The sequence below is a fragment of the Papaver somniferum genome, chromosome 3 (assembly GCF_003573695.1).
Source record: "Papaver somniferum cultivar HN1 chromosome 3, ASM357369v1, whole genome shotgun sequence".
NCBI lineage: Eukaryota > Viridiplantae > Streptophyta > Magnoliopsida > Ranunculales > Papaveraceae > Papaver > Papaver somniferum.
Window position 1 is genome coordinate 3,076,030 of NC_039360.1, and position 72,089 is coordinate 3,148,118.

At 36.8% G+C, this 72,089-nt stretch overlaps 4 protein-coding genes and 1 long non-coding RNA gene across 6 annotated transcripts; 3 read left to right on the forward strand and 2 right to left on the reverse strand.

Annotated features, from left to right (window-relative positions):
• Positions 1–28,413: 28,413 nt before the first annotated feature.
• On the forward strand, positions 28,414–29,762 carry LOC113358918 (putative disease resistance protein RGA4). Its single transcript, XM_026602631.1, has 2 exons — positions 28,414–29,595; positions 29,702–29,762. The coding sequence occupies exons 1-2, from the start codon at positions 28,472–28,474 to the stop codon at positions 29,760–29,762; spliced, it is 1,185 nt and encodes a 394-aa protein (XP_026458416.1). The 5' UTR covers positions 28,414–28,471.
• LOC113360859 (putative disease resistance protein RGA4) lies at positions 29,534–32,231 on the forward strand. Its single transcript, XM_026604298.1, has 2 exons — positions 29,534–31,735; positions 31,821–32,231. The coding sequence occupies exons 1-2, from the start codon at positions 29,774–29,776 to the stop codon at positions 31,842–31,844; spliced, it is 1,986 nt and encodes a 661-aa protein (XP_026460083.1). The 5' UTR covers positions 29,534–29,773; the 3' UTR covers positions 31,845–32,231.
• Positions 32,232–32,670: 439 nt separating this feature from the next.
• Positions 32,671–39,939, reverse strand: LOC113358919 (polyadenylate-binding protein RBP45A-like). Its single transcript, XM_026602632.1, has 10 exons — positions 39,745–39,939; positions 37,027–39,630; positions 35,273–35,651; positions 34,929–34,993; positions 34,490–34,577; positions 33,826–33,884; positions 33,646–33,776; positions 33,491–33,545; positions 33,178–33,407; positions 32,671–33,053 (listed from the first exon to the last, which is right to left on the reverse strand). Exons 3-8 carry the CDS (start codon positions 35,631–35,633, stop codon positions 33,530–33,532), a joined length of 720 nt encoding a protein of 239 aa, XP_026458417.1. The 5' UTR covers positions 35,634–35,651; positions 37,027–39,630; positions 39,745–39,939; the 3' UTR covers positions 32,671–33,053; positions 33,178–33,407; positions 33,491–33,529.
• An 11,615-nt stretch (positions 39,940–51,554) lies between these two features.
• On the forward strand, positions 51,555–52,101 carry LOC113355161. Its single transcript, XR_003362174.1, has 2 exons — positions 51,555–51,682; positions 51,969–52,101. It is a non-coding gene; the product is annotated as an uncharacterized LOC113355161 (long non-coding RNA).
• A 1,750-nt stretch (positions 52,102–53,851) lies between these two features.
• LOC113355157 (caffeoylshikimate esterase-like) lies at positions 53,852–57,737 on the reverse strand. Of its 2 annotated transcripts, none has more exons than XM_026597938.1 (8): positions 57,447–57,737; positions 57,285–57,334; positions 57,052–57,175; positions 56,000–56,146; positions 55,642–55,772; positions 54,826–54,963; positions 54,627–54,725; positions 53,852–54,430 (listed from the first exon to the last, which is right to left on the reverse strand). In XM_026597938.1, exons 2-8 carry the CDS (start codon positions 57,303–57,305, stop codon positions 54,005–54,007), a joined length of 1,086 nt encoding a protein of 361 aa, XP_026453723.1. In that variant the 5' UTR covers positions 57,306–57,334; positions 57,447–57,737; the 3' UTR covers positions 53,852–54,004. The 2 variants fall into 2 exon arrangements, with proteins under 2 accessions (XP_026453723.1, XP_026453724.1); XM_026597939.1 differs by having other exon boundaries at positions 57,285–57,337.
• Between the last annotated feature and the right edge of the window lie 14,352 nt (positions 57,738–72,089).

Below are 72,089 nucleotides of genomic sequence, written 5' to 3' on the forward strand. Positions count from 1 at the left end.
TTTCCTTCATCGACTTAATGCTAGAGAGATTAGCTGGCCATAGTCACTATTGCTTCTTAAATAGCCACTCTAGCTATAATCAGATCGTTATTTCCCCAGAAGACCAAGAGAAAACTACTTTTACCTGTCCCTTGGGTACCTTTGCGTATAGATGCATTTCTTTTGGGCTTTGTAATGCCCCTGCGACTTTTGAACGTTGTATGATGAGAATATTTTCTGACATGGTAGAACGGTTCTTAGAGGTCTTTATGGATGATTTCTCAGAGTTTGGTTTGTCTTTCGATGAGTGCTTGCATCATTTGTCATTAGTTTTGACTAGATGTAAGGAGAAGAATTTAGTGCATAATTGGGAGAAATATCATTTCATGGTTCGTTCAGGAATTGTTTTAGGGCATATCGTATCTTCTAAGGGTATAGAGGTAGATAAATCCAAAGTTGACCTTATTAAGACTTTACAGGTCCCAAAAACCGTAAAAGATATTAGGTCATTCTTAGGGCACGCAGGTTTTTATCGTCAATTCATTAAGGATTTTATCTTAATTTCTAGACCTCTTTGCAATTTGCTTGCAAAAGATGTTAAGTTTTTCTTTGATGATGCTTGTTTAGAAGCTTTTGAAAAGTTTAAGACTTTACTCACTACTACCCCCATAGTCCAGGCACCCAACTGGAACCTACCCTTTGAGATCATGTGTGATGCTTCAAATTATGCTATTGGTGCTATGCTAGGTCAGCGAGGAAACAAATTACTTCATGTGATTTACTATGCTAGCAAAACTATGAACGATTCCCAGTTGAACTATACTATTACAGAGAAGGAACTTTTAGATTGTGTTTGCCTTAGACAAGTTTAGACCATATTTCTTAGGTTCTAAGGTCATTATCTTCACTGATCATGCTTCTTTAAAGTATCTTCTTTCTAAGAAGGATACTAAACCTAGGTTGATTAGATGGATCCTACTATTGCAGGAATTTTCCTTAGACATTAAAGAGAAAAAAGGTGCAGAAAATATAGTAGCAGACCACTTGTCTAGGCTTGTTGTGGACACCCCTAATGATTCTCCTCATGTTAGGGATAGTTTTTCTGATGAACAACTATTCTTTGTTACCCAATCACCTTGGTATACGAATATAGTGAACTATCTTGTTGCTGGTCGAATGCCCCAACATTGGGGTAAACAAGATCGTTTTAGGTTTTTATCCGAGGTTAAACACTTTTTTTAGGATGATCCTTATTTGTTTAAGTATTGTCCAGGCCAGATTATTAGGAGATTTATACATGAGAGTGACTAGTCCAGTATTATATCCTTTTGTCATGATCATGCTTGTGGGGGTCACTTTGGTGCTAAGAAGACTGCTGCTAAGATATTGTAGTGTGGGTTCTATTGGCCTTCATTGTTTAAAGACTCCCACAGTTACTGTGTTACTTGTGAACGTTGCCAGAAATTAAGAACCATTTCCCGTAGGAACATGATACCCTTGAACCCTATTTTAATTGTTGAGGTCTTTGATGTGTGGGGTATTGGCTTTATGGGTCCGTTTCCTAATTCTTTTGGTAATCTATATATCATTGTCGTTGTAGACTATGTCTCTAAGTGGATTTAGGCGGTTGCGTGTAAAACCAATGACCATAGGGTTGTGATAGACATCTTGAAAGAAAATATACTTACACATTTTGGTACACCGCGAGCTATAATTAGTGATGGAGGGTCGAACTTTTGTAATGGAACTTTTAGGCTTTTGATGAAGAAATATGGTATTACACATAAGGTAGCTACCCCGTATCATCCAAAGACTAGTGGTCAGGTTGAGGTTTCCAATAGGGAGATAAAATGTATATTAGAGAAAACAGTTAATCCTAATCGGAAAGACTGGTCGTCTAGGCTTACTGATCCCTTATGGGCTTACCGTACTGCTTTTAAAACCCCCCATTGGAATGTCACCTTATAGACTTGTATATGGCAAGGCATGCCACTTACCTGTTGAGTTAGAACATAAAGCTTATTGAGATGTTAAGCAACTAAATTTTCCACTTGACAAGGTAGGATCCCATAGGAAACTCCAGCTCAATGAGTTGGAAGAGATTTGTAGAGATGCTTACGATAGTGCGAAGGAGTATAAGAACAAAATGAAACTTGTCCATGATAAAAATATTTTAAGAAAGTCATTTTATCCAGGTCAAAAAGTTCTTCTGTATGATACCCGCTTACATCTTTTCCCTGGGAAGTTGCGTTCTCGGTGGACGGGTCCTTTTATTGTTTGCACTGTCTTTCCTCATGGAGCTGTTGAAATTGAGTCACCGTATGGTAGTAGTTCTTCGAAGGTTAACGGTCAGATATTGAAACCCTTTTTAGAGCCCTTGCCTAAAGGTGAAGTTGAGGAGGTCCCTCTGTAGAACCCTGTTTACCCTTGGTTGACCATCGAGGCGGTTTGTATGTTGTATATTACTTTCTTCCTGAATCTCCGTAGAAGGATTGCTACACTTTTCCCAGGTATTATTTTCCGACTTCACTGTTTACCTTTTCCTCGTGTTACTATTCTTTTGGTATTGCTTTTTCATTAGAAATATTGAGGATAATGTTAGATTTAAGTTTGGGGGTGGGGAAGAAACTTTTTGTTAGCTTTAAGTTGTAATAAATAAACTCCAGAGCCTAGAAATTGATGCCTATTAAGGATGACACTAACCAATCTAAGTGGATGGAAGAATTTTGGTTTTAGGAGTTGAGGAACCAATTTGACTAGATGGAAGCATATAAAGAGTCTATTCATAAAAGCACAGAGCTCAGGTGTTAGAAATAACATGGTAGTTTCGCCATATTTCATTGAGCCCTTTTCACTTTTTTTTTTCTTTTATTTTAAGTGATTTGGTAGGGAATACGATTCAATTTGTTACCATTGCTAGGGTGAAATAGAGTGATTGAGATACCAAAAAAAAAAAAGACCAGACCAATAGACCAATCAGAATAAATATTAACACTTGGATATCAATATGTGTGTGTTCTCCCTGTCTCCGTCGCCTAAACAAGTGTGGAATGTAGGATCCACGGGAATTATCATGTAATCTACTGACAAGAAGCACGTGCTTGGATCCACAAGATTTAATCATGTTGTTAGTTCTTAAAAATAAAATAAATAAATAAATGTGTGTTCTATATATCGATCGCTGGTTCCCCTGTATATGAGAGACGAGTTGATCTAGAATTAGGATTATCGACCACTTGTCCCCTTGTATATGCCAGTCGTGTTGATATTAGTCAGACTAGTATCTCAGTCATTTAGGATAGGTTCATCTTGGCATAGGCCTTCAGACAGATATGGGAAACACCATTCACCTTTAAACTATCTACGTTTTTCTCTATATCCATCTTCTTGATCTTTTCATGTGATTAGTTTGACTCCGAATATGATGTCCATAGTGCGACTATCTAAGTAGAGCTCTGTCACTTATATGAATTTTAGTATGCTTGAGTGCAAACTCGTATACATCAACTGGAGTTTCGCAGCAGGGTACTTCTTCCCGTAATCAATAAGTATGCCAACCAAGGAGGTTCTTTGGTGCCTTTCAAGGTTCTGTGTAGATAGATAGGGTCTGGAGTAAAGGTTTTGTGGGTACATCTCTTGTAAACCCTCCCGAGATTAACTCGGTCACTAGGGACACCTAGTGAGTTAAGATTTTATTTTCTAGAATAGATTTGCTCGGGACTAGCAAATAATAAGTTTGGGGGTATTTGATAGACGCATTTTTGTGTCTAAGTTGTCCATAATTTTATACATTATTAGTGCTTGATTTTATACTTATTGGTTATTTTATATCTTTGTAGTATTTTTAGAGAAATAAGCTCTTGCGGCAAAAGTTGGCTCGAAAAGTGGTGTTTTACATCCCAGGATGAATTACTAAAGGCACCCCATAAATACACTGGAGGTGTCCCAGAAATGTGTTGGAAACACCCCATAAAAAGTGTTAAAGGACCCCAGAAAAGGCGTTGAAGGCACCCTTAAATTGGATAAGGGAACCCCAGAGCAGCCCATCTGTTAAAGGCACCAGCATTTTGGTTAATGGCACCTCACCTTATTCATTTTGAAAAATGAAGAAAAAGGCGGGAAATGGTGGCAGTTCTCTACGTAACTGCATGGATCAAATTTGAAGATGTTCAAAGGAAATTCAATGGCTAAAAATTGCTGGGATGACGTGATTGGACCTAACAGGCTTGGTATGGGTGATTGGATGGACTGTTTTGGGATGGATATCGAGTTTAACGATGAACAGGGTGGAGATATTCTCCGCACATTATTTCCCGTGGTTGTGTGTTACTGGTGTGTGGATAGACCAAGTTATACTCCAAATAAATATTATATAGCGTGTATGGAAGGTATAGAAGTAACCAGAAGCATGTAAACAAATCAGAAAAGAAAATATTCCCTCGTGTTGAAGGGTTGGAGAGTATATATATGGTTCTGGGATGATATAGAGGGGGTGTTGAGAGTTGGTAAGAGAATAGGGAGTTGCAGAGGAAGAAAAATCAAGTTACTGCCATTGTTTCTGCTGCTACTGAAGAACATGAAGAAGAAACGGAGCAAAATAGCAGTCGTTTATGAACAGTGACATCGACAATAGGGTGAGGGTCTTAGAAATATAGTCTTAGTAACAGTAATCTTTTATCGTTCTTGTAACAGGGTTTTGCAACAATAATAAACGTTTCAAACACCCGATTTTTATCATTTTTCCTCCTTTTCATCAATTGTAAAACACTTGTGAGCATCAATGAAGTATTTTGATAGGTTTTTCAACATGATGAGCGGCTAAAATACCTGGTGACTGAGGCAATAGAGGAGCTATTCACTCATGTTTGATTGGTAACTTATTTTTACAATTTCTTTAATTATTTATTTTATTTAATTCACTTGGATCATTAAAAAAAAGATAAAAATGGTTTTCTTAATTAGTTGTGAATTAATTTGATGTTTTATGCTTAGAATTAATTCTTTGATAATTCATGCTTAAGGATTACAATTCAATATTTGGACACCTCATATATTAATAAGTGATTTAATGGAAAAAAGAGATTAATAATAATTTTTGAAATATTATTGTAACCAATCAACTTGAAGTAGTAGTGAATCCGGAGCCTTAGTCCATTTAAAATCTTGATAGAAATTTTATTTGAGTTTATTATATTTTTAGTTTTATTTAAGTCTAAAAAATCTGCTTTCACAAGTCTTAGAGTTCGAATCATATTTACCACTAATACTACAACCATAATTAAAAAACCATCACCTGTCAAACAAAAATACGTCACTTGTTAAGCAACCATGTTGCTCATCTGATAAAAGGCCTCGACGCCCTAAATTTATTGATACAAGGGATGAGAATTGTTTTAACTCAACTCTGTTACTGTTTATACAACGTCTTAAAAAAAACTCTTAGAAAAAATAAAAGAAAGTCTCAGAAAAAAGCCCAGTCAATCAAAAAAAGGGATAAAAAGGTTGAAGAAAACTATGATCATGAAGCTTGTTTCAAGTGCTATAGAAGTATCCATAATACTTCCAAAACTTTTGATGAGAAGTTAAGTGTGTTAAATAAAGCATGGATGACTACTCTTGACTACTGTCCTGAGGACGATATATGTGTAAGTTCTCTTAACCTCTTTGCTGATAATCACACTTGCCCTCCTAACAGTCCTGACTATTCCATGAGGCACAATCTTACTTCTCCAGAAGAGTTTCAATTGGAAAGGGAAATCTTTCTTAAAGAGATTGAAGATCTGGAATGTCAACTGTTCAATTTAAAATAGGAGGTTGCTATAACTCATATGTGTGATACTAATAAGGAACATCGAACGTCTTCGATTAATTCTGTTAAGCATTTGACTCCATGTCATTCTCAAATCACTCTGAAAAGGATGATATAGAGCACCACAAGGAAATACCAAACGGTTTGGTTTCCTTCTGTGAAAATCAAGATCATTATGACATTGTGGTAACTGAAGATCAAAAATATTTTCTCTCTGTTAAACCCTGTTTTCAGAAGATGAAAAGGAAATCTCTGACAAGGTTTTCCAAATCCATTCATAATTTGGGAAACATAACAAACAAGGTATTTGATACCATGCTAAAAAGGGGGAAATAATGTTGTGAGTAACTCTTCTTCCCTGAAGGCAAAACAGAAACATGGAAAAAAAAATTCCATCCTCTTTCAAGAAGTCATCCAGTCCTATTTTGGATTGGAAGTATTACAATTTGTAATTGTGATTCAACATGATTCCTGCATTTCTCTCTTGGGAAAGAATCATAAACTTCAAGAGGGTTGTGATGAGATATTTATGTTCAAATCCAAGTCTGGTCATATTTCCTTTTGTTTTGTCAAGAGCCGGTTCTATACTTAAATGCGTTTCCCTATAAAACTTTTTCATGGAATAACCAAATTCTGTTAGGGTTTTGGTCAAAGGTCTTTTTGGAAAATTTATCCCCCGTATTAACTCTTTTTAAGATGAAGACTTTTCCTTGATACGGGCATTTCATTTTCCCTTATTCTATCATGTCCTCATCAAGTCTTTCAAGCAAAGAAAGTGATATTTGGACAGTTCTATTTCCCTCTAAGAAGGTTCATTTTGATTCCTCTGACAGTGAGATGTGCTCCAACAAGCATGACTCCTCTTCTGATGGGAATCACTCTGCCTCTCATTATGATAAGCTCTATTTAACCATGAATCTCGTCTTGGAACAAATTCATGCTCTGAAAAGTGATCTTGAATCCTCTTCCAAAAGACTTGAAGAAAAGATGGATAATCTTGAATCCAGGACTGATCTGATTGAAGACGAGCTTGATGAATATAGGGAATATGAGAAGAGTATCCAAAGTAAGTGAAATTTTTCATAGGAGTTGTTTTTGATTGACTAGTAAATCTTCTCTCGTTTATGTTTTTAGAAGAATAACTAGGGTTTGGAATAACCATTATTGTTAGTACACATAGCTATGTCCACCGATTTTCATCTTCATTGTTTTTAGATTTTTTTATTTAAATTCTAAAGTTTCTTGGAAGATGATTTATGCAATTTTAATCTTTATGATTTTATATATTGCAAATTTTTATGGGATATGTTGTTTACGTCCGTGAACCCGTGACTGTCCCATACTTGTTCAAAAGTTATCTCTATTATGTCGGTATGAATGTATTGATGGAAGATAGAATGAACTTTTGATATTACAAAAGTTAAATCCTTTTATGTCATATTTTGATGGAAGAAAGGATAAAGATTTTGTTTACAAGGATTAAGTCTATTATATTGCATTGTGCAAATAGTGATGGAAAATAGGATGAGTCCTTGTCTATTCCGCAGTACTTGGTCGATCTCTGATCCATATTTTTGTGCATATACTGTGTTGCTCCATAAGTTTTTCTTGTGTTTGAGCATGACCAATTGAATTGATCATACTCGTGTGGTCAATTTAGTTGTTGCTCCGTAAGTTCTCTTATGTCGAGCATGGCCAATTGAATTGATCACTTTCTTGTGGTTAGTTTAGTGTTGTGTATTCCGATTAAATTAATTATGGGTTCTCTTATGATTAATTTAGTTGTACTATTTTTGATTGAAATAATCATGGGTTGTCTTGTGGTTAATTCAACTGAATATTTTGGACACAAATTCATGTTTTCATGTGATTTGGTTGTCCAAAGAAATCCTTCTTTTCTTGTGAAAGTAAGGTCGCATTTGTTGTTCTTTCAGGAAAGATATTTTAGGGGGGAGAGTTCTTTTGAACTTGTGATTAATTGAAAAATATTTGTGGGGAGTGCGGCTGTGGAATATTAGGGGTTATCTTGTATCCTTATTAATTCCTTGATGAATGCATTTAGCTTCGGCTTTATGATGGAATCTAAATAAGTTGGTATGATATTCTCTTTTAGTCATGAAGTACCTCCGTGAAAATTTCATGAGGATCCCACTAGTTTTCATACCTTTGCCAATTTATATTGACAAAAAGGGGGAGATAATGTGTAGTGTGATACTACAAATACATATGGTTTACGGATCATTATGTAAGAGGGGAGTGATTTTCATGTTGATATAAGTATTGACTAAAGGGGAGTGATGAATATCACCATATATAGTATTGTTTTCAAAGTTGTGATACAATTGAACTTTGATGTTGTGTAACAATATTATGACACTGTATAACAACGATTGAGATCATTTTGTTTTCACATTGTTATAGCTACGGATCTTTAACAACTATGATGCTGAACTTACAACCTTTAGGATCATGGAGTACTTGGAAGTGACGAAGATTTCGAGTCGCGTTAAAGATGCCAAGGAGATCAAGCATGTGGATGAGATGCTACAATTTTTATTTATTTTTTAACCCATATGTATTGATAGTTTTGTCGCTAAAATTGACAAAGAGGGAGATTGTTAGAGCATTGCTCGATCGAACTCGCATGCGTTTCTATCTCAAGCATATTTGTCAATGTTAGTGATCAAAACTATAAGTCTTGATTTCTAGCCTATTTTGTTGTCAAAGTTGTGATACAGATGAACTTTGATGCTGTGTAATAATACTATGAAACTGTATAACAATGATTTAGAGCATTTTGTTTTCTCATTGCTATATCTACGGATCTTCAACAACTATGATGCTGAACTTACAACCTTTAGGATCATGGAGTACTTGGAAATGATGAAGATTTCGAGTAGCGTTGAAGATGCCAAGGAGATCAAGCATTTGGATGAGAAGCTACAACTTTATTTATTTTGTAATCCATATGTATTGATAGTTTTGTCACTAAAATTGACAAAGGGGGAGATTGTTAGAGCATTGCTCGGTCGAACTCGCATGCGTTGTTATCTCAAGCATATTTGTCAATGTTAGTGATCAAAACTATAGTATCGATTTCTAGCCTAGTTTTAGACTATTTTATTGTCAAAGTTGTGATACAATTGAACTTTGATGCTGTGAAATAATACTATGACACTGTATGACAATGATTGGGAGCATTTTGTTTTCTCATTATTATAGCTACAGATCTTTAACAACTATGATGCTGAACTTACAACCTTTAGGATCATGGAGTACTTAGAAGTGACGAAGATTTTGAGTCGCGTTGAAGATACCAAGGAGATCAAGCATGTGGATGAGAAGCTAGAATTTTTATTTATTTTGTAATCCATATGTATTGATAGTTTTGTCATTAAAATTAACAATGGGGAAGATTGTTAGAGCATTGCTCGGTCGAACTCGCATGCGTTGCTATCTCAAGCATGTTTGTCAATGTTAGTGATCAAAAATGTAAGTCTTGATTTCTAGCCTATTTATAGATGTCTCGGACTAGGACATAGATAGTGTAGTTGAGCTTAGATATCTTGGCGTTCATCTCTTGAAGACGAAGAACTACTAAGGAGAGCTTGTGGAACTTCTTCGACAAAAGGTATGTGGAGACCTGAACTCATCTAACACTTGGAAAATCTATTTCTACTATCTCCTATATTGAGACATAAGTCATGTTACGATATAGTTTTCACTATACACATTTGAGATTTCGAGCTGAGTATATCTCGCTTACATATTTCTCAAAATATGTGTTGATAAGCTTTCGCTTCGAACAAGTTCATCTTATATCATGAGAAAATTTCCGAGTAACATCTTACATGGTTTGTGTGATACAATCATTTGATATAGGCTTGGAATATTTCGATAATGATTATTTCAATATCTTGGAAATTGTATGATGCTAATAGTGTATGAAAATGGCTATTGTCATTATAGAAGAATGTTTCAATGATTGAAATGAAGAGTTGATAATGTAATCATATTTTGATATAAGCATATATAGTATGTTCGCACATTAGTGTATAAATCCATAAACCAGGATCCAAGAGTATGCATATGTGTGCATACGAAATCGGTGAAGGAGACAGGTTTAGTATGCGTACCCGTACGCATACTGGCGGAAGTTTTCGAACCGAATATATCTGTTGGGTTTAGGAATTACAAACTCCTAACTAGTCACCCTAAGTATGCGTACACGTACGCATACTGGCGGAAGTTTTCGAACCGAGAATTTCTGCTGAGTTTGGAAACTTAACAAACTCAAAATCCGGTTGCTTCAGTATGCATACCCCTACGCATACTTGAGCTGGTTATTTTTATCAAATCGGTCTATTCATGAAATTAAACATTTAATTCATAAGGAATGCAATCTTTGCAAACTGTGGCTATAATGTTCATGATTGATTCAAGTGAATCAAACCGATTTTGTTTTGATTTTTTTTCTACAATTGAACAACTCATTAACTAGTTTCATCTGAGTCATTTGAACTAGTTATGGTTAAGATGCATAAGGTTTATATGAGAGTAATCATATGGCGAACCTCGGTTAACTATTTGTGAACCAGCATGGTGTACATGTTTAGGTACGGCTACATAAACCTAAATGAGGGTACATTTAATTTGTGTGTAACAAGCTAAGTTCGATCTAATGGTTGAAAGATATTAGCTTGGGTAAATCAGGTTTTTTATCTAATGTTGATTATTGAATTCTTTGTTACCAAGGTAACTTAGATTGCAAAGCCTGATTTGAAAACTATATAAAGGAGAACTCTAGCAACTGGGAAGACTAATCCCCACACCTCTTGTGTGTTACTAGTTGCATAACTAGAGTCGATCCTTTAACTTTAGGTTTCTTCCCGAGACCATGTAGGTTAATGACTTAAAGACTTCATTGGGATTGTGAAGCCAAACCCAACTATTATGTTCATAGTTGTGTAATCTGATCTTGCTATTTCTATCATTTTGAGTGCAATTGGAATAATTGGATCGAGATTTTATATCTCCGATAGGAAACATAGAAAAGTAATCACAAACAAACTTCGTCTCATCGTTTGTGATTCCACAATAACTTTTTTCGCTAGTCGATTAAGTTTATTATGAGGTGATTGATAATATTAGGCTGTTTTTCGGGAACATAAGTCCGGGTTATCAATTGGTTCATGTGGGAGACAGATTTATTCAATCATATATGCTTTTCTGTGTGAGACAGATTTATCTATCAAGTCTTCTACCTTGGGTCGTAGCAAGTCTTAGTTGTGGGTGAGATCAGCTAAGGGAATCAAATGCGTAGTATCCTACTGGGATCAGAGACGTAAGGAGCGTAAATGTACCTTGAATCAGTGTGAGATTGATTAGGGTTCAATTAAAGTCCAGTTTGAAGTTAATTGGTAGTAGGCTAGTGTATGTAGCGACTTAATATAATGGGGTGTTCAATCTGGACTAGGTCCTGGGGGTTTTCTGCATTTGCGGTTTCCTCGTTAACAAAATTCTGGTGTTTGTGTTATTTATTTTCCGCATTATATATGTTGTTATATAATTAAAATATCATAGGTTGTGCGTTAAGATCAATCAATTAGAATATCCAACCTTTGCTTGTTGATTTACATTGATTGACACTTGAACATTGGTCTTTGGTACCGTTCAAGTAACTCCACTTATATTCAATCGGGATTGCAGATTTCTATTTGCCGATTGCAGATTGAATTAAGAGTTAGAGATATTAAAACTCCTTGATATACTTTATTCTAGATTGAGTCGGACTGTCTAGTTGATTCTCTAGAAAGTGTATTGGAGTAAGTGCTATCAGATTTCCAAACGAATTGTTGGGTGTGGTTGTTAGACCTCCGCATTTTCAGACTTGAAGACTTCATTGGGATTGTGAACCAGACCCAACTATTCTCCTTGTAGTTTCGTGATCCGATCTTGTTGTTTCTATCGTGTTGAGTACAATTGAGATAATTGACTCGAGATTTTATATCTCTGATAGGCAAGATAAAAAAGTAATCACAAAAACCTTTGTCTTATCATTTGTGATTCCACAATAACTTGTTTCGCTAGTCGATTAAGTTTATTATGAGTTGATTGATAATACTAGGCTGTTCTTCGGGAATATAAGTCCGGTTTATCAATTGGTTCTTGTTCACATTGATTTATCAAAAGACACAAAAAAAACTCTTGGGTATTTCAGTGGGAGATAGATTTATTTAATCCCATAGACTTTTATGTGTGAGGCAGGTTTATTTATCAAGTCTTCGAATTTGGGTCGTAGCAACTCTTAGTTGTGGGTAAGATCAGTTAAGGGAATCAAGTGCGTAGTATCCTGCTGGAATCGGATACGTAAAGAACACAATTTTACTTCAATCAGTGTGAGATTGATTAGGGTTCAACTAGAGTCCATACGAAGTTAGCTTTGTAGTAGGCTAGTGTCTGTAGCGTCTTAATACAATGTGGTGTTCAAATATGGACTAGGTACCGGGGTTTTTCTGCATTTGCGGTTTCCTCGTTAAAAAAATTCCGGTGTATGTGTTATTTCTTTTCCGCATTATATTTTGTTTTATAATTAAAATATCACAGGTTGTGCATTAAGTTCAATCAATTAGAATATCCAACCTTTGGTTGTTGATTTACACTTGATTGGCACTTGAACATTGGTCTTTGATACCGTTCAAGTAACTCCTCTTATATTCAATCAGGCTCGCAGATTTCTATTTGCTGATTGCGGATTGAATTAAGAGTTAGAGATATTAAACTCTTTGATATACTTCTCTAGATTGAGTCTGATTGTTTAGTTGATTCCCTAAAAAGTGTATTGGAGTAAGTCTTCTTAGATTGCCAAACGAATTGTTGGGTGTGGTTGTTAGACCCCTGTATTTTCAATTGGTATCAGAGAAGTCAAACACGTTAAAGACCTTATAAGTCTGTGTTTGTAAGAGATCTAATGATGGAAAGAATATTCTCAAAAACGCTTGACCAGAAAAGGATAAACTCAATATTAAATGTGTTCTAGAAACCATCGATAAAGTTGAGAATCCTGATTTAAAGAAACTCATCAATTTTTTATGTGTCGAAATACATTGTTTCACAAGAAAATTTGATGATCTTCATCATGAAGTACATATCAAAAAATCCGTGCTTCAAGAACATACTGAAGAGGTAGTTAACCTTTAGAAAAGGTTAGATAATCAAATCCGGATCAATTCTTATTTTGCTGCAGAAATTGCAAATCTTAAGGATTTGAATTTAAATAAATCCTCTAATTTTCCTTGAATAATTGCTATAAATCAGGTAACAAACGAAAGTCTAGGCTTTGTGAAACCTTATGGTGCTCAGATTTCTTCGAATAAGGATAAGGATGTTGGAACATGACTGTTTTGCGGTGCTCGTAATCACTTTCAATACGCATGTATTCTTTTCAATAAAATATTAAAAGTTGGAGGTTATATTCATAAGAAAACTGTACAAATTTTATCTTCTCTTAAAAGACCTTCAATACTAACAAGAAAACCTAATGTGGTTAGTAATGCTAGTATGGGAGCATTTGATTTAAAGCCAACATCACCTTTTCAATGGTTCCTTGATAGTAGATGTAGTAGACACATGACTGGAGATCTCTCTTGGTTTACCAACTGAAGCAATTTTGATGGTGGACCAGTGACTTTCAGAGATGGAAGTTGTTGCTACATAAGCAAGAAGAGGACGATCAAATTACGTAGAGTTCCTGAAATACATGATGTCATATACGTAAAAGGTATGTGTTAGAGCATAGCTCGGTTGAACCCACCAAGCGTTGGTATGTCAAGTTTGGTTGTCATATTTTAGTGAACCGAAACTCATTTTAAGAGTCGCTTGATTATGTACTAGAGTCAACCTCGTATAGGTTAGCTTGAAAGTATTAGGATATGAGACATTAAAAGTATTGCGAAGACTTGAAGAAGTAAAGAAGTAAGAATCTACAACGACAACATCATCCTTCCACTTGAGGTTAGTGATATTTGACTTGAACTGTTTCATTCCCAAACATATCTTTCAAGTTGTGCATATTGAAAACAAAACTGCGAAGCATGAACACTCTAGATAGACATAGTATTAAGGAATACAATACGAGGTTTATTGCTTAACCATTAAACTTTGTAGATAAGACATCGACATAATCGTTTGAATACTATTCTGATTATGTATGGGTATGAGGTGAGGATTTCATCATAGGAAACAATGTTTTACATGTGTTTTAAGGAAGTAAGTTCATGAACTAGTTTTGTGAATCGAAAAAGAAATCGCCAGGCATTATTGGTATTGTTATTCATTGCATATTTTGTGAATAACCAATATGTGTGATTAGTATAACCGCTCACGACTTGTTTGTTTTCTTGGGAAAACTATTCACAAAGGCCTGACTTATGTATTGGTATGACTTTTATTAGTGAAACTGATCTTAAGTAATCACATGATGATATGATCGAGTTTGTGTATGTGTAAGACCAACTCTGGGTAAAGGGGAACCGATCCTAGTAAGAGGTGCAACACATCACAAAGGGGAATCAATTCTTGTATGAGGTGCATCAAGGTTTATAGCAGAAAGGGGAACCGATCCTATGGACATGTGCAACACGTTTTTAGGCAAAGGGGAACCGATCCTATGGACATGTGAAACACATATAAGTTATATATATATGTGGGGAACTGATCCTAGTACTCAGTTAACCGAATTTTGGAAAGCTAGTGTGACTATGCACAGTACTCACATGGAGGTAGAACCGAAAATTGTTTTGGTAGAACCGTTAAACCCATGATTTGTGATTGAGTATTCTTGATCAATCACGTAGTTCTTGAAAGTCAGATGAACAAATTCTAAACTTGTTTGGAAGTGTGGTAAATCGGTTTCAAGGTGGTAAGTATGAAAGAGGACTTACAAGGTAAGGATGTTGACACACTTTGAACACGTGCAATTATGCTTATCTTTATTGTTCAAAGTTATTCATTAATAGCTAAAGGAAGAAAATCCCAGGATCGAAATTAAATAAGTTAAGAATATTTTATTTAAGGTTTTAATATTATATATGGAAAATAAGAATTAGTAATGTGCATTTATTAGTTAGAGATTTTTTAAGGAGATTTTCGGTCAATATTTTGGACAGAGCATTTCCAGGAATTATGAAAACCGAATTTGTAAATTATATTGCATATCTTGAGAACATTTTCGGTTTTGGAAATTCCTTGGTGAAGTTTGCATTTCTAGCAAACTATTCCTTCGTGACAGCAAAGTTCCTCAGTTGTGTTGTTACTGGTGAAGCCGCCTATTTGGAGAGGAGAGTAACCTAATTAGGCGAAATCTCTTGCGGGCGCTCAGTTTAAAGTATTATTTGGGATTGAGAAGCTCTATTAGTACTGTTGGTGGGAAACTAGATAATTGCGGTTTATCTTTTGTTTTCGATTGATTTGATTGACCAACACTGGTTGAACTTTGATTGCACCTAATGTGTTTATGCTTGAGAATCCTCTCTTCTGATATAAGATTCACTCAAACTAGTTTTAAGTTTCGACATGGATCTTTAGACTGTTGTTAGTGATAAAGACGATCTTGTGATAATCCATTGTTAACAGACTCCGTTCTGCGCGTGATTGATCACAAGAGATTCAAGTTGTTGTGTGCAGAAGTTTATTGAAGATTTAAGAAGATTTGAATACAAAGAAGAGATTGAAGATTTCTGACTTGGGTTTATAATCTTTGGTGTGCACAATACTTATTTCGGTAACAGAGGATCTAACTATAATCAGTTTATCCTTGTGGTGATTAGATTGATTAAATGAGTAGATCGACATCAATACAATTCTTTGTGATTAAAAGTATTGATTGCAAAATCTTAACAATTACCTTTGGTAGTTGAACATAAGATAGATCTAAGGACCCGACGAAGGAGTTTATTGAGATAAAAAGAAGAGCCTTTGTCCAACTCATATCACTTGGTTGAAGAGAGTTGACACCAAATAGATTTGTTGTTCCTTTACTGTTTGTAATACGAACCAAAGTAATGTTTCCAAGTACGTGACTTATTACAGGTCGGAGGCGTGGGAATATAGACGGAACTAGGTGAACTATAGGTTTAGTTACTTGGTGTAAACTATAAGAAGTTGGTTTGATTTTTTATAAAGGCTTAATCCTGAGAGTATTCAATTCTGGACAAGGTCCCGAGGTTCTTCTGCATTTGCGGTTTCCTCGTTAACAAAATCTTGTTGTGCCATTTACTTTTATTTTCCGCAATTATAATTGTTGTTATTATAATTTAAAGTAAATTACACAAACGTTAATTCCTATTTAGTTGATAGCAATCCTATTGTGTTGGTTAATTCCAAACCTCTTATCATGTAGACATACTTCGTTGTAGTATTGTGTCGATCTCGTATCCATAGACAATCATACAAAGTATGAACCGATTAGTCGTATTGTCTCGACTCAGTCCATAGACAATCACTTTCGGAAAAAAGACTTATATGTGGAGAAGTTTTAGCTTGAGGTATATTTGGGTACCCTCGCCTTTTCAATATGACTGATGTATTTTCAAAGTTGTAGTAAATAGGATGGGGTTCTTTTCGAACTTTTGAAGGGAATAATTTTTTTTTTTAGATTTAAATAAATTCAGAAATGTAGTAAATTAAATTAACAAGTGATAAAAAAGTTTATGGAGAAAATAGGGGTGATGATTCCACCTTTCAACAATATTTATGTAACTTTATTTAATTTTTTATTATGCAAATTTAACAATTATTTTGATTCTAAATATTGCCACAAGTAGATTTTCAAAATATCAAAGATTAATCGCAAGCATAATACATCAAGAGCATAAAACTAAGCATGTATTATCAAGAGAAAATATATTTGATTAATAAAAATCATTTAAATCATTTATTTTCAATGCAAATAATCATATATAAATGTTGTAAAAATTAATCAAATAAGTATTACCACATAAATATTGCAAGAAAGGCTTCCTCCGTCACCCCTGGGATTGGGTTTAGCTACTCATGATAGAAAAACTCTCAAAATGATTCATTGATACTCAAAAGTTGTTTACAATCAAGAGAAAATGGAAAAAAATGGTTTACAACAATGTTTGCAACGCATAAAAATGTTACAAACTGCCGTTAGAAGAGCGACAGAAGCTAAGTGTCGTTTCCTGGCTGAATACGACCGCCAGCTGAACGTCGCAACGACTGCTTCTGCATGTCTGTTCTTCGCGTTCTTCAGTTTACATCAGCAGAAAACTCTTCACTGCGTGTTCTTCTTTTTGATTTTTTAGACTCCTAAACTATCCCAAAGACCCTCCCCTTCTCCCAAACTATTATGCCTTGTATTTATAGTGTTTTAGGACCAAAATCTTCGACAATAACACTGTAATATCTTCCATCAATTCCATTATTCTCAATTTTTAACAATAATTTCCATTTTTAGCTAAATCACACGTAAACTTTGATCCTGCACGCTCTAGTAAGCCTTATACATGCCTCATAAGTCCTCCAACTCCTCCAAAACACTTCCATGCACAACAAAAACACACAAACACCGTGTACATGTCGTGTTTACTCTGTGTAGCTCTGTTTTGAGCTCCAGAATTAAATCGATGTTTCCAGCCAATTCCGATCAAATTCGACACCCAAAATATCTTCCTTATGATAAATCACAAATTCCCACAAAATTTCATCCATTGAATCGACCCATAACCCCTTCATTTTTGTGATCAAAAATCTGCCAGAAAAATGCAAATTTTTCCCGCTAAAATGAAATTTGAATTTTTGTTTTCACGCCAAAATTGTTCTTGCTGTTTTTGATCAATTGGTGATTATCCAGCCAATTATAACTGAATTCGATCATACCATTATCTCTGTTTAGCTCAATGGAAGATACCCAATGATTTTTAGCTGTTTAGTCTCACTATAAGACCTCCAAATCCTAACCCTAATTTGACACCAATTTTTCCTCCAAAATTCAAATTTTCAAATGAAGAAGAAGGGTGCCCCTTATCCAACGTCCTGGGGTGTAAATAGCAATTGGGGTGGAAATAGTAATTTTTGGGTGGAAATAGTATTTTTTTTAGGTTTCTCCGGGATATTTCTGAGACATTTCCAGCGCATTTCTGGGACGCCTCTAGTACATTTTTGGGGTACCCTTAGTAATTTTCTCCGGGGTGTAAAACACTACTTTTTGAGCCCATTTCGCCGCAAAGGATTATTTCTCTAAAAATTCCTAAAAAGACATAAAATAACACAATAAGTATAAAATCGAACACTAACAAAACATATAATTGAGACATATTAGACACATAAATGTGTCTATCAACACCCCCAAACTTATTATTTGCTAGTCCTCGAGCAAAAATAATACTGAAAACAAAATCCTAACTCACTAGGTGTCCCTAATGACCGAGTTAATCTCGGGAGGGTTTACCAGAGGTTTACCGACAAAACCTTTACTCTAGACCCTAGCCGTCTACACAAAATCTTGGAAGGCACTAAAAAATCTCCTTGGTTGGTATATAATTATTAACTCTAAGAGGAAGAACCCTGATGCGAAATTCCAATTGTTGTACACGAGTTTTTACTCAGGCATACTAAAATTCATATAAGTGACAGAGCTCTACTAAGATAGTTTCACGATGGACATCATAATCAGAGTCAGACTAATTACATGAAAAGATTAAGAAGATGGAAAAAGAAAAATGTAGATGGTTGAAAAGTGACCGGTGTTTCCCATATCTGTCTGAAGGCCTCTGGTAAGGTGAACCTAACCTAAATGACTAAGATACCGGTCTGACTAATATTAACACACTGGCACATACAAGGGTACCAATGGTCAACAATACCTAACTCTAGGTCAACACAACTGGCATATACAAGGGTACCAATGGTCGACTTTATTAAACACACATTTATTTAAAAACTAACAACATGATTAGATCTTGTGGATCTAAGCGCATGCTTCTTGTCAGCAGATTACATGGTAATTCCCGTGGATCCTGCATTCCACGCTTTTTTAGGCGACGGAGACAGGGAGAACACACACATATTGCTATCCAAGTGTTAGTATTTATTCCGATTGGTCTATTGGTTTGGTCTAAATTTAATAAAAAATTTTCTTTTGAAAAGGTAATTCAGTTACTCTAATTCACCCTATCAAAGGTAACAACTTGAATCGTGTGCCCACCGAATCACTTGAAAAATAAAAGTAAAAATAGAAAGTGAAAAGGACTCAAACGAGATATGGTGAAACTATCATGTTATTTCTAACACCTGAGCTCTGTGCTTTTATGAATAGACTCTATAGATGTTTCCATCTAGCCAGATTAGTTCCTCAACTCCTAAAACAAAAATGTTTCAATCCACTTAGATTGGTTAGTGTTATCCTTAATAAGTGTAAATTTCTAGGCTCTGGAGTTTATTTATTGCAACTAAAAAGTTTCTCTCATACCCCCAAACTTAAACCTAACATTGTCCTCAATGTTCTAAAGATGAAACTAAAAGTACGAACAAGGGGAAACTGTTACCATTTGAAAAAAGAGTTAACGAAGGATATTACCGTGTTGCATGAGATTGGGTTAACTCCCAAGAAGTGCTACATTTATAGTGATTAGTTAGACATCAAATACCTCAAAAAGAATCGTCACCTTCCAAAGTCGTATACCAATAGCCGAAATAGCTGTGGGTCCTCGGAAACTAATAAAGCAGACACAAATGAGAAACTACCATCCTGGATTAGAGAAATGAGCAGACTAAGTATAACCTGATCTAGGGATTTCCTCGAGGAAACTAGATTTATCTGAGGTGTCTTTTTGGGCTTTATAATAGTGTCTAGGATAACGGGTTCAATCGATCGACACATCTCTAAGAACTGGGTTTTCTCTTGAACAGTGTCTGGAGGATCGGGTAGCAGAGTTTGAAGAAACTCAAGCAATATCCTAGATGCACAAAGCTCGAGTCCCAAATTAGGGACTTCGATTAGGGATATTTGACGATCGTCAGAATCGTCTTTACCCCCAAACTTAGGGTGAACAATCTCCTCAAATGTACCAAAAGCTATGGGATGGATTCTAAGGCCCATAAAGTCGGCACAATAACTAGATTCTTTTGGGCACTGTTCATCTAAATGAACAACATCCTCATATAATGGAATATTAAAGAGAGTTTCTATCATAGGCTCATCAGCCAAGGTGTTTGTCAAGGTTACCTCCTCCGAAGAACTGGGGGGGGTTCATCAAACAATGGATTATCAAACATATTGCAGGCTAAAGTATCAGGAACTAGAGTGCTAATCATGTTCACCACTTCTAAATCATCTATCTCAGAAGACTTACTGACATTAAAGACATTTAACTCAGTGGTCATATTACCAAAAGATATATTCATAAGTCCGGTTCTATAATTGACGACAGCATTAAATGTGGCTAAGAATGGGCGACCTAAAATCACTGGGATGTGAGCATTTGGGTCCTGAACTGGCTGGGTGTCTAGAACAACAAAATCCACTGGATAAACAAACTTATCAACCTCAATCAGAACATCCTCTATGACACCACGAGGGACTTTGACAGACCTATCAACTAATTGTAGTGTCATTTTGGTCGGTTTCAGCTTACCAAGACCTAGCTGGGTGTATACATGATATGGGAGTAAGTTCACACTAGCTCCTAAGTCAAGTAATGCCTTATCAACCATGTGATTATCAATCGCACAAGATATGGTAGGGCATCCATGGTCCTTGTACTTAGGGAGTTTTTGGTTCAGAAGAATTGAACTTACTTGACCAGCTAAAAAGGCTTTCTTATGGAAATTAAGCTTAAGCTTTCGTGTACAAAGATATTTAAGGAACTTGGAATAAGCTGGTAGTTGTCTAATTGCTTCTAGTAACGGAAGGTTTATGGTAACTTTCTTAAAAACCTCCATTATCTCATTAAAGTTTGATTCATTTTTTGTTGGTGCTAATAGTCGGGTAAATGGGGCTCTGGGGACAAAACCAGGCTCAACAGGACCCTTATTGGTCTCTTTAGAGACTTTATCAGTCTCTTTATTTTCTGGCTCAGAAGAGTGAACTACAGTATGTTCACTATCAGGTATGGCGATCTTGTTGTCAACTTCCTTTCCACTCCTCAGGGTTGTAATAGCATTCACATGATCATATGATCTTCCTCCTATTTCATGAATTCCTATAGGATTCGGTTGTGTCTGACTATGAAAACTTTCATTATCTCTCTCACTTAGAATTTTAGCCATTTGGCCAACTTGAAGATCTAACCTAGCAATATCCTTGTTACTATTTAGGAATTTTTGATTAGTCTCATCTCGAAAACTAGCATGGTTCTTTATTAACAACTCTTGGGTTTGTGCGAACATCTCCTGGCTCTTTTGTAATATACTAAGAGATTCCTCCACACTAGTTAGTCTATTCCCAGAGGAGTTCTGGAACTGAGTTTGACCTGAAGAGTTCTTAAAACCAAATCCTGGGGGAGGCTCAGAATTACTAGATTGGCCCTTAGACCAAGAGAAATTCGGATGGTTTCTCCAACCAGGATTGTAGGTTTATGAGTACTGGTCAAACTTCTGGCGGTTTTCAAATCTATTGTTGTTATAAAGAGCATTGGCTTTCTCTTCAGTATTCTGGCCTTCCCAAAAAGGCTCCACTCTACCACTAGTATGACCCACTTCTAAAGCTTCTAACCTCCTTGTTATAGCAGCAAATTTAGCGTCAGACTCATAAGATCCTTCTACCCTATTAACATTTCCTCTATTTAGAAGAATTGTTTTCTTGGGCTCCCTATTAATTTCCCATTGTTGAGTTTTTCGGCGATTTCATTCAAAAATGTCCACGCCTGCTCAAAATTTTTATTTTCTAATCCTCTATTACGTAAAGACTCAACCATGGTAGTTGTCTAATAGTCTAGACCCTCATAAAGGATCTGAACTATCCTATCCATTTCTAAACCATGTTGGGGACATTGGGATAATAAGTCATTAAACCTCTCCAAGTACCTATATAAAGATTCTCCCTCTTGTTGAGAAAACGTACAAATTTGCGTCCTAATAGACGCTATTTTGTGTCTCGGGAAAAACTTTTGTAAAAAGGCCGAAGTAAGTTGGCCATAGGTCTCTATTGACTCCGGAGGCAAACTGTATAGCCAAGCTTTGGCTTTATCTTTTAAGGAAAAGGGGAATAACCTAAGTTTCAGAGCATTATCATCTAGGTTTCTAATTCGTAGAGTACTACAAATTTCCTCAAATTCCCTAATATGAAAATAGGGGTTTTCATTTTCTTTTCCAAGTATACTGGGAGCATCTGTAAGGTCCCAGGTTTCGGTTCATAAGTTGCCTCAGTCTCGGCTAACTTGATGCATGACAGACGAGATGTCCTAGTTTGGCTGAATCAGGTTGTTCATCTAACGGTGATTATTGAATGCTTTGTTACCAAGGTAACTTGGATTGCAAACCCTGGTTTGAAAACTATATAAAGGAGAACTCTAGCAACTAGGAAGACTAATCCCCACACCTCATGTGTGTTACTAGTTCCATAAATAGAGTCGATTCTTCTTTAACCTTAGGTTCCTTCTCGAGACCCTGTAGGTTAACGACTTGAATACTTCATTGGGATTGTGAAGCCAGACCCAACTATTATTTTTGTAGTTGCATTGATCTTGCCGTTTCTATCGTGTTGAGTACAATTGGAATAATTGGCTCGAGATTTTATATCTCCGATAGGAAAGATAGAAAAGTAATCACAAACAAACTTCATTTCATCGTTTTTGATTCCGCAATAACTTTTTTTGCTTGTCGATTAAGTTTATTGTGAGGTGATTGAAAATACTAGGCTGTTCTTCGGGAATATAAGTCCGGGTTATTAATTGGTTCCTGTTCACCTTGATTTATCAAAATACGGAACAAAAACTCTTGGGTATTTCTTTAGGAGACAGATTTATTCAATCCTATAGACTTTTCTGCGTGAGACAGATTTGTCTATCAATTCTTCGACTTTGGGTCATAGCAACTCTTAGCTGTGGGTGAGATTAGCTAAGGGATCAAGTGCGTGGTATACAGCTGGGACCAGAGATGTAAGGAGCGCAACTGTACCTTGAATCAGTGTAAGATTGATTAGGGTTCAACTACAGTCCAGTCCGAAGTTAATTTTTAGTAGGCGAGTGTCTGTAGCGGCTTAATACAATGTGGTGTTCAAACTGGACTAGGTCCCAGGGGTTTTCTGCTTTTGCGGCTTCTTAGTTAACAAAATTCTGGTGTCTGTGTTAATTCTTTTCCACATTATATTTTTTTTTTATATAATTGAGATATCACAAGTTGCTCGTTAAGATCAATCAATTAGAATATACAACCTTTGGTTATTGATTTACATTGATTGAAACTTGAACATTGGTCTACCGATCAAGTAACTTCTCTTATATTCAATCGGACTCGCAGATTTCTATTTGCTGATCGGATTGAATTAAGAGTTAGAGATATTAAACTCTTTGATATACTTTATTCTAGGTTGAGTCTGGATGTCTATTTGATTATCTAGAAAGTGCATTGGAGTAAGTCCTCTCATATTGCCAAACGAATTGTTGGGTGTAGTTGTTAGACCCCCGCATTTTCAACTTGGCTAATTTCTTGACAGTGCAGTGCCACCTTCGAGCTTCACTGGCTTGCTGGGTTTTTCCATCTTAGCACTTGACAGTTTATGCAATATCGCGCAATAATTGTGCAAAAATAGTCTGGCCAGTCATATACCTAATTTTTTCCAACTTTGCTGCATGCACTTTCAGAACCTCTTCTGAAATCCAGCAGTTATAGCTGGCTTTTGCAAACTTTCTAAGCCAAATTTTATGCCTTAGCATCAGCACCACTTAGCTTTACTTCCTTGCTATTGATCTCATATACTTGATCCACACCTTAGCGTTGTGCACTACGCTTCAGCTGCTACTCAAATCATGCATCAATACTCAAATGTAAACTTGAAATTCTTCTTAGGAAATTCCTCCAAATTAGGCCGGAATTCTACTTGAATCATTTACGTCTAAGTGTACGCAAAACATAATTCTCCCCAAACTTATCATATCCATAGTCTTTCATCTCCCGACTTTTCCTTTTGCATCTAAGTCACCATGACAAGGACTTATAAACGACTTGGCCTTCGTTTTCAATCAGTTTTGTTGGCACATGCCTTGGACTATTGTCCTCCATGCCCACCGTTAAACATGTCATAAAGTTTCTAGAGGTTTCCTTTGCATTAGACACCTGAACCTATCACTTCATGCCTCGCAAACTCTGATTATGCAAGCCATTCAAGAACTCATTTCTCTGAATGTGGATAAGTATAAACTCTCTATACTTAATGTGCCATCTTGCAGACTCGAATCATAAACATGCGAGTTTTCTTTTCCTAACTCGCTAAATCAAAATTATTGAGTTGCACAACCCATCTATGCAACCGTGTCTAACTATCCTTGGACATAACCATAGCTAACCTTGTAGTTGTCCATATGCCATGCTTTCAAATCCAATGTGTCTCCAACTATTCCTTTGAACTGCATTGCTTGTTTCTTGGAAATTTTTTGCCTCTTTCGTTTCGGTATAATTTGAAGAGAAATTTTTTTCCTGGACACTAGTATACTTTCAGTTTCGGTCGAGTGGACCTTGGTGTTGGAATGAACTCTCTCTATGTAAGGCAGTAGTGAATAAGGGTATTTGAAGAGAATTTTTTTGCCTCTTTCGTTCAAAGTAAAGCTAGTTCGCGTGGAAGATGCTACATAGCATATTAAGACAAAATATGCAATAGAAGACGCTGAAAGTGAAAGAAGCAAATAGAGGAGTTGGTGGAGTAGTCGAGTTTGCTGTTGAGAGTTATGTGGAAGTGCGACAGCATATGGCATCGATAGCATGGAGTAACACAACAAGAATGAATATGTAAGTCCATCAAGTATATGAGTTAAGAGTAACTCATAGCTAGGAATAACATGATGCTGTTTTTCTGCCACATTAAAGCATAGCAGTTTGAAAGAGTAAGTGATGCTTAAATTGTTGGTTTCAAAGGCGCGTGAAGAGGGTACTTTTTTTTAAAGTGACGATGGAATTCCCTGGGTATCCTAAGTCATGACAATACCAAAGTCATGCATTTCAATAAAGGTGTAGCGAAAATGCAAGCAAAGAACAGTAAGGTGCTGGTTCTTTGGCATACAAATGGTGCAAAGCTATGAGGCGTAATTTACAATATGATTTGGAGGCAAAATCTAGTGTAAGTTTTGTTGCATTTCTGAAGATAGCAAAGGCTATGGATTGTGGCGCATACCATAGTGGTATGGGATTATAGCATGCATACCTTAAGTCATGGCATGATTTGGTGCAGGCGCATATTATTGAAGAATGTAGCCAAATTTTGTATAAGTTTTGTTATGTTGCCTGCTACAATTAAAGTCGTCAAATGAACGCAGAAGACTATGGCATTGATCATTGTGATCAGTTGGGAAGAATCATTGATTGTGTATACTTAGGCGCAAATGATTCAAGTGAAATCCAAGCCTAATTCAGGGAGTTGGCTAAGAAGAGTTTCATTTTGCACTTGGGTGTTGATATATGACTTGCAATGAAGTTGAACGCGGTCGCAACGCAAATACAAAATTCAAGATCAGTAGGACCAATGGAAAGGCAGTAAATATAAGTGATGTTGATGCTAAAGCATAAAAGTTGGCTAATTGCGGTTTGCAAAAGCTAGCAAAGATTGCTGAATTTCATAAAGGGTTTTGAAAGTGCATGCAACGAAGATTGAGACCAGTATAGAGTTCATATTTGGTTGTGTTCAACGAGGGCGTTGAATGGATTAGGTGGGGGAAGTGTATGACTGGTCTAAAAAGTAAGCACAATTATTTTTCTTTACAGAGCTGCATGCCAAGTCAGTGTGTATCCAGAATGACGTAACACTGTGTAGACTGTCAAGTGCTAAAAATGGCATAACCCCGCAGGGCCAGTGAAGCGCAAAAGTGGCGCTACACTGTAAATAAATTTGGCTAACTAATGAAGCTTATTGGACGACACAATGACACTTCATTGAGGGATTGGAAAAACATGGCCAAAGTTGACAGATGCAATATGCGATATTGGCATTGATGCATATCCGTGGAATTGAGTTGGCCCAAACTCAAAGATGATGCAAGAGTGAAGAATAGGCCAGGAGTTTGTCTATGAAATTAGTTCAAGGCTAGCCAAAGCTTGAATAATGCAAACAAGCTAGTAATGCAAGAGTGGCATTGTTATTTTCAAGCAAATTGGTGAAGTAAAGCATATTGCGCCAGATAACCAGATTGAGCTAAGGACTTGGCCTTGATGATTGAAGCACAAGGATTATCTGTGCATTATCTTAGAGAAATAAGCATGTAGGGCCAAGATGGTTGAGCATTGGATTTAAACAAAATTCAGTAAAGTACAACAATAGTGCAATATGACTCAACTGACGGTTAAGAGTTGGTTATTGCATTTACAAGCATGCCAAATGTGTGAGACAAGGGAGAACGGTTGTAGAAGGAGTTTATAACCATTTGTGAGTGTTCATAACCACCATGAACATGTGTGGAACCAGTTGGCGTAACAACACAAAAGGTGGCAGTTGAAGTTGGCGGTTATGGAAACTACTTGGACACTTGGCTGCCCAAGGCTTGTGCAAGCGGTTGCACAGAAGTTATGGCATGATCCTAGTTAGTATAAATAGCTTAGGAATCAATAATGTTGGTGTCGTTCAATTGAGAGAAGAACCACTGATGTAGAGAGGGTTTTAGGCATTCACCACGAGGGTGAATGGCCTGTTTTGGTCCATGTGATGGACGAGTCCTGTAATCTTCCTTTAGTGCAATAAAATGAGTTTGTTGCAGTATTCATTGTGCTTGTTGTGTTGCTGATTTGTGTGAGAATCGGTTAAATACATGGCAGAACCTCTTATGCTTGTGGGGGCATGAAGAGTTAGAGAGAAAGAAAAAAAGACTTCTGTTGTGCCAAACCTTATGAGTGAAGGCAGATGCGTACGTTGATACGAGTATGCAGCGTTGTGTGATTCTGAGTGAAGTTAATTCACTGAACCACAATCATTGTCGGTCATGTCCCATAAAAAATTTAAGCGATTAAATGGGCATGTAACACTATCCCATGTGAATAGTTCAGTACTGCAAAAAAAAAAAATCTATAACATTTAAAAAAATTATTACTATAAGATTTACAGCCCATATCTCATCTACACGTGTTTTTCTAAAATTTTCAGAAGATTAATAAATGATGCCCATAAACCATATCATTCGCATAATTGTATCACCGATCTAAAAAAAAAGAGGTAGCCCATGTGGGTACAGCTAGCTAGCTTCATTTGACTTTTATCAACTCTTATATAGCACTTCAATCTTCCTTGACGGGCCCACAGAAGCTGCATCACTATTTGAACCCACAGATAAGACTAAACCCGATAGAGGGGCCATGAATGAATCTGAAAGATCCAGCAAAGCCATCCCCTCCTATAACCGGTTCACTCCACCTTTGAAGTTTACTCGGGGCTGCCTCAGATAAATCCACCCCAAAACCTCTTGTATGAACCAAAACTATTTATTTCTTCGTAAGTACCAGAAAGGCTAGGAGTTGCGATACATAAATCTTCCTATGTTCAGTAGGTATTATACATATGTCAAATACATAGTCCTGCAATCTGTAATACCCTCATTACGAATCATTAAAATCCAAACCACACTGACGAACTAAATGAAACAGATTGCTAACCTTCTCATTTCTCTCTTCTTTGGTTAAATTTCTCATCTCTCATTCCCTGAAAGGCCATTAGCGGTGGTCCCTTCAGCCTTGTTGAGTTGTGTTCTCTAAGCTAGTTTTACTGAGTTATGTTTATCATGAGGGAATGTTCAAAGTTTACCGGAAAAATAGACCAAATTCCATGTTAACAAAGTTTTAAAAGGTTCATATGCAGCTTTAGAGAAAAGCATCTTCCCAAAGACTGCCAAGTAAGCCCTTAAGTCCAAAATTTATTCTCCAAAAATATTCCCCAAACTCAATGAAGAAGTGAGCGATCCAAGCAACAAATAAGCTACATACCACAGTGAATAAGAAATCAAACTACAGTTGCCAATTGAACTGTTTGGCATCTAAAATTTGACTATCAGTCCTACGGTTCCTAGCATCAACAATCAACATTATAAGACCCATTAGGTTAAATCTTGGACCTGGATGCATATGTTGTGCAGCTACAGCTGACATGCCGTTTAGTTGACTAAGAGACTGCATTGTACAAAGTTCAGTACTGCATATCTTTGCTTATCCCATGTGAATAGTTCAATACTGCATGAAAATCTGTAACATTTAAAAAAATTATTACTATAAGATTTACAACCCATGTCTCATAAATGATGCCCATAAACCATATCATTCGCATAATTGTATCGCCGATCTAAAAACAGAGCTTGCCCATGTGGGTACAGCTAGCTAGCTTCATTTGACTTTTATTAACTCTTGTATAGCCTACTGTTAATCGTCGTTACAAATCTTCCATTTGATTTTCACTTCTTCTTTTCTTGCCTCCTCATTTCTGCTCTTGTATCCATTCGGTTTATCTTTTCTTGTTGAAATCATTTACTTGTTATCATGGCGTTGGAAGAGATCTGTGTTACCGGTGCCACATGGTTGACGAAGAAATTGGTTTCGACTGCTGGCAAAATACTTGGTAAGGCTGGTGCTGTAGATAAAGATCTCCAAAAGCTTAAGGATACTCTGGAAATGATCGCTGCAGTAACATCGGATGCTGAAAAGAAGCAGGTCAAAGACAAAGTTGTGCAACTCTGGTTGAGAAGGCTCCGGAGCATTGCATATGACGTTGACGACCTTTTGGATGAAATGTCCTACGACGCCATACGTTTCTCTGAAAAACATGGAAAACTAGTACATCGCATTTCAGTTAACTTTGATTTTTCTCATAGAATCAAAGTCCTTAATAAAGATTTAGATGAAATTTCCAAGCAAAAAGATATGTATCAGTTGAAATATAGTGATGATGATCAATATACTGAGCAACTAGACCGGATGACAGCATCCTTTGTAGATGATTCTAATATTGTTGGCAGGGAAGAAGATAAATCTCGCATAATAGAGATGTTATTGATGAAGAACCAAGAAAATGTTTCAGTCGTTTCAATTGTGGGCATGGGGGGAATCGGGAAAACGACCCTGGCTCAATTGGTATATAAAGACCAGTCGATTGAGAGAAGCTTTAATCCAAGAGTTTGGGTTTGTGTTTCTGACAACTTTGATATCTTTCTAATTTTAAGAAATATTCTAGAATCCATGAATGAAAAAAATTGTGAGTTCTCTAATGTCAATGTACTGGCAAGAAAAGTTCAGGAAGAGATTAGTGGGAAGAAATATCTATTGGTACTAGACGATCTTTGGAACGAGAATGCCGAAGACTGGGAGAAACTTAAGGATTTATTAAGCGTGGGTGCTCAAGGGAGCAAAATATTAATAACCACACGTAAAGATGATGTTGCTTGTATTGTCAGGGGTACAACTCCACCTTACAATCTAACAACCTTGACGAATCAAGAATGCTGGTCTATTGTTGAAAAAAGAGCTTTTTCTCCTGGTGGAGCAGTGATCAAGACCCCAGACATGTTAAAGATAGGAGAGGAGATCGCGGGAAAATGTGCCGGTTTACCACTTGCAGCTAATTTTCTTGGAAGTCTTTTGCGCTTGAAAAGTAACAAGTCTGATTGGTTGGCGATCAGAGACAATGACGTTTTCAATGCACCAGAAGAAAATCCAAACAAAATAATTCAGATTTTGAAATTGAGCTATGACAACTTACCCTCCCATTTGAAGCGGTGTTTCTCATATTGCTGCTTATTTCCCAAAGATTGGAGATATCGTAGAGAAACACTAATTCACTTGTGGATGGCTGAAGGATTCATTCATCCGGCAAATGCAGGCAGAACTCGGAACTCAGCGGAAGATACTGGTAACCATTACTTCTATAGTTTGTTATCAAATTCTTTTTTTCAAGATGTGAAATATGACAAGCTAGGTGATGTTAATGAATTCAAAATGCATGATTTAGTACATGATCTTGCACAAAGTGTCGTTGACAGTAATGAAGTCGCGATTCTGAAAGCAAGTGAAATGGAAAAAGATGGAGCATGTGATATTCGTCGTCTACAGTTAATTATAGGAGGAGTACTCAAAACAGATGTTAATCCCTTGAACAACGCGAAAAAGCTGCGAACAGTTTTCTGCCAGGAAAATGCTGCTAATCTGTATAGGAGTCCAGTTAATAACAAGCACTTGCGTGTTATATATTCGCTTTCTAGTTCTTCTCCAAAGCCCTATTCGCTTTTCAGTAAAGATAATGATATACAAGAAGAAAGTCCATCTTCCAGTTTCGAGTTCATACACTTGAGGTACCTTGACCTCAGCAGGCTCAGCTATTCCAGAATTACAAATGCTCAAGTTGATTCCATCAGCCAACTCTACAACCTGCAGACGCTCAATCTTCACCAATGCAAAAATGTTGGCAACATTCTTGAAGGAATTGCTTCTTTGAAAAGTCTGCGGCATCTTAATCTCTCTTATTCAGATGTTAAAGTGTTACCTGATTCTATCGTTAGCCTCACCAATTTGCAGACTTTGGATATCAGTCATTGTAGTCGTATTCGTGTCTTACCTCCAAATATCGGGTCTCTCCAGAACCTGGTATCCTTTGATTTTCGGGATACCCAAAATCTCCAAAAATTACCCGATAGTTTTGGAGAACTGACAAAATTGAAGTCACTTGATTTGGAAGATACTTATTTCAGAGAACTGCCCGAGTCTTTGACTAGCAACCTCTGTAAATTTGAGTTTGTAAACTTGGGGGATCAGTGCTGCTTTCCAGAAGACATCAAGAATTGGGTGGAACTGAGAAGTCTGGTTCACTCCTATGGATTGAAGGACTTCGGCGAAGACTCCGACAAGTATAAGTATCAAATAATGCCCACGGGAATAGAAATGCTAACTCGCCTGGAAGTATTAGATTCTTACGTTGTTAGGAATAAAAAGCACTACACCGGAACAACCATTGGCTCTAGTGGGATTGAAGATCTAGCAGCGCTAAACTCTCTTCGGGAGTTGACTATAAAATTTCTTGACAATGTGAGAGGTAAAATGGATGCCGAGAGGGCAAAGTTAAAAGACAAGCACAACATTCAAAAATTGTATCTTAAATGGGTACACAAAGATGAAGAAGAAGAATGGATACTAGAAGAAGAAGAAGAAGTTGCTTACAATTCTTGTATGGTGTTGGAAGGTCTACAGCCGCACCCTCATTTAGAATTGTTGTCGCTACAATATTTCGTTGGTGTAAAGCTTCCAAAGTGGATGGGTTCCTCTTCTTGCCTTCCGAATTTGGTGGAATTATATTTCGAGGATTGCCAGAGTTGTGAGAAGCTTCCAGCTCTGGGTATGCTTCCATGTCTTAAGGTACTTCACATGCAACGAATGAAATCAGTGAAATGTTTGGGTGAAGAATTTTACTACCAACAACAAGAGCAAGAAGGAGAAAGCAGTATAACGACATTGTTCCCTTCGCTAATTCAATTGAAAATTGAGTTGCTGAATTATTTAGAAGAATGGGTTGCTCCAACTTGCAATGCCTTCCCCGTACTCGAGGATCTATCTATCCGGGGATGCATGAGACTGAAATCTATACCAGATTTACGATTATGCACTTGTCTCCGGAGAGTAGATATAATGTACTGCAACAAATTGAAGGAGTCGATACCTTATGATCTGAAGAACCTCACCTTTCTTAAACATCTTAGAGTTGATTTTGATCTGATAATTGATGATTCTGCAGAACTGATTAGTTCTCTTAAAAATAAGGTCTCTTCTCACTCTCTGTTTTGAAATTTATACACTATTTTTATATTTTTGTTATTCTACTAACTTATTTTTCCTCATGCATCAGGGAGGTGGATGTGTTACCATGTAGTTTCGTAGCAGTTGGATCAATCTGACTTCGATATATGCCGAGGGTAAATAATGATTGGTGGTGGTTGTGGTTCCGACCTAGTTGGGATGGCAGCATCATTTTGCATTGTTGTGCCGGTTGGCCTTTGTGTTCTTTGGAATTGACCATGTTCTTATTTGGGTCGCGAACACCTTTGAAATTCTTTAGAAACTGCCATGAACAATTGAAGATGAATAAACTATGAAATCTTATACCATTGTGTATTCTGTAAAGTTGGAATATCGCTCATTACTGTGGGTATAGATCCAATTAGGGGTGTAAATTTTATGTATATTCTACCACAGTTGGGTAATGAGGCCCAAAGCCGTCGAGCTTCATCTGCAGTTCTGCACGTAGTAATATACTGTCCTTTCCGCTAAAACACAAGTATGGTTTCAAAGATAAAGAACCCCGATGGGAAATTGACAACAAAAACTATCCAGTTTAACAGATTTTGCAAGCACCAGCACTTCAGCACTGATGGCATGTAGACTAGAATTAGCATAAGCTGCTACAACTTTCAAAAGCTTTAAATTCGAAGCAAACCTCTTACCAGGGCATTTCCACAGAAGATATCCTTCAATATGATATCCCCAACACCCTTCGGGCAATTGATCAAACTATATCCACACAAAAAAAGGTGATGTTCATTTATTTTTGTGATGACACCAACAGCATCTGTTTTGAATTCCTTATTTAGTTTGCTTAAGTTCTCTTTATTTAGTTTACTTATTTTTAGTTAGTTTTCTTGTTTAGATAAAACTCTTAAATTCAGTACTCTTTACGTAATCTCCAAGTATTGGAAGAGTATAAATACGTAACTCTGAGTTGTATTAATTATCAATCAATATAAACAAATCAGTTTATTTAGTTTTCTTTCTCAGAGCTGGTGGCTAACCCCCAATTCAAAGGGTTTATCCGGCTCTTTCTTGTTGTGCTAAGCTTTTCTCCGGTGATAAAGGTCTAAAACCCTAACACATCTTTTTACGAGGAAGAAGTTCTTTCAACAACAGATTGTTAGTTTTCTTTTTATTTTCCAATGGACAAGGAACCTAGAGACTAGGGGATTGTTAGTTCTTAGTTCTTACAGATATACATGGTAACAAAGTAGGGACATTTTCCCAAGTCTTTGTGCAAGAGGGAGGCCTTTTTTAATATTGAGTCTGACTACTGCCACCTTCATCGGGGCACCTGAAATGACAATTCAGAGTTACAGACAAACAATTAAACAGTGTTGTGGAGAATTCGTGAAATTCTAAAGAAAATATAAAAAGCGATAATACTGTTGTAAGGATTCAAGGAGAAGAACACGTACCTGCAAGCCTGCAAGGCTGACCTGCCAAATGATGTTGCTGAACCACAAAGAAGTCGGCTAACAATTCAGAGCGCTAACAAAAGAAAAATACTTGTTGGGAGTACCATTAGATCAATGGAAGTGCTAACATCCTCCAATGGAATCCCCAACTAAATAAATTGTTTATTTGGAGATGAAGCACGCCACTGGTTTGGATCTGCATGTTGCTGAGCCATACCACCGGAGTGATCCTAAATTTAGGCAGATTAGTTTTTTAGTCATGGATGCAGCACTTAAATAGAGCAATATTTAAGCAGAAGGGACATAAAGCTACCTGTTTATTTGAACGACTTCCATTTGACATCAGCAAAGCCTACTCTGCACAAGTCCTGAAGCCACCATATGCAATTAAAACAGTGAAAACTAGAGGGACCACAAAGCTTCCGGTTAGAGGTTGCAAATGGACTAAGTAAGACTAAATCCTTTTACCTATTATCGAACTGAACAAACCCACAGCGTTTTCCTACAGGTATTTTCACATGGGATAACTCTCCAAATTGGCTAAAAACTTGTCTCAAGTATGCCTCAGTGACACTATAGCCCAGACCACCAACAAATATCTGGTGTTGTTCAAAAAAGGTCAGTATTATGTCAAATAAAGTTACCCACAGTTGTATTATTTGGATGAATCTCATTCTGAGTTCCATCCGGAGTACTCTGGTAAGTGGCTGCAAATAACAAAACAGATAAATATTATACGACAAGAAAACTAGAAGATCATGTTACCAATAGCTGACGTGCTAAGACACGGCATGGTTGATTGTAAGCAGTACCCAATTTGGGATGATGCTGAGGCTTATCTACCAAGGAATAAGCCTTGATTATCATATTGGTATGCACCACAAGAGTGCTTTACGCATGATTAAGATTTCACCCACACTTAATTTGCTTGTCAAATCACTATGAAAGATAAAACCAGAGGAAGAAAATGCTGACGGAAGCATTGATTCTGTTAATAGATATACATCCAAGGAAGGATAAAGCCAACTAGAAAAACACAATAGTGTTTCGTCTTACTGAATAACAAGTCCCCACCAAGAAGTTGCACAACTAAGGGGGGACCAATCTAAATTGTCTATATAACCCTCCAAAGATTCACGAGCAATCTCACAGCGAGTGCACAACCAACCAAAAATTCATAAAATAAAGACCCACTCCTGCAAAGATAAAACACCTCCCCAGAATAAAACATAACCTAATAATTACTGGAGAAAACCGAAAGTGCAAACAAAACAAAACAAAAAGGACTTCAGGTGCGCTTTACTAAAACAACCTGACCTAACTACTGATTGATGAGAGACTGATAAAGTATGAAGTGCATCATCTAAAACTGCAAGTGCTAGGAGTTTAAGGCTCTCAGTCTAAACATTAAAATTGGTACACATCAGTAGCAGCCTTGCTGCACAAGGAATATGGAAATAGAATGACTGAATCAGAACGAAGATTGATGAACAAGAGAAGAACATCATACTAGGTAATCTAAGACCAAGTGCAGAAGCAATTGGAATAACTGAAGCAACGAATGTTTGGAATGGTTACTGCAATGTAAAGGGTATACGAGGAATTAAATATGGAACAGTAAACAAAAGTAAGTAGACTTTTTCTTTAAACTGAAAGAATATGAGGATGAAAGCGTAAATGCCGCTGAAAATGGAAATTAAGGCCAGAATTACGACATAAGCAATAAAACTGACCTATACGAGGCCACACACTAACGAGGAATGCATTTCAGCTGAAATCACTTTCAGGCCCCTAAACATGAGTGCTTGTAGGCATCCTGCTTCGAGACAACACGAGTCCTTAGAAGTTTTGGAATCTTTAAACAGCACTTAAGTGTCCAATTTGGCAAAGGAAGTAATATTAGAATGAAACGAATCTTAAACTGCCTTTAACAACTATTCTGACAGAAGAATTCACCAAATTCTCCAAACAATCCTAATGGAATCTACTACAGTGAGAGAGATAACAAGCACAGTAATTTGCAAATTAACAAACCATGAATAAAGTTGTTATCAAAATCAGGGAAGAAGCATAAATGTGTTATAGCAACATGTACCTTTTGGATATTGTTGTTGACCGACACCAATAGTTTTTTTGTTACTAGCAGACCCAATACGCATGGGTCTTGTTGAGCAAAATTGACCATTCATTTCAGTCATTGCCCTCAACTGTTCGCCTTCATCAGCAAATCTAACAAATCCATATCCCTTAGAACGTCCAGTGGTTCTATCAGTAACAACTTTTGCACCCTTAACAGAGGTACAGTGAACCTTAAATGTATCTTGCAACGTATAATCTGTAACATCAGCAGCCAAATCACCAACGAATACTGTGAAGTCAGCACTGTCATCCTGACGCTTATCTCCAGAGCCAAAAGAAGCCCAGTTCAACCTGAAGTTCTGCTCAATATTGGGCATCAATTGACCATTGCATGTCTGTAAGATTCTTTCTGCCGCAGCATGAGTATTAAATTTAATGAACCCGTAATTCTTATACGATTCGCAGATACACAAAATTGACCTCCAACCCGACAATCAGATTCAAAATTTCCATGTAAAGGTAAGTTGGAAATAGAAGAAGCAAAGAATGTTATAGTTGGGGCCATATTTTGCTGCATGCAAACTGACAAATACAAAAAGCTGAAATATTTGTACTTTGCAATCGAATCTTCTCTATATAGGAAACTAAACCAGGGAACGAAAAAAAGTTAGCCACAAAGCAGGTTTTTCTACTCAAGTAATAAAGAATCTGTAGAAGCTTAAAATGTTATAGAATCTAGAGCAGATAAAACAGTGAAAATAATCACTTAAAGATCCTAAAAGCAAATCAGTAAAGAACAGTTGCCGAAAGTTTTGAATACAACAATAGCAACTGATACACAATCATACTAAGATCCCTACAATATAAATGCAGCAGGTAGAACAGTGTAACAAGTAGTTAGAAGTGGTGCACCGACACAGCCACATGGTACCTTATGGATCACAATTTTTTTTAAAATTAAAATTTCGAGTTCAGATATGTTACAGTTGTGGCAATGGACTTTGCTGCAAGCAAACTGACTTGCAAAAAAGCTGGAATCTTTGTAGGTTTTTAGCCAACTTCAAAAACACAGCCCAACAATACCATACACTGGAATCGAATAAAACGATACCTATCGCTATACGATTTAATACTAAACTACCAAAACCTAAGAATTCAATGAACATGCTCAAACTACAAAGTAACTGAAATAAGATCACATATAGATCCCTGCAATATAATGTAACATGACAAATAATACGGCAACAGATGAATGACATATAGATCACATATAGGTTTTAATCATAAGAGTGTAGAGACAGAGTTAAAACACCAAAATAATCTACTTGAATAAAAGGAATAATCAGGTAAAGTATATTAAAAATGGTGGCATTTAGCACATGTTCCCTTATCCTTCTGCAAGGACCATAGTATTGATGAAATGATATGAAATCTATTTCATCATCTGATGATAAATATGCCATCCATCCACAGGTCCCAGAGTGAACCACACATGGTTCAACTAGAATCAGGCACACACCAACATATATAAAAGATACAAGGTAAAAAAAAAAAAAGACAAATCATCATTCCACAGCGAATCAAACAATTACAGAGATGAATTCCATGAGAATAATGTTCAATCAAAAAGCATATATATATATATATAGTTAAATATCAATGGCAAGTTAGGGTCTAGTGTGTGTCTACCCAGGAAAGAATTGGATGAAAAGAAACCAAATTTACTAAACAGCTAAATAGTGTAGAGTTGCTTGTGAACAATTTTTCTACCTGGATAGTTAAAGAGTGTTATCATCTTTTACGCTTGACGTCCAACTAAAGCCTGATAAGGCTTATACTTTCCCTGCCATGAGGAAATTCGTCTCTTCAACAACCTGAGTGCCTCCAACTCCTCCTTCCCAAAGTTTCTAGTAGGAGAATCAAACTTCAACTCAATTGGGCACAGATCATCAAACATCTCTAAACCAGATTTGTTTGCTTTCATGATGAATGTCGCAGAGGTATCTTCCAGAACAGGCTGTTCCACAGAGTGGCGGTTCTCACTAGTGAATGATGTTGGTTTATAAAAGACCAGTGACTTTACCTCTTGGAAACCACTAGAGTTATCTTCCATGTCATCATCAAGAGAAACAGCATGGGAGTCAAGTAACTCAGCAGACGAGCCTGGCAAACCCATAATGCTGGCCACTCTCATGATCTCATTGCATTGGTGAGTTAATGAGAATTCATTTTTGTCCGCAGCTGATGCACCCATCTCTTTTTCTACCTTGTGAAGATTGACCAGAACCGGAAGAGGAAGCACTGGTTCCAAAAGATCATCACCAGGCTGCACTTTTTCGGACTCCTTATTTCTCCTCGAAGGCTTCCTCAATAAAAATGGTGGCAGCTGAGGAGACTTCGGAATATGTAAGAAGTCCATGGACACTTCCTTAAAGTCCAGTTTAACTTGCGGGAGCTCTGGATACGAAGAATGCCCTAGCTGTAAAGCACCGATGGATAGGCCAGTCCACATTTTACTTACAGCAATCTCATTTATGCTCATTGGAACACTAACAGAAATTAAAACCTTAACAATATCAGGCAGTGACCCAATCTGATCAACACTAGCAGCCTTCAAATGGTCATGCAAATATTTGTACTTTTCTTGAGTATATGACTGCATACAACCAGAACCCTCCTTCAAGACTTTTGCAAGAATATCACCATGTAAGGAAGGAGATAATCTAGTTCCCAGTACTTCATTTTCTTACATATATCACCTCTCTGAAACAAACTCATACGAAAGTCTTCATAAGGTGATTCAGCTGGTTCCAAATGCTCTATTGCAGATGGTTTGTCAAACTCCAAGAAGCATTGTACATCTGTGACTCGATCTTCCCAGAGGGCAACAACCTAACGAGTCCAAAACTGCAGCCGCCACCACTTTCAAGATGGATGTCTAAGAGATCTTCAGTGATGACGCAGAAGCCCATGATTTTTCTCTTAGGACACCTTGCATTTGATAACTCCTCTTGTATGAGGCTATCACCACTATAGCATCGGGGACCAGACAAAGATATATACGAAGGATGCCCCCATGCATATAAGGTGTGGCATAAATCTGCAACTTTAGAAGCCACTGATTGGTGGAGCTGGCAAAGGAGGCCCATAAAAGAAAAAACTAAAGTCATCATCCAAAAATGACCCCAGTAAAATGGCAAAACCAGATTGAGTGTCCCATTTATATTTGTCACGTTCAGCCTTGGACCTTAATTCAGAAAGTTCGAACACCTGCATATAAGTTGGTTTGTAATCAAGATTGTGAAACCATTGTAACACAGGAGATAGTGGCTTTCTGGTGTCTATGAGATATAGGCCACATTTGCTTGCTATACTGAAATTGAAACCTCCAGAACCCGCTCTACAAAACGTAATGAATTCGTCAGGCTCGTGCGTGCCAGCTAACAACTCCTCAGGCCCAGGTAATTGCAAGTCAGCAAACAACTCGATCTTTGCTAGAATGCTTGCAATCTACTTGTCATGAAACCTCCCATCGACTTGGTAAACAACATCTGAACAAGCAATGACAAAAAACCGAGGATGCGAACCAAATTCACAACTCAACCATCTCGTATCTGAAGTTACTGTACCCAAATCTGAATCCTTCCATTCAACATCTAAACGAGTTCTGTCAGGTAAGCGACCCCAATCAAATAAGATGAGTTCACCACTATGTAACAAAACCAGACTTTCATAATTCACATGTGGACTCCAACAAGCATGAAGAACAGAAGCAGAGAACTGCTTGGAACCTAAGTTAACCAATACATGTTGATGTTCTTTACGATCCCAGTCAATCTTAAACCAATGGACAGAGTGGGTGGTACAAGCTGACAAATAACCTAGAGTAACAACAGAAGGTGGTGGTGGGAAACCCTCACGAGAAACAAAATTAGCAGGCTTCCAAACTGAACTAACCATAATCTTAACAATCACACCCCACTCGCAGTCTGATGCATCATATATTTCTGGTATTTCATCTATTTTTAGGGATAATTTAGCCCGCCCAAGTTTATGGAGATTATCCCCAGTAGGGAAGAAAACCAATATATCATTGTCAGGGCATTTGATAAAACCGAGATTGTTGTTAGAAGAGAAATCATCTGACTTAACTTGAGTAGTACATGGAGATGAAGATACCGTTCTTCGGGTTCCAGGAGAAGGGCTGAATAGAAGCGGACCGAATGTAGATCTTACAATAGATTCAGGTAAAAAGAAGAGGCGGACAAGGGACAGAGCCGATAGGGAAGTACGCTTTAAAGTCTTCAGAGAAATACACGAGTCAGAAAGATTAATTTCTGAGTTGTATATATCAATGGAATTCAAAGAAACAACCTGAACAAAACCAATTGAGTGGTGGAATTTGAATTTTGAGCATCTGATACATAAAAAAAACCTAAAAATTTTAGACAATGGAGAAGAGAAAAAAATATGTAAAAAACAACTAACCTGTGAATCTTGATGATATAATGACCTTCTTCACTAAATTTCTTTCAAGAAGAAGCTTCGAATGCAGTACTGATTCTAGAGAGAAAAATGACAGAGAGAATACTGAAAATGGTAATCTCAACGTGATAGATTTTATGGAGGAAAGAGTTAGATTTTGATTCGGAGAAAAGAGTTTAAGCCACCAGGAAGAGAACTGCCGCTTTTTTTCTAGGGTTTTTGTAAAGGAGAGTGCGAGGGGGGTATATAGAGGGAGTATCGGAGTAGAGTGGGGTGGACAGTGAGGAGGCGCTTTGGTTGACTTAGTTGACTAGTTGATTGACCAATCATTTAGGCCGGTTCCTATGGGGTGGCTAACCCACCCATTTGCCATGTCAACTGGCCTGAGAAACTGGCCGCGCCATTATCGGGAAAAAGATAAGTTGTCGAGTCTCCACCTAGCGGTGTAGTCTCGACCGTCCATGATCTGTGCTTTATCGTCTATAAATACCCATATTTCCTTCAGTTTTCATTCACATAAAAAAAAATCTTCCTTCTCTAAAGAGCAGAGCAAAGCGGTTTTTAAAACTGAGTAGTTCCAAAACAAATAGATAAAGAAAAAGAAACAAGAAGTAAAAAGGAAAATATATTGCAGATAGTGATATTGTATGGGTTCAGGATAAAGAGCATGAGTTCGCTAATGTTAGGCAACTAGTTGGATCTGGTGTAACATCTACGCATTTATGTAACAATCCCGAACGAGTTTTGTTACCTAAATTAAGAGGTGGGTGGTCTGAGCTAACTGAAGTGTTTGGGTTACTCCCGAAGTTGTTCAATCATCCTTGAGAAGATATCCTTGGAAGCGTTTATATTTCATGAAAGGAAAAAACCACAGGACTCAAATTGTGCGAGTTATTTGTGAACGTTGGTGGAACACTGCAAATACGTTCTTTTTCAAGGATTTCGAGTGTGGTAAATTCTATTTTTTCCATTCAATAGTTTAATTTTTTAGTTCAGAAACAAATTTTAATTTTTAGAGATTCATTTTTTAGTTTGATACAAATTTTAGTTCCACATACAAACTTTAATTTTATGACCATGTTGTTTTTAGGGTTCACACCGTTGGACTTGTATATGTTGACTGGAATAAACAGTGAGGGTGAAATAGTACAATTTAACCAATTAATGTGGATATCAGAAGGAAGATGGAAACAATTACTCCCCTTGTACTCAAATGATACTGAAGGAAATCCAGAATCCAGACAGTTACACTCATATGGATTAAGAGTGTCTGGGTTGAAGGCTTTTTTGAGCCGTTACAATGCCAAGGGGATAAACAAAACTGAAGATTATTCCGAGCTTGAACGTATTTTTGTATTATGGATGTTAGGCCAAGTTTTTTTCCCCAATGCTAGCACAGTGTCATTAATTGGTTTTATGGAATCTTTATAAGATTTAAATAAAGTGACAAATTATGATTGGGGTTCTGCAATTTTAGCTGAGTTATACATATGTCACGGTGATTTCTCATTAAGAAGACAAATAGCTTCAATGGATTTTGGGTCGTATTGGAGGTAAGAACTATTTATTAGATTTATTATCGAGTTGTCAAACTAGTGGTGAATGTACTAACACATCAATTTTCGTCAATGTTATTTTTCAGTATTGGTGGTATACTTACTTTACGGTCGGCGAACCTGATCTTCACGATAAACGATTAATTTTTCCAGTCGTGTACAAGTACAAAGATGATAATTGCATTGGTCAGATTAATGATGGTCAAAATATTGTTGTTATGCAAAGGATGCAGCAAGTGTGCAGAATTAGTATCAACATTAAGGAAGTGTCGTATACATTAATTGATGAGTTCCATGAACCATCGACACAAGCCATGCTTCAGTTAAGCCTTAAGAGACTTGTGTTTTACAGTCCAGTCAGTGGTCAGTGTATTTGGTACTACGGAGAAAGACATCTGTTTCAGCTACAAGGGAGAAAGGTAAATGCAATCAACCTGTTTCCAACTTTTATAATTTCACATGATGATTAGATAAAGTTGATAAATAATGGACAACCTTAGGAAAAAGATAATGATTTGATCCAAGAACCAGAAAATAACTATGATTACTACAATTGGTTTCAAAAGGTATGCAAGCTAAATATTGTTGTTCATCCATAAAACTTAGGTAGTGTTGACTTTCCAGCAATTGGCAATTTCCCACTTATAGATCTTCCATATCAACCCTCACCATCGACGGGCGAACCATATAAGTGCCCTAGCAGTCAAATGGGGTCGTCAAATATGGATCCATTATCTTGGGAAGTCCAGACTTTATCACCAAGTGAAGATGTTGTTACAGTTCCACTTACTAGTGAAGGTATGCAACAGAGTTATCTATACGATAGTGTGGTGGCAACAAAATAAGAGTCTCAGAACGAGTGAACAATTTCGCACTTTTTACCAATCAATTCCGCGATTTTCACTTGAGACAGATACATGATTTGAGGGAGAGTATGAGTTTTGAATTGCCTGGGACTCCGTTAGGGTCAAGTTCTCAAATGCCCGGTAAGAGCAATACAAGAAGTCGTGCAAGTGGAAGTCGTGGAGGTCATAGAAGTCGTCAACACACTCCAACTGTAAAGGAATAGACTATGGTGGAAGAGACTCAGCTACCACCACCAACAACAAACTTAGAGACGGATTTCCAGTCTCCTATTGGTTTCATGCCCCAAGGTCTTGTAAGTACTCCTGGTTGTGACGTAAATATGGATGCATTTAGGCAATCCGTAATTTATACCCCAGCAAGTTCAGCATTTCGCCGATTTCAAGCACATCCAATAGCTCCGGTACCATTTCAAGGTTATGATTCACCTGATGCTACTCAACCACTATCTCAGAGTCCAAATAATGAGTTTTCACAAGATCAAACAGGCTTAGGGAATTATATATTTGGTGGTAACCGTTAGTTTGATAGATTGTTAGCCGTTAATATGAATCGTGGTTTGTTTAAATATCTAATGTAATTGCACTTTTGTTTAATAAATAATAATCTTCATTTAAAGTTTTCTACATAAGTTAAAATTGAGAACTTAGAATTGATAAGCTAGATTAAATTGGGGCAACACTTTTAAGATTTCATAACAACTTGCATATCGGAACTTCTCTATGTTGTCACAGGGACACTTTGCACAACATATTTGATAACTCTCTTGCAAGTTTTCACCACTTCTCATGTTTAGAGCCTCTTCCCTTATCATGCCAATATACTTGGTAACATTCTTGGAAATTATGGAGAAATGAGCACTCAACACCATCAAATTGCGATTATTGAGGTTCGTTGTTTGTTCTTCAAATTTCAATAAAACGCGTCCCCAAAACATATTTAGCCATAATGCGCCATCAACGATTGGATGATTAGTGAAGAAAACATAATTCTTGCATATGCATTCATCTTCTAACGTGCTAAAGTTGTGCTGTTGTGCTATTCTTATTTCATTTTGCACACTGGCTCGAAGTGCAACTCTTTGATTTTCGGCCGCATGTTTCTCTTCTATGAATTGAGCCATAGACATGTTTTGAGCCATTGGAAAATCTAAGAAAATAGGAAGAAGGTATGAGTTAAAATGGTAGAGGAATGTGTTATTTATAGGGGAAAAGATTTATGGCCGTTGGATTAGATTCTACTTAGCAGTGTAAACTAGACCGACCGGTCTTATAAGAGCCGCTGGAGGTGTAGTCATGACCGAGCGTTCGAGACTCGACCGCTCGGTAGAAACTTGACCTGGCTTGGCTAAGTGGAAAATTAATTTTCCACTTAGCCAGGCCAGTTTTCCAGCTCCATAGTGGGTGCAAAAATCGCAAACTCTCAAGTTTGTCGCACCCGTATGAACCGGCCTTAGTGGACTACTTTTTGAATCGATTTATATCAAGTGACTTGGACTTGATATTTAAAGGTTTCCCGGCTATCTTAAGCATGTTTGTCAATATTAGTGATAAAACTATAAGTCTTGATTTTTAGCCTATTTGTAGATGTCTCGGACTAGGACATAGATAGTGTAGTTGAGCTTAAATCTCTCGACGTTCATCTCTTGAAGACGAAGAACTACTAAGGGGAGCTTGTGGAACTTCTTCGACAAAAGGTATGTGGAGACTTGAACTTATCTATCACTTGGAAAGTCTATTTCTAGTATCTCCTATATTGAGATATAAGTCGTGTTACGATATAGTTTTCTCTATACACATTTGAGATTTCGCGTTGAGTATATCTCGCTTACATATTTCTCGAAATATGTGTTGGTAAGCTTTCACTTCGACCAAGTTCATCTTATATCATGAGAAACTTGCCGCGTAACATCTTACATGATTTGTGTGATACAATCATTTGGTGTAAGACTTGGAAGGTTTCAATAATGATTAGTTCAATATCTTGAAAATTGGTTTGATGCTAATACTGTGTGAAAACGTCTATTGTCATTATAGAAGAATTTTTCAATGATTGAAATAAAGAGTTGATGATTTAACCATCTTTGGATATAAGCATATATAGTGTGTTCGCACAATAGTGTATAAGTTCATAAACCGGGAGCCAAGAGTATGCATATGTGTGTATACGAAATTGGTGAAGGAGATAGGTTTCGAGAACTTCTGCTGAGTTTGGTTTTGGAAAAACTCATAAACCAGTCACCTTAAGTATGCGTACCTGTACGCATACTGGCAGAAGTTTTTGAACCGAATTTTTTTTGTTGAGTTTGCAAACTTTACAAACTTAAATCTGGTTGCTTAAGTACACATACTTAAGCTGGTTACTTTGTCAAATCGGTCAAGTCCATGAACTTAAACATTTAAATCATAAGGAATGCAATCTTTACAAACCGTGGCTATACTGTTCATGATTGATTCAAGTGAATCAAACCGATTTGATTTCAATTGTGTTTTCTAAACAATTGAACAACTCTTTAACTAGTTTCATTTGAACTAGTTATGGTTAAGAGGAATAAGGTTGATATGAGAGTAATCATATATATGGCTAACTTTGGTTAACTATTTGTGAACTAACATGGTGTACACGTTTAGGTACGGTTACACAAACCTAAATGAGGGTACATTTCATTTGTGTGTAACAAGCTAAGTTCGATCTAACGCTTGAAAGATATTATCTTGGTTGAATCAGGTTTTTCATCTAACGGTGATTATTGAATGCTTTGTTACCAAGGTAACTTAGATTACAAACCCTGATTTGAAAAATATATAAAGGAGAACTCTAGCAACTGGGAAAGGTAATCTCCACACCTCTTTTGTGTTAATAGTTTCACAACTAGAGGCCATTCTCATTTAACCTTAGGTTTCTTCTCGAGACCCTGTAGGTTAACGACTTGAAGACTTCATTGGGATTGTGAAGCCAGACCCAACTATTATCTTTGTAGTTGCGTGATCTGATCTTGTTGTTTCTATCGTGTTGAGTGCAATTGGAATAATTGGCTCGAGATTTTATATCTCTGATAGGCAAGATAGAAAAGTAATCACAAACAAACTTCGTCTCATCGTTTGTGATTCCTCAATAACTTGTTTCGTTAGTCGATTAAGTTTATTGTGAGGTGATTGATAATACTAGGATGTTCTTCGGGAATATAAGTCTGGTTTATCAATTGGTTCATGTTCACCTTAATTTATCAAAGAAGGAACAACAAATCTGGGTATTTTTGTGGGAGACAGATTTATTCAATCCTATAGACTTTTCTGTGTGTGACAGATTTGTCTATTAAAGAGGTGGATAGTCTGAGTTCTGTACGATGTTTGGGTTACATCCTCCCGCTGTTCAAGAGAGAGTCTGAATATATCCTTGGCGACTATATACCATATACAACCTAAAAACCACATGACTGAAGGTGTTCAAGTTATCTTCGAACGATGGTGGAAGACTACAAAAACGTTCTTTTTCAAATATTTTGAATGTTGTAAGTTAGTTTTTTTCTTGTAGTTAAATATTATATTATGTTTTTTATTTTATAAAATTCAACAAACTGTAGTTATGAAATATGTAGTTAAATAGGAGTTACATCATTTGACTTTTACATGTTAATGGGAATCCCATGTGAAGGAAACTTACTTCAATTTAACATACTAAATTGGGTACCTGAAGATAGATGAAAAATAAGACTTCCTTTATACTCAAATGCTGTAGAAGGAAATGATGCATATAGACAAATAAAAGTGCATGGATTAAAAGTGGTTGGGTTGAAAAGTTTTTTACAACGTTATGCTTGGAGAATGGAATAGTTGAGGTTATATAAAAACCGTATTTATTCCCTGACCATTAAGAGGAACTCGAACGTCTGTTTATGCTGTGGACATTAGGCCAATGCCTATTTTCAAATACTAGATCAGTGGTGTAAATTTTTTTTCTCGAAGCATTAGAAGATTTAGAGCAACCACCAAGATATGACTGGCGGTCTCCAATTTTATCAGAAATTTACGTATCCCTCGGTATTTGCTCACTTGTGCCAAAGATAGTTTTAATGTTTTTTAGGGAGTGTTGGAGGTAAGAACCAATATTTTTCACACTATTTATTTATTTATTATTTTGACATGAAAATTTATTAAGCGACGATGTTATTATTTTTAGCATTGGTGGTCTACATATTTCCGTGTTTTGGAACATTCTCTTATCGATCTCACAAATATTTTTCCGGTCATGCTGAAGTACGATTCCGATAATTGGCAAGGATAGATTGAAGATAGTCAACATACTGCTATTGTTTAGAGGATTCACCAGTTGTATAAAACAAGCCTTAACTTTATCTCCATGCCGTGTGAAGCAATCCCTAAGATCGAAGAAGAACAATCTCAGAGAACGCTATAGCTAAGCCTTAAAAGGATTGTGTTATACAACTCTATTTTTTTTTGAAAAGGGTGTTTGGTGTTACATTGAAAGACTACTTCTTCAGTTTCATAAAAGAACAATGATATCCATCAAACCCTATCCAAGTGAAGATATTTCTCAAGATGACTGAGAAAAATTGAAAAGGAAGGTCATCATTGGGAAGGATGAAAATTTGATCCAGGAGCCGATGAACAGAACTGAATACCTATATTGGTGTAACATATTTTCAATCCTAATATTGCTTTGGAACCGCAAAATTTGGGTCGGATGGATTTCCCATCTTTAGGTAGGATTCCACTTGGTGATGAATTTATTCCTTCCCAACCTCCACTAGAGACGGGCGACGCATTTGCATATCCTACTCAAGCGGGTTCATCATCGAATATGCCATTATTTTCTTGGGATGTAATCTATCCACATATGGATATATTGTTACTCATCCAATTATTTATAGTGCACTTGAATGGACTTATCCATACTGGGGGTCAATGCTACACCATAGAAATATCAGAACTAGTTGGACGATTAACATGGTCTACTACAGGGATTTCAGAAATTCCACTTGGATGAGTTGCAAAAACTGAGGGAAACCATGATGTTTTATATGATTCCAGGATTTTACAGTCATGATGATGTAGGTATAAGTTATGGTGGTAGTAGTAGGGGAATGACTCACAGCGGTAGAGGAATGAGTCCCAGTGGTAGATGCATGAGTCCTAGTGGATCAAGTCATCCAAGTCGTGGAAGTGAAAGAAGAAGTTTCATAATTCATTATATGCAGGACGTACCATAAAGTTCTACTCCAAATGAAGTATTAGATACTTAAGTAGTACGTGAAGGTGATGAAAACATTGGCATGGATACAACTCCTGCACGTTTGTTTAACCAGTTTCAACCTGACACAATGGCTCCTGGTGGTGGCGTGAAAATTGAAGTTGTTAGGTAATCGAATCTATATACTCAAATGCCTCAACCCCAAGAATATCAACATTTGAACCATTTCAGCAAGATCTTACAACATTTCTACAACACATATTTCAAGATTTGTATCATGTTCCCCTACGCCCGAGTGAACCTGTTTATTTCAAGTTTATGATGATTCTGAAGAGACTCAACTACCAAGTCAGTCTCAAACCGGATCAATAACTGATATTTTAAACAACACTCTTGATCCAGAAAATGCGTCCAATCGGGTCTTTGGTCCGGAGGGAAATGGTCAAAGAAATGAGTAGTTTATGAACGTACGTAATTTAGTTCAAATACTTCTAATCTTTTTATTTTAATTAATGAAAACTATCTTTTATACTAATATTCAAATCGAAACTAGTTTTACATTTCATTAAAAAATAACCTTAATTTGATAACACAATACTTAATGAAAATTGAATCCATGGACGTGAACCTTGTAGAGTTCATAACATTCTCATGACTAAACCATCTTCTGTTGTCTTCAACAAATTTGGTATGAGATCTAATTTTTAGTTCTTCAGTTGACAACCCAGGATCATCCCCTTTTATCATCCACGTAATTTGCTGATATTTTCTCAAATTTGCTGATTATTCAAAACAGTTTTGTGGTGGAAATTGATGCATGATCCAAGGGAACTGGAGCTCTGCTGATGCAAGCAGGAAGATAAATTTCATTCTACGACAAGTCATTTGAAAAGACAAGGTTACCCAAATACACCACAATTGTTTCGTATATGACAACAAGATATTTACTTGACAACAGTTACAGTTAAAACCGATTGGCAATAAAATCAATGTCAAGTAATTCAGATTAATTTACAATAGTATTATTTACTTGTTATAATAAGATAATTATAGTGCAGAAGTAAAGTAAATAACACACATAATATTTGTTTAACGAGGAAACCGCAAATGCAGAGAAAACCCTGGGACCTAGTCAAGTTTTAAATAATCATAATATTAAGCCGCTATACAAAGAAAAAAAGCTAACTTCGTAAAGTTAAAACTAATTAAACTACCCCAGTTACTTAGTTCCCTCAGTATCCCCGCGTCTTCAACCATTTGGTCAGGCACGTGAATCACAGGACATAAATCACTGTCTTGAATTACTTTATCCAGTAAACTCTTATCTACTGAACTCTCTTTGATCGTATTCTAAATAGTAAAAGAACAGATTTGTTTGGTAACCCCTTCAATAATCTTTAGTATAAAAGATTTGTTGAGTTGTCATTAAAGGCTTTTATGTTTAATCTAATAAACTTCTTTGCCGGGTAAGATCAATCCAAAATAGTAATTTAGATTCAGATTCACAACTATCAGATTCAGATACTGAAGAGTACCACCAAATAATAGTTGCTGACCTATTTCCATTCATAATCAATTCAATCAAAGACAAATTAGATCTAGGTCGGATCCCATCCGATCAAGATGTGTGCACAAAATTCACAAGATACGAAAACTAATTAGATAAATCTTCTCCGTCTTCAAATATTCATTTATCTTGAAAGTACCCGTACACAAAAACTTGAATCCTCTTGTGATCGTCACATACAAAACAAAGTCTGTTAACAATGGATTATCACAAGATGTATTTAGATCTAACAACAGTTCTAAAGATCCCGTCGATACTTTGACATAGTTTGAGTGGCCTTTATGTCAGAAGAGAATGCTCTCAAGAATAATCAAACTAGGTGCAATAAGAGTTTCAAACATCGTTAATCAATCAAATAAACAATCGAAATCTAAAATAAAAATGAAATTATCTAGTTTCTCACCAACGATACTCGTAGAACTTCTTGATCCCACAGAAGTCTTTGAACGAGCGGTCGTAAGAGATTTTTCCCAATTAGGGTACTTTCCTCTCCGGATAGACGGCTCCACCAAAAAAAACACGAATGAAGTTTGCCCAACTCTTAGGATAGTTTGCAAGAAATGCAAACACAACTATTTATAGACTAGGGTCTTATCACTACTCTAAACATATTTAGGGTTTCTAAGTATCACCTTGATTTATGTAAGCTTCAATTCATGTGTTGTAATTGAAATCTAGGATTCCTGTTGTTGTATGTTTTTGTTTGGTATATAATAGTGATTCAAAAGCAGAGAGCCGATCCTGTTTGTATTATCATGTGCAAACTTAAACACAGGCCGTTTTATGGTCTAAAAAAAACTCCCCCGAAACAACTACATATAAACAATAAGAATGGGACTAAGACAATTAATATATATAGATAGATAACATAAACATAACAAATTTTAATCATTTATAAGCATTGATTTTTCTACATGTTGTCTAATTCAACACAAAGAAGGGCATAAGAAAAGATTATCGACTGTTTCTTGTATCTCTGTAAATGGCTTCGAATTCCTCTATCTTTGAGTTAGTTAACAAATATCTCTGTTCCTGAAAGACATATAAAGTTATTAGAAAAACACGAACACAAGCTGAAGAGTTAAGAAGATTAACACCAAATACTGAATGATGGCACTTACAACAACGTAAATAATTATGAATGCTAAGATATTTAACAACATAAATAATTCTCTTCAATACTTGATGCCAAGAGTCTCTATTTTCATTAGTCTGATGTTGAATATGCCAATCAATTGTATCATTTATCCCTAGTTTCCCACGGAGGGCTAGTCAAACTTTCGTGCCAACACTGTGCACTTCACTAATCTCATGCTTACTAAGACTTGGACTAAGGTGAATCCAAACATCATAACTGCATTTGGTAAACCGCATGTAAGAGAATCATTTTTAAACAAATCACAACAAACCATCTTACTCTATTAAATATACAAAACATTTTCTATCACGTTCTTTACGACTAAGTAAAACTTTAGTGTAACAGGACGAAGAAAAGTATGTTGATCGACTGATTATAAAGAAGAGTAGAATGTAGAAAGCAAATAAGAGTGAGAGTTATATACGATCTCTTATATACAAGTATGTAAAATTGGATTAATTTATGTGCTGAAAAAAGGCCCTGGCCTGAGATGGGCCATATGCATCGCACCTCCGGCACCCTCTAAGGCCCAGCTCACAAGAGAATTACTACACCAAGGAAATTCTGGAGGGCTGTTTTTGGGCATACCAAAATCTTTTAGGGCATACTGAATGAAGACAAAATAGGGATGTAAATATCAAATTCAATAACCCCTTAGCCAAATATTTTTTTAATGGAAAATCTACCCTTTTAGGATTAGTGTTAATTAATGATTAGTTATAAAAATTCTGATTAATGAGTAATGATTAATGATTAGTGATTAAGATAATTTAGTTATATATGTTTGAGTAGATGAAAACTTTTGAGGAAGAAAAAATGTTAATGGTTCGGCTTATATAATGAAAATCGTATCAGCCGAACTGTTCATATACACTTTCAGGCTGAAAATTTGAAGAACAGTTCGGCTTAAAAAACAACAACATTATGCGCCAAACCTAGGTTCGGCTCACAACTCACCTAAATTATGCGCCGAACCTTGATCTGAAACCTGGATATTGACAACTAATGAACAATTCGGCAAGCTGAAAGTGTTATTGTTATGAGCCGAACCAACTAGTTCGGCTTGTTTAAAAATGTCATAATGAGCCGAACCTAGTCCTGTGTGATCTGGAAGAAAAATTATGCAAGGTTCGGCACATATTATGATTATCGAATACGCCGAACCCCTATGCATCTTTATCTGTGACTAGGTTCGGCTTGAAATTTCATGCCGAACAATTCATATACACTTACAGGAAGCTTTTGTAAAGAACAGTTCGGCTAAACACGCAACTCAATTTTGAACCGAACCCAACATCGTAAGAAGAAGAGTTCGGCTAGAGGAGAAGAAGAAGAGATGTTAAGGGAAACTGATTTTAATTTTTTAGAAAACTGGTTTTAGATTTTTGTATTAAGGGTATATAGGTAATTGAGCCCTCATAAGGTTACCCCTTATAAGGTCACCCAAGTTAGGCATACCATTTTGTATGCCTAGAAAAAAAATGGTATGCCTAAAAACAGTCCTCTTTTTGTACCTGAACATTATTAATACGGAGCTTATGGAAGATTTTTGTTGGCTAAAGGGAAGATGAAGACAGAAATTACAGCGATGGTTCGTCCAAAAGGGTAACCACATTAAACCCACTTGCATTAATCTTCGTTTTCCCCAAATTACTAATAATTGCAGTAAAATGAACTCTAACAAACCATAATTTGATTTTGTTTCGTTAATTTTAATTTCAGGATTTAGTGATTTGGGGATTTTAACAAATTCTGGGTTCTTGTTGTAAATTAGGTTTTTGTTGGTGATGGAAGATAACATGTTTTTCTTAAATGCGTTTTCTAATTTCTACCTTCTATTACTAGGTTATGAATGACTGAAACTCATTGGACATGTGATTTATTTTTTCAGAAAGGTTGTCGAAAGGAATTTTTGTTTAATTGTATTGAATGGCAGTCTCAAGGGTAAAAATTATATTGTCGTCATGTTCTTGGTGCTACTATTAGCTTTGATAAGTTTAAACAAATGGTAAAGAGTAAGTTGAGGTCTTCTGCTGAAATGAGTCTGGAGTTTTTTCTGGGGCAATGGTCGGATTGAATGTGAATTAGACTTCTTCGAAATGTGGATATTTGTAAGGGTGGGTTTGTTACATTTATTGGTGGTGGTGTTGATATGGCAGGTAGTACTAGTGGTCTTGATATTGGTGGTGGTGATATGGCAGTTAGTATAAGAGGCAATATCACTATTTCCATGGAAAATCTCGAAGATGATGTCTTAGAAAACATACTTTCTCGGTTACCATTAGGGACAGATTCTTCACAGGCTAAACGAGTATGCAGATTATGGAAAACTACCCTGTCTAATAGACGTCATAACGAGGTGGGTTACCTTTTCGCATGCTATGACTACGAAGATGACTTCAAAAACAGTAAACTTCAGCTGTGCTTTGGAGAAGAATATGATCATATTGATTGTAATAGGATGAACTATTACTACTCTCATGAGACACTCATGGTGATGGAGCACTGCAGATTTGGTTTTGAATTCTCTCCACACTATGATATCCTGGTTGGATCATGCAATGGATTAGTTTGTCTTCAGAAAGAGGTTCCTGGTGACCAGGACTAGCAGGAGCCTTTCGCAATTTGCAATCCCTTAACAGGTGAATTTATTTCTCTTAAAGCTAATTTGGGTAGGGATGTAGATGGCGTTACACTGCTAGTTTCAAGTGGGTTCGGTTATTGTCAATCAACCGGCGAGTACAAGGTTGTTAGACTTTACAGAACCAGCTAGGAACGGCGGCGCGTATACACCCAAGTATATACTATTGGGAGCAACAAGTGGAGAGACATAGAAACACTTACAGATTGCACATTATTCTATGAATCTGGACCTGGTATCTTCGCAGATGGTTCTCTTCATTGGTTGGTTACTCACCTAGAAGCAGGTCGCATCATTTTAGTCTTTGATTTGGAAGATGAGAAGTTCGGACAGCTCCCCCTGCCACCTTCCGAGGCTGATGAGGATGATGATTCAGATCCTGATAATGAACTCAAGTTGTTGGGAGGGAATTTGTGTTGGTTTAAGAGGACCTGGTCTCGCATAGAAATATGTGCATATAAAAAGGATATTCTTAACACTAAAAACACTAGATACGGCACCGAAGAGCGTGACTACTACAGGAAAAATTCATGGAAGTGGGTCAAGGATTTTAGCATAGAGTGTAATGGATTGCATTACCAGCCATTTTCCGCTACAAAAAGCAATCAAATACTAATGTCGGGAGTACGTTATCTCTACTGTTATGACCCTGAAACTCGAACTGTAAGCAGCTGTTTGAAATATATGGATATGGATCAAGTAATTCCTCACGCAAACAGCTTCTATGTTTCGTTGAAAGATTACGGGGAAACATGGTATGGGCCGGGGTGCTCAGCAGTTCCTCAAACAAGCACCTATGTTTCCATGTCAGAAGCTAGAGATGCTTATGATGGTGATAGTCATAAAAGAAAGAGGCTATCTTAACACAACAAACGTTTATCAATTTTAATAGCTCATATATCCTTCTGGCTTGTAGCAGTCGTACGTTTTATATTAGATGGTTTTTATTTTGTTGGAATGTCTTCTTTTGCTTTATTAGATGGTTATCTTTTGTTGAAGTATAGAAGATTTTAGAGCTCGGGCGTTTTGACAGAAAATTCTGCGCAAATTTCTGTTCTTGTTAACGAATGCTAAGAAAATCAGTCATGGACTTTCTAGGATGCCGCCCACTTCTACAAGTGAGAATCATTCGCTCAAATAAATTGAATTGGAGTACCATTAAATAGGAATTAGATCATATGTTTTATTAGCCTTTTCTTTTTGTTTTTAACTTTCGACTAGCACGTGACAAGGAGTTCAAACACAATTGGGACGCTATAATGCGTACGCTAAATGAGAGGCGTACACTACATTGCTGAATGATGATGCATTCGTTTTCCTTTCCACCCACAGAGATATCTTCCATGCGTCCGTGTCTTTAGTTGTTGCTTGTCTACTTCAATGATTTCCGAGGGATGCTCAGACGTCGGAGGATTCTTAGAGTTGTGCTGAACTGGGCTGACAGTGGCGGTGGTGGTGGTAGTATTGAAGAATGTATGATCACCATTGCTACTACTGAAGTCAACATTACGTTTCTCGAGCCAAGAGAAGATGTCAGAAAAGACAGTCTCAATGTTGTGGTCAGGCTCTCCAGATGTGAGAGCATGCCACATTTCAGGGTATAGCTTAAATGTCTTGTCTTTACTACCTGCTTGCTCGTACAATGCTCTACTCACTCCTGGATCTGTTACTATGTCCGCTTCTCCGTGCAACACGAAGAATGGCAATGTTACCTGGAAACATTCACATAATTAATCGCCACCACGTCTAAATCAAGTAGGAATACTTGCAAAATATTGCATAAAGCATTGTAAAAAGTTCTTTTTTGCCAAGCAAGCGAAAAGATTTGTCATAGGGGGTTAGGAACAATCTCTATCCTACAGCTTGTAGTTGTTGTGGAAGTAAAAGCTGAGAAATTGAGAAGCGAACCTCATTTAAGGTGTCTTCCAGGCTCATGCTGGTTCTGAGCATCTCTAGAGCTGTTTTAAGCCTGGGTTTGTCTTGATATATCAATTTGTTGTTCCTCACCTATACAACACAACATTAATGTTCATTTACTCGTAAGAACCGAAAACGTCTAATACTGGTATGTCCAATCCAACAACCTAGAGAGAGAAAAGGAGAGTACCTCTTCGCGTTTGATTGGATCTTTAAAGGCAGAATCAATGACATCTTTCGTGGGGACAATTTTCCATTTAGGTATAATCTCTTCTATCCTTGTCAACATGTTAACTACCACTGGATGTGGTTTCAGCTTCTCTGATATCTGTCAAGGAAAAAATTCCTCCATTAATGTCATATACGAATGAAATAATTGAACAACACTAAAATTGAGAGTCATAACCAAAACTTGGGGCGACAGACGACAGTCCTAATTAAGCAGACTGTGCAAGGTCTCAGAACATTGAGTGTTAACCGCCTAAAGCTATTATAAAGCACAAGCTGTTCAAATTATAGCATCAGCCTGATCACAAAGTCATTTCTAATCAACCAAACACATGCAAATAGACAGATAATACATCTTATTTTTTCATGTTCAAAATCGAAGAGGCTTATAGACTATTAATACTGGGACCAGCTAGCTAAGCCTCAACACCACCGAAATTCTGTACTTGACCATTAATAGTGGTCCATTGCTTCCTGGTTAAAGTAATACTGAGCCAGGTTATGGAACTAACTTGTTACTAGTCTAAGGCGTCCAAATTATTACTATGGTAACACCAAATCATTATTAGCTGGATACTCGTAGTAATATGAGTGAGACTGCTTAATTAAATCAATATATAAATCAATATCACACAATTCTCAGTATCTAGATGAACCCCACACCATCAAATGCTATTTATGAGCACATAATTTCTAAAAATTAGCGTGTGTTTTAACCAGAAAATCAAAAGGAAATTGAGATGATGGGATAGACATTATATAATGCTTGTGATGATACCTTACACATGGGTGCAACAAGAACAGCACCGTTCCAGTAAGTCGGGTCTTTTTTGTGGATGAGTAGTGCAACTGCTCCTCCCATTGATTCTCCATATAAAAACCTTGCTCTGTCCTTGTACTCTTCCTGATCTATACAAATTTAAAACAACCAAAGATGCTAAGTATCCTTGAAGCAGAGATGAGCAGTGTTTTCCAACATGGTACGGTGAATACCATTATAGAGCTAAGCTCCTCACTTTTTAGAGTTTCAATAGGGGTGGAAACAAATTTTTTGTACATCAACAATCCAACATGGTACATAAAAACTGAAGTCTAATTGTATTTAGGGTTGAAATGTGGAAGCGTAAGGTACTTACCACACACTGATTTGAAGAAGTTGCTGCAATCGTTTACAATGTTGGTGAACTTTTTAATATAACACCGGGCTCCTCTTGACCGTCCATGTCCTTCATAATCAATCCCTATCACTGCATATCCTGCACATGCTAGCCTTGTCCCACAACCTACACCCCACAAATACGATTACATTAATTACGTCCTTGCCTCCGATCCCAAATGATCTATTCAGAGTTAAAATTATTCCTGAAAGCGACACAATAACACTAGCTAATTTTAAACTAATATTGCAGCCAAACACCATTAAACAAAATTCTGTCATACATAATTCTAGTATATGCCATGTCTCCTTGTTTACGTCCCGTACCATGCTTCTTTAGGTGGGCTATGGCTGTATTTAAGTTGAGACCTAATTTTTTATTGGTTGTTCACCATAACCATAATAAGTGTAGCCATCAACATTACTTCAACCACTTGCTTTCCTCTTCAAAGGAAAAACAAAGACTCTCTGACTGACTATTGCCGCACAAAGAAGTGTCTATTTCTGATTTTCCAGAGATCAATTAGTGTGTACTTTGGTTGTTTGGTTAACCTAACAAAAACAAAACCAAACACTCATAGATAGACCCATTCTCTACTTTTTCCAAAAGAATTAGTTGACAATACTTTAACATTGATTTTTATTGCAATCAAGAAGTCTAGACCTAACCTTAAAAGAAATAAGGCCTTTTTCTTCAATTATACTTATATAATTAAAGTTAGTGTAGTATTATGCAGATACCTCCTTGAATTAGTAAATGAGAAATAATTGCCACCTTCCTTACCAATTGACCTCATATAACTTTGACCATTTACTTAACCCATATTCCAATTTTTTTCTACCTCAACTACCATCTGTGGAATTTGGAGTGATAATAGAAATTCAAAAGGTAGGAAAGCAATTCTTTAGAATCTTGACCATTTCTTGAGGAGCTCTTGGTTAAGAAATAATTTATGAGATCCATCATGAACTAAATGTAAAATCTCTTCATAATTCATTCAGTAATACTACTATGATGACATAATTAATTACCTTTCATGGAAGCACTGCATTCCATTCCATAACCATGGCAGAGAAAAACAAGGGCCTTTGGAGAAGAAAAAGGCAACCACCTACAAGTAAATAGCTGAACTCCTCTTGAATTCCTTATGTACCCCTATCATTTTGATCATTTCATTTCATCATCAATTAACCATGATTCAAGAAAAAGAAGAAGATGATATTCATATATGAGCATGATCAATGAAATAGTAGTACCCACTCACCTCTTGATACTCTATATCCATTCTTTTGCTCTAAAATAAATATAATCAACCTGCTATGCATCCAAGAAAACAAAATACCATTACATTGAGAGATTCAGCAATATGAATGCATGATGCTTTCTCACAATCAAGAATACTTCTGTAATGGCAAAAACTAAATACCTTAATAATATATATTAGACAGATTGAGTTGTTGCACTTAGTTAGATGGTGATGTTGTAGTCCCAAGAATATTGAAGTGTGAAATGAAAGGAAGAAGATTTGATGAGATTGAGAAGAAGAAGAAGGAATATGATCTCATTTAACTCTCTTTCTTTTCTAGAAGTTGTTTGTATTTATTTCTCTCTCTGCCCATTACTTTCGTTATCATCTGCTTGAACTTCCTCATCAGACATCATATCATATCACTATAATAAATATATAATATTATTCGGGTCATTAAGCCTCACTATATCATTCATTATTACGTGATTATTAACTAGTATTTTTGTAGTATTTGCTTTCCTACTTTTATTTACGTACGTGTGTGTACACATCGAGAAACGTGTCCTTAAAATGTGTGGCCTTCTATGCGGATTCGTCATCTCTCGACACGTCTACAGTGAGTACCCTCACTCTGGCCGCTTGTAGTACTATTCCACGTTTTGACCCGGAACTTCTAGCTGTAATCGGCACGGCCCTGGAAATGGCTCTTCCGGCGTGCTTAAAGGATTTCTAGGGATAGGGGGAATCCAGCATTTCTTATGGGTTTAAGATACTTTTAGTTTTGGGAAATAATATTCCTAATAGATTTTTAATCCTAAACTGTCTCATTAACTAGTCGAGGGTATTCTTCCGAACACAGTGACTAAGAGTTTGGTTAAGGGGAAGGCATATCAAATGTCCGGGATATCCATCAATCAATTATGTATATCAGACTATTTTCAAATAATTTAATTGAATTATGATTTAGGTCATAAATCATTAATTGTTTTTAACCAAATTCATCAAGTTTTGAACAAACGTTCTTAAGCTTAGTCATTCATATTTCGAGAATAATTAACAAGATAACGAAATTTCTATTGTTCAATACTTTAAAGTCCACTTAGTCATGTGACTTAGTCTCGTAGATAGAAAAGTGAAAACTTGGGTAATAGGTTGGTTCATTCTTCACATACCTTTTGAACGCAGTGATGTCTGATACTCGCCACACACACTTCTAATCCTAATACGAGACTTGATTAAATTTGACAAAAAGCTTTAGATAATAACACCTGTGAGTTTCTCAAAGAATAAACCCTATATTTTTAATGAAGAACAAAAGTACAATATGAGATTGTGATGAGATCAAACTTAGGCTAAGAAGTGTCTCTTTTATAGAAGTGCCCATACTCCGAATCCCGCGTAAATTCAGTCGCCAAAACTAACCAAAATATCGTAAACAAGTGACGCCCCAAATCAGTCCTTGTAAAGAATGAACCATTTTTAGGGACCATGGTTTTTTTGAGGGGACCATGGTCTTATTAGGCCAACCTCCCTATACTTTTAAGGGGTGTTCTAAAGTTAAGTAAATACACATTTACCCTTTATTTTAAATTAAATTAAAACTAGCCTAATAACTATATAAATCTAATCATATATATCTAATCTAAATGAATCTATTAACCAAAATCAAAAACAAAAACAAGGGGGACTCGAAATTTTTTAGTTTTGAAAAAAAATTATTCTCTTTTTCTCTCTTTCCTTGACGTTCCTCGTTCGATTGAAAAATGAGTATTAACCATCAAAATGAGTTGAAAATGGAAGTTGCAGAGAGAAGTTCGGTTAGGAATTATGTGAAAAACTTTGTCGAACTAACCGAAATGATGAACATGAAGAACATTTTGGCTATTTCGTAAAAAAAATTCCCAACCGAACCTTAGTTCGGTTAGGTCGCAAAAAACATTTCCAGACCGAACCCTAATAGTTCGGTTAGTTGCAAAAACATTTCCCAACCGAACCTTAGTTCGGTTATTTCGCAAAATATTTCTCAGTTGAACAACAGTTCGGTTAGTTGCAAAAAACATTTCCCAACCGAACTAAGGTAGTTCGGTTAGTTGCAAAAAACATTTCCCAACCGAACTCATCAAAACCTCTATTAAAAGCGAATTCGGCTACCTGTGTATTTTGGATTTATTAACCGAACTACATTTGCAGAAAGTTCGGTTACATGTTCATCATATAATATAACCGAACTATGTTGACCTAGTTGAAATTTTTTGTTACGATTTTCATTTTGAAGATATTTTGGGCCATTTATAGCAACATTAACTAAGTTAAAAGCATACCTCAACACCAAAAAGATGTTTTTTCTCCATATCCACCGATCTAAAAAAAAAAAAAAATCTCCATGATCATCATCATCATCATCATCATCATCATCATCTTCTTCTTCTTCTTCTTCTACTACTACTTTAATCACTCAATAATTCTACTTCTTTTAAAAAACAAAAATCATCTATTAATTTAACATTAATTAATGGTTAATTATACTAACCATTACACAAAAATAATCAAGAGGGTAATTTTGGTATTCAAATAAACATATGGATAAGAGGTGTCCTCAAATTACTTCAAATAACTTGCCCAAAATAAAATGATGGTCCCCTCCAAAAAGAGAGTGGTGCCCAAAAAACGGTTCTAAAGAATCGAGAGAAACACCCAAATGGGCTCACCCTGGATAAGAAATCCAACCCAGCTAACTGGTTGCCCTGTTGTCAGTCGCGGATAACTGACAGCGTAACTCTTCTCCCTATCTTGTTCAACTGTCAGTTCCGTAGAACTGACAGTGCACCCTTCAATCATTCCACGGACATACGAGCGGCCGTGAGTTTTCAAACTCCCAGAGGATTTCCTTCCCCGGTCAGTTCCCCGATATACTCCTCTCCGTGAGAAATACTTTCTTCTGACTTCTAAATCTCGGTTCCATCTGCTCCTAACAGATAGAGGACGAACTGAATGTGAGAAAATGAAGGTGCCCTTAACAAGCAGGTCTGGTGCCCTTATAAATGAAGGGCAGTCCAGAGTAATGATACAGGTGCCTTTATAAATTACCATTCAACTGTTTGAACAGTCAGTTCCAGAGAACCGACAAGCTTAACTTATTGTTTCCCTCCTAACTTCTTTATACGGGGTCAGATTGACCTCATTCTTTCACCGTTGGTTTCATACTTTCTTTCTCTTCAAAATGATAAAAATAAATTCAGGCTTCAAGCAAGTTCCACTTGGTCTTTGTCCCTTTTCCATTTGTGAAATTCATTTTTGTGTTATTTTCACTCTTTTCAGATGATTCACCTAACAAAAGACATAAACTAGAAACAACCATTGTACAAGATAATATGCAAGGAATATAGCTAAAACAAGTATGAAATTGACACTCAAAACATGTAAATGAAGCACTTATCATATTCCCTCACACTTTTTACTTGTCAACGCGCAAACCACCTAAACTAAAACAACGACTCCCCTTCGTTTAGGTCACGGTTACACTTAGCACGCGTAACAAGCCTTTAAAACTCAATGTGTCCCTAGTGGAGGAGTTATAGTCTCGTGAGGGCTTACAATAGGTATACTCATAAAACCTACTTCAACTTCAAAGCGTTCCAGCATTCCAAGCATCCAAAGAGCTAGGAAGACATAAGGGTTCTCATCCTATTGTCAAGAAGTTAGAAGTATACAAGAGAAAATTAACATGTAAAATGTGACTAATCGAAGAAAGTGTGACCGGTCTACCTATGCCATATTGAAAGAATGCATGTTTGAGTTTGAACGAGTGTTTCGGCTTTTTCCTCACCAATAGGTTTTATGATAAGTGCACTCAAAAGACCACTTTTCTAGTCTCATACATGTGCACATGCAGGAATGAAGATAGAAATCCTGCACACGTTAAATGCATAAATTTTTCTTGTTTATATATATTTATTTATTATAATTTTTTTTACCACTTTGATCTTCAAAACTTGTATTGTCTTCGTATCATAAACTTCAATAACTCTCATCTTTTAATAATATTCGCTCTTGTAAATAAGTCTTCGTACTTGGATATAGAATTATGCTCATTGTATTGTAAGTCTTCAACATATATGTAAAAATCTGCTCATTTATGTTGCTTTACTTGAATATAAAATTTGCTCTTCCTTGTATATATTACTTGTAAAACTTAAACGTCTCCAACTTTCCTTGTAGATTTTGATGTTGCTCCACTTGTTGATGATGATGGTGTTTCTATGGACCTGTTGTTTGCGAGAGAGAGAATGGTGCTTACTGCAAATTAAACTACAAGAAGGTGGTTTCCATCTATAGATGTCACCCTTATGATTGAGAAAAAAAAAGCACTCAAGAGATCAAAAATAGTGCGAAGCTGGATAGCTCACCATTCTATCCGGAATTAACGTATGGTGACACACACTCGAAAAATCTTTTCTAGTCAGCTACAAAGAATTGAAGGTCTGATGCCTTTGTTGATGTAAAAATAGGTAGTTTCCACTAAGATTGATCAACTCTCTAATAATGTATTTCCCTTTGTGCTGCGTTAGTTTTTGATGTGGCATCAGCAACAGAAGCTGAAGCTAGAGCCATTTGGACAGTCCTGAAAGAAAGCTGTGGAATTGAAGCTATCTCATATCATTGTTGAAAAAGATGCTAAGTTGGTGATTGATTAATTTTATGTTGGGTTTTTTAATGGGGATCAACGCACAAACACAATATTTAAAGACATTTCCTATTTCTCTTCTCAATTATCGACTTGTTTTTTTAGTTTTCAACCAAGACTATGTAATATGCTGTCTCATACTCGATCTCAATGGGAGAAGAGTAACTCTTGTTCTATGTTTTGGTATGTACCTCCTATTTGGATTCTGCCAACTGTAGAGGAGGACCTTTAGCCTTCCTAAGAGCATCTCCAATAGAAGGTGAAATGTTTATTTTTTTAATGACACGTAGGATTTTAGACCTTCATTTAAGACGAACTCATCTCCAACAGTAGGCCCTTCACAATGACCTCCATGTCATATTTTTAATTTTAATTAATTAATTAATTATAAGAAATAAAGAAAAAAAACGGGTACCTAGATTAGCTGGTGTGGATGGGGAAAAACGATTTGCTGGTTTTTACGGAATTGAGGAGACGACCGTACGGAGGAAACTCCTTGAACCGAGCGAAATGCTTAACCTCACACAGTTGCACTGCAAGAAAAGAGTGCTTTAAGTTTGAGAGATCAATTTGTAGGACTCCAGCCTAAACCAAGACAATGGTCGTTCTAGAGTCAATTCGGTCACAAGAGAGGATGGGTTGATCTGTAGGAGGGAAGCTGAGAAATGTGTGAGATCAATGGTGATCGAAGATTGTGGGTGTGTTATGTATTCTGTGAAGAAATAAAAATAACCTCTGACTGATTGAATTTTCTTTGTTGAGAGTAAATGCTCAGACGATGAGTTGTTAATCTCGTGTTGTCTGTTTGAAGAAAGATTGTCCTATTTTCAATCACGATTCAGAGACTTATTTATATTGCTAGAATTGTAAATACCTTGGTCCCATGAAGTGTGACAGTTGATGGAGTGAAATAGTGGGGAAACAGAAATCGTGTTAAAACCTGTTACCCATCGTGCGGAGACTTGGTTGATTTTCTACCCACTACTTTGTTAACTCCTTCAACTGATTGCACGACTTGCTCACATTCTCATCGTGTGTATGAACACACGTGCCGTAGACCGCCATACCAAAACCCTAGTTAATATCCCCCCATGTAACACGATTGATGTCTCGTGATTGTGGAATCTGCAAGGCAGACCTGTATTTAGTTAGTCAGTTTCTAACTTAATGGGACGCTGAGTCCTTGTATTGCTGAGTCGAACGTGATTTGCAAATGTTCTGAGACTCAAGAATTGGACGTGTCTGTTGAGATAGAAGTATAATTGTCGAATAAATGTTGATAGTTAAGGTGAGCAAATATTTCTCATTCGATGGATCGTTGAATATTGATAGTTGAGCCAATGTTCCTTAGTCTGAGCAAATATTGCTCATTTGAGCGAATGTTGCTCGTTTGATGAATTATTGGTAGCTTGACCAAATAAAATATTATTTTAAGATACTGGAGACTGAACCTTGAGTATAATTAATTAAATTTCGATCATGAGATCGTCGAAAAATTATTAGCGTTCGAATATGGAATTATGAACCTTGAACTCGAAACCCTAATTCGATCAATTGATGATTAATTGATGGTTTATTGAAAATTAACCACAGAGTGAAGGAGGGACCGGCTACACGGGATGATGTAGCGCCCAGATGCTCAAGTGAGCAAAAAATACCAAAGTCTCTTGAAGACCAGTTGGTGAAAGGATGATTAAATGCTGGTCTAATCATTTATTAAAATAATGCTCGTCTGAACCTTAGGTGATAAAACCTAATTAATTATGAAGAGATGAGGGACCGACCAAGGGGTCATGAAACCGGCCCTGGGTGGTCATGGCATCGACTGACGATCATTTTATGAAGTTCCAAATTGTTTGGAAGAGTTTGAACCTAATATGAACAAATTAGGTCAAATGATGAAAATATGTGGGACCGGCCTCTTGCAAGCCAAAGACCAACCTTGGTCGGTCAAGGTAGTATGCTCGCGTCACCAAAGTGTTCGTGCCTCGGTTCTGAGGGTTTTAATATTTTCCTGATGTGCGTTTGAGCAATCATTTGGGAAAATACGAAGAAATCAAGGATTTTTTACTGAAACTGAGGAAACGTCATGAGATGAAGGAAGAATAATAATAAAACGAAGGAATCATGAAGTGTGGGATCTTCTATGTCCAAGGCATGGACGGCCGTCCAATGAGCCTGTCCCATAGCATTTTCCTAATTTTATTATATTTTTTCATGATTTTATGGAAATATCATAAAATCCAGGAGTTTGTTGAAACTAAAGAGTTTTGTTGAAATCAAGGAGTTTCCATGAGATGAAGGAAGCAAATAATTTTAATAATAAAAAAATAAGGGCGTGTGGGACCGGCTTGGGCATGGTCGGCCGGTTGGGGCCCGGTCCCGTGATTTTTCCTTAATTTTATGTATTATTTCATGATTTGAAGGAATTTTCATAATTTCAAGGAAACATCATGAAATCACGGAATTTCACGGGATGAAGGAAACATAAAAATAAAAATAATAAAATAAGGGACGTGTGGGACCGTCTAGGGCATGACCGGCCGGCTAGGGCCCGGTCCCACGAGTTTTCCTAATAATAAAATAATGAGGAATCCTAAGGTGTGGGACCGACCACGACTAGGGCACAGCCGGCTGGCTTGTAGACACGGTCCCACGACACGTTTCTCAATTTTATATTATTTCCTTGATGCGAAGGAAACACCATGACACTGAGGAGTTTCCTTAAAACGAAGGACATTTGTTCAAATGAAGGGATTTTCATGAGATCGAGGAAAATAATAAAAATATGATAAAACATAGAATTGGGCGTGGGACTGGCCACGTCGTGATTGGCTGGTGGGCCCAGTCCCCAAGCGCCTTGACCAATATTTTATTATTTATTATTTTCTTCCTATTTTGCATAGGTTCATCGTTCTTTCGTGTTTTGGAATGCTCGTTCGTGCATTCAGATGCTCGTTAGTGCATTATTGCTAAGTACACTTGCACCATTTTGGTCGGAGCTTACTCGATAGTGGCTCAGATTCCCGTGCGTTGAATATTTACTACTAACCCATGGAATTGTGCTGGGAAAAACCATGAATTGAAGTAATGAAATATTATGGAAAATATTCCAGGGATTCAGTTAATGAATCTAATGATTTAAGAATAATTAATCGATGTCTCTATACTAGTACGATTGTCTAGGAGCATTAACTATTCATGAATTAAGTGATATGAGCTTGTTGAAGCGTCATACTTCTTTTATATAGTCAGGGAAAACAATTGTTACATCCTGATGACGTTATTGCTCTATACTAGCAGGCAAGCTTTCTAGGAGCCGTCCAATCTTTCGATTCTATATATAAATAATTACTGAAATTGCTTAGTATTCATAATATATGTCGTTGCCTCAGCTGAGAGACTACACATCTACATATACTCTGAGAGACAATATTCTCAGTCAGAGATCTTTGTGGCATGAGCTTTCACGCTTTCGATAAGAGACATGAGCCTCGATATTCATCTGATTGTTGGATCAGGAGTATGTACAATTATGGGTTTACGATTTTAGCCCTTGTCGAAAATACACCATCTACATTAAGTCCCCTGCTTAGTGAGGGATAGTCATGTTCCTCAGTCAACACTGAATGGTGATTTTCCAGTTATGAATGAAATAAGTAATTGAACTTAGTCGTAAGATAAAATGTTACCGGATTTTCGGTTGCGCGAGTGGACCACGGCTTGAACAAAGACTCCAGTGGCATGATAGAGTGTCGTCTAACGAGCATAAATTGGTGTTGAACCGCTGGTTTGGTGATGGGACCTTGATCGATTTAGGACTCACGGGCCCGACCCGAAAAGGAAATCCTTGTGAAATTAAGTTTTGGAAATAAAATTTGATATAAAAGGAACTAATCCTTTTTTTATTTCACCTTCCCACGACCGACCACCACCTTCATCTCCTCCTCATCTGTACGTCAGAGAAAAGAAGAAAAAAAATCGTCGGAGCTTTGCTGCCGACAGTCGCCGTCGATCACCGTCCGATCAACTTCCGGTCGCCGACCAGGTAACCTTTTTTTTTTGCTGATCCCATGAGTTGTTCATGCTTTGTTCATGTTGAAATTATATACATGTGCATATATGAGTGTGAGTTTTGTTGAAAACCCTTTGTTTTAGAAAATGTATGTTAGTTCGATCGTTAGTTTAAGAAACTAGTAAAATCCCTAACTTGAGAGAGATTTTTCTTTTGAAATAGACCTGTGTCCAGTGATAAAATTTTGTTTATGATCTTTCATGGAAACCAAAACTTTATCTTAAAATATATGAACTTTTCACAAAACCGAAATAGACTCTCGTTTCAAAGAAACACGATTGTACGAAAGAAAAGAGTTTTTTTTTTATAAAACCGTGACCTGTTCACGGATTTTTTTTAATATATATATTAAAAATCAGAACTTGAATTTTGTGTAGTCATTAGAAGTAAACAATTATTTATGATGAAATAATGTTTTAGTTTTCATAACTCCATGGTGAATGTTCATACCGTAGAAATATTTATGATTTTATGAAAATCTGAGTTTTGTTCGTCTTTTGTAGATTTCAAGAAACAAGCGAGTTTTAAAGTGTTAACTCTTGCATCACAATCACTACTGTTAGTGGAATCATAAAAAGGTAAGATTTAAGAATTACCATTTTGGTAGATGCTAGTTTCATTTTGCCATTTGCATGATTCCATCATCTCGTCGAAGTTTGTATCTGTATGATGTACTGAAGTAGAATGTTATGTGAAATTTATAGCTACTTCGCAAAGATGTCTGATTCTCAATCTAATGATGCCTCCAGAGATGATGCATGTGTAGATAATGAAGCATCCAGGGAAGATACATGCATGGATGAGACTTCTATTGGTGAAGAATAAGATGAAGCACCTGGAATCAAGAATGTTCTAAATATAGAAGATGCATTCTTTGTGGATCAAGGGTCTGAAAAGCGTCTCAGAAATCCAACATTTCGTCTTCTGATAAATCCTAGAGAGGCTACTCAGAAGAAATTGGTGACTCCTCAGGCAACCATTCGGTTCTGTCTCGAACGAGGATATTTTTCTGCATCGATCATTGAATTCAAGCTTTCTCGACGGCCTTTAGAGAAGTTTTCTGGATGGGCGAGGTATATGCTGGGTTTTCCTCGCGTTCGAACCAAGTTGCATGATGCACAGATAATACGGGTTATCCAAGCTTCCGGAGATTTGTTCATTTTTCACGATGCGCGAGGTATTGTAGATCAACTTGCTCGTTGGTGTATTCCAACTCATACCTTCATATGCAGATGGGGAGAGTTTACTATTACTTTAGAGTATGTAGTTGCTTTGTTACATCTTCCAATCACGGGTAACCTTCCTGAAGGTCTTTCTTCCTTAGAGAAAACTGCAATCTCTAACATCTTGACAACTGCAATGGAGGAGATCAATAAGGCATCCGCCATCAAAGGTTGTTATGCTCATTGGTTAATACATTGGTGGCCAAGATATACTTCTCTGGAGTGGCCTGTTGAGGGTACGTTATCTATTACTGCTTTCTTGTGTTTATGGATGTCTAGAGATAATATACTGGAAACTTGTTAAAGCCGTTCGTGATTTCTTTTTCAATTAAGATGGCTCAGGGTGAGCAACTCCCAATAGGTACTCTGTTCTTGGGTTCTTTGTACTCTAACTTAGACTCCCTGATTATAGACTCCAGCATCTCGAATGGTTTTAAGAAGATTGAATGCTATGCTAATACGATGTTTCTTCAAGCTTTGATGTGGGAACGTTTCAAGAATTATGCACCTATTATATGTACCATCTTGCAAGGATTGAATGCTGATGCTCGCCACGTTTTCTCTGAGAAGACCAACGCTAGGATCATGCGTTGGTCCACAAAGCAACCTCGACTCAAGACCCGCTTCATTGATGTGTTAGACGGTGAATCTGAATTCAACTTTCGCCCATGGGTGTCAGTTACTTCGTATATTTCTCAGTTGACAACTTTCAATGATGAAGAGAGTATGGCTTTGAAATTTAGTGCTAACTTCAGTGATGGCGAGAGGTCCTTCATGTTGAGTTGCACTCATAGTCATTTGATATCAATAATGCATGGCGAATTCTTGGTGGAAGAATACAATATCGATAGAACAGTTCGGAAAATGGGTATGGATCAGTGTGTTCCGACTTTTCGAAGAAGGAAACCATCGGTTGAACAGCTCATGTCCCATTTAGACCGCGCACATGTGGAAGGAAGTGAATACCGGTTCCCTAGCTCTGAGCGAATTACATATGCAACTCCAGGTTAGATAAAATTTTGGGATCAACAACTCGGGAGTTTACTCGATTTCGTGTCGGTTGATCAACCTTTGGTGAAGGAGCCTCCTTTTGCTGAGATGATTGCTACTCGACCAAGACTGAAGCATTTTCCTGGTGGTGATAAACGGAAAACATCTCCAGGATGTTCACAAGTAAATATTCTTTGTATAATTTTCATAAAATTATGATAATTGCTTTTTGATTGTTGCATCAAAATTTTCCAAAGGACGGTCGTAACGTAAGACCTCGAATCGATGTAGATCTCTCAGAAACTGAAGCAACTATTCATGGTGGAGAAGGAAAGAATAAGAATTATAAGATGTTACCTAACACCATAAAGTCCCCAGTGATCTCTTTGATGAGTCGTCGATATTTATTTCACCATGACTTCTTCCCATCCGTATAATTAGGATCACAAAACCAATGTTTATTAATTTTTTACAGAATTTTGCTCCATCAAGTATTGACGGTCTTCAGTTCTCTGCCGCTGGGCAAACAGTTTCTGGCTCGAGTGAAGAAGAGGCCGTAAGTATTTCTTCGTACATCCAATTATGATACTTTGTAGACAAAAATGCTAATTGTTGAGAACATGTCCAGGAAGATGTCTCCATGGATATGGAGAGTACTGGTGATGTTCGTTCTCCTCAGAAAATAGCGATAAAGAAAATTCCCAGAGCTCAAAACCGAATGAAAGTTACGGTGCTCTTGGTGTTGATGCGGGTAATTCAGGTTCTTTGAACGCTTCAGAGACCACCCAAGTAAGTATTTCCCTTACATTTAATCCATATGAGCATAAAATTCCTGATTTATGAATGGGTGAATGAGAATTCATGTGAATAAACGAAAAGTTTTGCCGAAATACGTCACCAGAAATTTCAGATCTCAGCCCTTTAATAAAAATGATGTAGAATCTTCCTATGATGTTGGATTTTTGCTATCTGCATATGTATCCTTATTCGCAGGAAATGTCCAAGCTTTAGCAAAGAAGCTTTTAGAGTTTCGAGCACTTTTAGGAGGTGAAATCAGCGAAATAGTAAACTTCCAGGAGACTTCCAGAAAATTTTCAGTTGTCATGTAATCGGATGTTTTGACCACATCTTTTTGCTCTTTCATCCAATTTTTATGAAATTTTGATAAGTTGTACTCCCTCCGTTCTTTTTTAATAGGCTAGTTTCTATAAATAAATGTTTCAAAAAATAGGCTGGTTTCCTAAAAGTCAAATGTTACTTTAATTTTCTGGGACCACTTTTCTCTTAACTTCTTTTGATGACAAGTGTCATGTGGACCATTTCACTTTACTTATTTTGCTGACAAGTGTCATGGGGACCATTTCACTTCACTTCTTTTATTGAAAAGTGTCATGAGGACCACTTTCAATGATTAGTTATCTTAATTTCCTTAAATTTCTCTAAAAGCAAAACCAGCCTATTAAAAAGGAACGGAGGGAGTAGATAAGATCCATATGAAGAGAATGGTATATAACTCAACCCTTAATTCTTCACCATTTGCTCCCAGTTCATCGTTTTGTACAGGGCAGTGCAAAATCTTCTCAGGCGAGATTGTTGTAAAACGTATTTTTGTGACTTTCACGTTATTTGTTGACATCTAGCATGCAGAATGAAGAACTTTAATGATGTTAGACCACTTTTATGCTGTGGTTTATGATTTATTTTGGTTTCATGCTTGGATGATCTAATCTCATGTAATCTTCATATCAGGTGTCAAATACCGAAGTTGAGAATGAAGGAGCTAATAATGATGGCCTGAGCAACACATAGGTTATGGATGAAGACACAACCATATCTGCACTTTAAAGTCATGAGGGAGTTGTTGTTGATGTTGTTTAATGAACCGATACTTAAATTGTTGTTGCTTCAGTGGCGAAAGAAGCTGAACTGCGAGTAGAAGAAACTGTTTCCATGACCGTGGAAGTTGCTCCAGTAATGGAGAATCGTATAGTAGTGCATGAATACCCGAGCGCAGGGATTGCTTTTGATCCTCCATTTGATGCATCACTCCCATATCACGAACTGGTTGGTGGATTCAGCGTTCTCATTGGATATGCCGGCTTGTACAAGAAGATATGGAAGAAATTTGGTCACATCATCGTTACCAGAGATCTCAAGCGTGCTTATTCTTTAACAATGCAAGTAAGTGTTATCTTACATGTTGTAAGTGACATATGCGCTAGGTCCAGAAATACCGTCACTCCATATGTACTCTTTGATTGGGAGTTCATTTTGGAGAATTCTGAGAGACTTGGCTTCAACGTGAAGTGGCTTCGTAAGAAGATAAATGCTATCAAGGACTCATGTGAGAAGAACATACCCTTTCCAAATGATGCTATGATGGAGCAGGAAGACAAGATTGCTAGGCTGACTGAAGACCTAAACATGGAGAAGGCGGCTTTACAAGCTTTGAAGGATGCAGAGGAGCAAAAATCCTTATTTGCTGATTTTCTTTGATTTCTTTCATAACCTCTTGAACTTCTGAACTTCTAAGAGACGTGAGGTTTTTATTTTTGGTTTTGATTGGTTTTGGATAGGTAGATGATTGAGGATTTTCTTTGGGTTTGATAGAGATTTAAGTAAACTGAATTTTGATAAATTGCTGAATTTAAATTACTGAATGCAAGTATTGCAAACATTTTGGAGGAATTGAAATACAATAAAAGAAAATTCTAAACACAAAATATTTGAGGTGTTCATGCCTTGAACATACAATACCTCAGATATCCAAAACCTTAAGCGTCAAAGGCCTTGAGCCACCAGCAACATACTTAGAGATCATAAAAGGTCCTTCCCAGTTGGAGTTCTTTGCAGAATGAAAGTTACGCTTTGTTGCTTTTAGAACTAAATCTCCTTCCTGGAATTTGTTAGACTTGATCATCCGTGCTCTGAATATTTTCTGCTGGTTGAAATTCTTCGTGCAGTGGGATTCCATGTCTGTGGTACGTATGGACACTCGTGCAAAGGAGAGTATTTGAGATATTGTTCCTCATGCTTAGCCATGTCTTCAACAATAAATTTTTTGATAGGATGCTCAATTTGAAGAACTTCCGAGCTTAACCATTTGGTGAAATATTGCTGAGGCGAGGTTATCCACTCATAGCATTTTGCAATAGTTAAGTTGTTGGTGGAGTAAAGCCCTCGGACCAAATAAGCATATTTGAAAACTGATGATACGGACACATGAGGAGGAATAAGACTTTCCTGAGTACGAAACCTTTTGATGAAAGCATTTGCATTTTTTTCCAGGCTTTTGTGTTAGCCCTGTCAGGGCTTTGACCTCTTCTAGATATTCGAATGGTGAAATATCTTCTTTTTCTTCTTCTGAATTAGAATTTTCTTCAACGGAGAAGTGTGCAATCGAAGTTATTGGTGTTAACTTTCCAGCATGAATCCACGTACGCCCTAAGATCATATCATATCATGGATCTTCTCGGATTATGTAGAACTTTGTTTCTGTCCAGGATGAGTTTATGTTCACCTTGACAGTAATGTGGCCATAAGCCTCTCTGGGCATTCCTTCATGATCCATAATTTATGCTGAAGCATGAATGGCTTCATGTCGTGTGATACCTGAGGCTCTGAGAGTTTTTAGAGGGATAATGTTGACAGCAGTACCGACATCAATCAATGCTCGTTTGAATTCGTTTCCCTTGAGATGGACTGTGGTGAGAAGTCCCCAATCATACATTTCTTTGTCTATTGCTTCTGAAGGCTCATGTGGCGTCTCCTGGATCGATAAACGTTTTCCAGACACAATGTGGTTCAATGCAACAAACATGTCCCCCCTTTGATCTTTTGATAAATAC

Excerpts from the sequence above, each read along its gene's own strand:
- LOC113358918 (XM_026602631.1), top strand. The coding sequence starts at position 28,472 with ATGGCGTTGGAAGAGATCTGTGTTACCGGTGCCACATGGTTGACGAAG. Across the intron at positions 29,596-29,701 it reads AAAAGTAACAAGTCTGATTG|CGGTGTTTCTCATATTGCTG; the intron begins GTTGGCGATCAG and ends TCCCATTTGAAG.
- LOC113360859 (XM_026604298.1), top strand. The coding sequence starts at position 29,774 with ATGGCTGAAGGATTCATTCATCCGGCAAATGCAGGCAGAACTCGGAAC. Across the intron at positions 31,736-31,820 it reads TTAGTTCTCTTAAAAATAAG|GGAGGTGGATGTGTTACCAT; the intron begins GTCTCTTCTCAC and ends CTCATGCATCAG.
- LOC113358919 (XM_026602632.1), bottom strand. The coding sequence starts at position 35,633 with ATGCCCAATATTGAGCAGAACTTCAGGTTGAACTGGGCTTCTTTTGGC. Across the intron at positions 34,994-35,272 it reads TCAACAACAATATCCAAAAG|GATGCCTACAAGCACTCATG; the intron begins GTACATGTTGCT and ends GTCTCGAAGCAG. Across the intron at positions 33,885-34,489 it reads TCAATCAGTAGTTAGGTCAG|CCACTTACCAGAGTACTCCG; the intron begins GTTGTTTTAGTA and ends TGTTATTTGCAG.
- LOC113355157 (XM_026597938.1), bottom strand. The coding sequence starts at position 57,305 with ATGGATATAGAGTATCAAGAG. Across the intron at positions 55,773-55,999 it reads CTTCTTCAAATCAGTGTGTG|ATCAGGAAGAGTACAAGGAC; the intron begins GTAAGTACCTTA and ends AAATTTGTATAG. Across the intron at positions 54,726-54,825 it reads ATCCAATCAAACGCGAAGAG|GTGAGGAACAACAAATTGAT; the intron begins GTACTCTCCTTT and ends TGTGTTGTATAG.